The 70404-nt window shown below is 48.4% G+C and overlaps 2 protein-coding genes and 1 long non-coding RNA gene across 4 annotated transcripts in view; all 3 read right to left on the bottom strand.

Annotated features, from left to right (window-relative positions):
* HOXB13 (homeobox B13) overlaps nucleotides 1-116 on the bottom strand; it is a 2099-nt gene extending 1983 nt beyond the window's left edge. Inside the window, exon 1 of the mRNA XM_037494594.1 lies at nucleotides 1-116. This exon is cut by the window's left edge and continues 589 nt beyond it. Within this exon, the coding sequence (XP_037350491.1) occupies nucleotides 1-24 (24 nt within the window). The 5' untranslated portion in view covers nucleotides 25-116.
* A 19466-nt stretch (nucleotides 117-19582) lies between these two features.
* On the bottom strand, nucleotides 19583-22209 carry LOC119232678 (uncharacterized). The gene is made up of 3 exons (XR_005122174.1): nucleotides 22149-22209; nucleotides 20172-20338; nucleotides 19583-19599 (listed from the first exon to the last, which is right to left on the bottom strand). It is a non-coding gene; the product is annotated as an uncharacterized LOC119232678 (long non-coding RNA).
* A 7054-nt stretch (nucleotides 22210-29263) lies between these two features.
* TTLL6 (tubulin tyrosine ligase like 6) lies at nucleotides 29264-64622 on the bottom strand. Of its 2 annotated transcripts, XM_054688934.1 has the most exons (17): nucleotides 64123-64621; nucleotides 58054-58275; nucleotides 57186-57226; nucleotides 56000-56118; nucleotides 55739-55869; nucleotides 55382-55615; nucleotides 54109-54265; nucleotides 53078-53221; nucleotides 52418-52503; nucleotides 47648-47873; nucleotides 45755-45930; nucleotides 43642-43830; nucleotides 42624-42798; nucleotides 41411-41677; nucleotides 35217-35586; nucleotides 34500-34768; nucleotides 29264-30920 (listed from the first exon to the last, which is right to left on the bottom strand). In XM_054688934.1, exons 7-16 carry the CDS (start codon nucleotides 54133-54135, stop codon nucleotides 34500-34502), a joined length of 1929 nt encoding a protein of 642 aa, XP_054544909.1. In that variant the 5' UTR covers nucleotides 54136-54265; nucleotides 55382-55615; nucleotides 55739-55869; nucleotides 56000-56118; nucleotides 57186-57226; nucleotides 58054-58275; nucleotides 64123-64621; the 3' UTR covers nucleotides 29264-30920. The 2 variants fall into 2 exon arrangements, with proteins under 2 accessions (XP_054544909.1, XP_037349904.1); XM_037494007.2 differs by lacking the exon at nucleotides 55382-55615 and having other exon boundaries at nucleotides 64123-64622.
* Between the last annotated feature and the right edge of the window lie 5782 nt (nucleotides 64623-70404).

Below are 70404 nucleotides of genomic sequence, written 5' to 3'. Positions count from 1 at the left end.
GGTGGCATAGCTGCCGGGCTCCATGGGGCCGAGGGTCCGTTCATGGGGTGCCGGGACTGGGGGGGTACAGGGGGCACCCAGCTCTCTCTCCCCACCTAGGTTGGGTGAATCCAAGGCGTTTTAAATCGTTCACAGATCTCAAGGCACCTGCATTCGCTGGGCCTGGCCGTCTTGACGCAAGAGACGCAGGGGCCCAGGCACGAGCGCTGATTGGCTGGCCTGGAGGAGAGACGCTAGTAAAATCTTCATGGCAGAAATTGCGAAAATACTTAACCCCCGCCTCGCGCTCGCTCTCTCGCTCTCTCACCCCGCCCCTCTCTTTCTCTCCCTCTCTCTTTGCTTTTGAAACCGAGAGAAGAAGGGTGTCCTTTTGCTGCTTTCTGCAGGGCTGGGGGGGTGGGCGGGGGGGATGTGGTGGGGGGTGGGCAGGAGGGAGAAGGGACAGGAGCCAGGCCCCACCTCCGTTGCCTCTTCTCCCTCCCTGGCCCTCTGTCTCCTGTGCTTTGGCAGGTTTAACGAGAGAATAAAAAAGCGCTCCCTATAAAGTGTCCATCCCGTGGGGGAAGGGGAGTAGGGGGTGGGGCCAGGAGGCCACTCTGGGCCTGAAAGGGGAACCTGGGAATGCGCCTGAGCCAGAGGAGGCTGGGAAATGGGAGTGTTAAAGGGTGAATCTCTGGGGCCCTTGCTAGCTTCTGGATACTAGTACCCCAGTTCTCTCCAGGTGCCCCATCCACCCCACCCCTCAGTCCCGGATGAGCTTTAATGGGCTGCTGCGGGGCCCAGGAAAGTGCCCTGGAAAGTGCCCTGGACTCGCAGTCCCCAGGAACCTGCAGCAGCTATCCAGATGGCTCCGGAGGAAGCCCAGATTTCGGGGAGAGGCAGAGGGCGGGGAAGGTGGGCACGAGCTCCAAAAAAAGGAGATAAGCGTGACCTGGAGCCTGGGGCTTGCAAGCTCAGACCTGAAGGGGAGATGTGGCCTATGGAAGGGGGTCTGAATTTCCCTTTAAGAGCAGGGAAAGAGATACAGAGGGCAGCTGGAGAGAGATGCAGGGAGGGAGTGAGCGGGAGAGGAGACCCAAGGAAGGCAGTACTGAGAGGGAGAGGGAAGTTGGAGGAAGGGATAGGAGAAGACCTTATAGAAACCTAAAATTCCTTTCCCCTCTATTCAGCAATCTGAGGAATTTTGGGAAAGCCAAGGCTGGCTAACTAGCCATGAACGTGTTTGCACCCCAAGAACACAGGCACCTGACCCATGTAAAAATGCCCAGCCTCCAAGAGGCCCAGGAAAGCTGAGGATCCAGAAAGCTCAGCACCTCTATCTGCTTCGTCCAGGCTTTAAATTTCCTTACAAGGAAAGGGGGGTGGGAGGAATTGCTGGAGGCCCCTCTATTGGGGCCTATTGTGTCATGCGATTCAGAAGCCAGAGGATTTTTTTTCCAACAATCTATCTTTAGCAAATTTTCTCTTTCCTTCACTACCTCCCAAATTAAATCCTTCTGTGTTCACTTTTTCTAGAATCCCCAGTTTTTCTGGGGAAGAAAGGAGCTTTTCAATTCTATACCAGAGTTGCAGCACTTATACAGAGCAGACCACTCTGAGCTCCAGGTGGGCTCAGCAGTGCCCATTCACCAACCTGAACATTAACCTAGCCATCTGTCAGGAAAGGGCAAGTTGGAGCTGCTCCAAGTTGTAGGCTTAGAATGAAGACTGTAGATCACCTTCAACCAACATTACTAATAATCAAAGACACCAAGCATGAAATCCTCATGAGATTTTATTGTGATTGAGAACAACCAAAGAGAAAAGGAAGGCAATGTCTCTTCAACGCTTTCCAGTTTCTTCAAATATTTTTCTTGTCTAATTATGAATGGCAGAAATACCAAATTTGTACCTCAAAACTAAAAGGTTTTCACTTGGTAGATGATAGCAGAGAGATGAATAAACCCCTACATTTAAAATATAAATAATCATAATCGTTCCCTATGACCCTGAGCAATTCCATTCCTGGATATCTCCCCAGTGGAAATCAATGTTTATGTCCATGAAGAGGTATATACTATAACGCCTAAACAAGTTTATTTATTATAGCTCAAAAACAGAAACAACCCAAATGCCCATCAATCATTGAATGGATGAATGAAGCATGCCATAAGTAAAGAACAGGGTACTTTCTGTCTGCTATCCACAACATGGTCAATCATACAGAGATGTGGATGCAAGAAGCCAGGGGCAGAGAGTAACTTTTGTATGCAGCTCAAGAGCAGCTATGACTATGCAGCTCAAGAGCAGAAAAGATTAACCTGTGCTATCAGCAGTCCCAAATTGTCCTGATTGGAAGGTGACATGAGGAAGCCTTCTTGGGGTGCTAGAAACCTCCTCTCTTTCAATCTGGATACCAGTTACATGGGTGTATTCAATTAGTGAAAATTCAAGCTATACACTTGATGTTCCTGTACTTTACATCAGTGTCAGCTCAATTTTTTTTAAGATTTATTTTATTTATTTATGCATAGGAGAGCTAGGGTGTAGGTCAGGGGTTGGGGGAGAGGCGGTGAGAGGATTCACCAGAGACAGAGTAGGGAGCAGAACAGGAGGGTCTACTGAAATACACTGCTAAGGGGAACAGCAGGGAGACAGGAGAGGTTGGTTGTGTCATGCGGGTGACATCCCTGGCCAGGGATGGAGCTCATGCTGCAGTGGCTGCAGATTGCTTCATAGTGCCACCAGGGAGGCCCCAATGTCAGCTCAATTTTTAGAAAGAAAAATAATTACATAAAAAATTTTAATTCATAGCCTGCCACTGTGTTTTTGGACATGTAGTAATCCTTACCCAAACCATGGAAATAAGCAGCTAAGCGACATAAAGGCAGCATTGTAGAATGCAGAGACAACCAACACAGACCTTGCTCTGGACAAGTTTACCAGCTGTGCTGGAGCCCCCTAGGTAAACAGACACCATTTAATACAAATAAATACTATGGGGGTTGTTTTTGTTTTATAGGACAATTTATTTAGCAACTAGTAAAGATCCCAGGGGACAGTTCTGGGTCTCATATTTATTAACATATGCTCTTGTTTCCTGCACATCAATATACATATGTGCCTCTATCACAGACCCAGCTGACCTCAGATAAGGTAAGACTGAGTCCCCTGATGTGTAAAATGTAAAATGGGGCAGTAATTCCTTATGAAGAATGCTATGAAGATTAAATGAGGCTTTGCACATGAAAGTGTCTTAGAAACTGAATAAATATGAGTTCTACTTTGTTTTCACAGTCTGTTTCTGAAGTAAAAGTCACCTGTTTATTTTAAAAGAAAAAGGCAGTTGCCCTAAAGAGTGACAGTCCCGGGGCCTCCCTGGTGGCACAAGAGGTTAAGCAATGCACTATGAAGCAATGTGCAGCCTCTGCAGCCTGAGTTGCGTCCCCCTGGCAAGGGAGCAACCCACATGGGGCGGCAGACCTCCCCTGTCTCGCCCTCTGCTCCCCTCAGCAGTGTATTTCAGTCAGTCTGCCTGTTCTGCTCCCCACTCTGGCTCTGGTGTATCCTCCCCCCCCCCACCTCTGGCCTGTACCCCAGCTCTTGTATGCGTAAATAAATAAATCTTAAAATAAATAAATAAATAGAGTGCCAGTCCCTTCTCTCCGCAGGAGTGAGTCTGAGGATTCCATCCAGACTGGGCAGGCTCAGGGTCTCCCACTCCTCCCTGGGCCTCCACAGACTCTCAGGGCCAGAGCCTCTGAAACCCAGGCCTCCGGAGCCCTCAGCCCGCCTTTGCCGAGCCAGCCCTTCTCCCAGCCCCACAGGCTCCTTTGTGTCTGAGGGGAGCCTCGAGGGAGGCCCTCCCAGAGTCCTGACCCTCCCCCACCCCCTGCCCCCCTTCCTGACCCCGCCAAGCCGGCTGAAAGCCTCAGCCGCTCCTTTACATACCGGCCAGACACCTTCAGGAAGGTCAAGGCCAAGTTGAAAGTTAAGAGTCTGTTTACCTCCGGGAGCCCATTCAGCGCGGCCCCACAGACCGCCTGAGCCCTTTACAACCCGGCTTTGAGCGCAGCCGCCGCGCCCCCGGGGGTTCCGGCCACGGGGACCTGGCACCTCCGTGTCAGCTCCCGCCCCCGCTCTCCGCTCCCGGACGCCGACGGGAAGGGGCGGGGGGGGGGGGGGCCGAAGGTGCCCATCCTCCCCACTTGGAGCATTTGGTAAATTATGTTTTATTTTTCGTAAAGCAAAATGGGGGGCTGGTGGCTGGATCTCCCAACTGGAGCCCCGTCCGCGGCCGCGGCCTGGGGTCGGTGGTGACGGGGCGTGTGCGGCGCCGTCGACGCGCCCGTCGGAAGCGCTGAGGCTGCGCTGCGCCGCGGACGGCGCGGGTCTGGCCAAGCTGCTCGCGGGGTCCCTTTTCTCGGTTTCATGAAAGTGGTCAGATCTGGGGCGCGCTCTTTCTTTTGTCTTTTCTTTCATCCGCCCCCCGCCCCGCGCCCCGTCTGCGTTTTCTCTCGATGGCGCTCTTTTTTATATTTGAATTTTTCTCCCGGCCCTTCTGCAGTTTGGTTCATCTTGCTTTTTGTAAATAGTCTTTCCTGTGTACTTTCTGCTCTCCATCCCGCCCCCACCCCACCTCACCCCGCAATTTACCTTTATTTTTTCTTTGGTTCCTTTCTATCAGTCACACTATTTCCTTTGTGTGTGTTTTATCCTCTCCTTATCTTTCTTTCGTTTTCTTTTTTCCTTCCTCCTTTTCTGCCTTTCCCTCTAGTCCATTTTTTTTTTTTTAATTCCTTGGGTTTCCCCTCCCAATTCCTTTCTCTCTTTTTTCCATATTACTTTTCTCTACTCCCTCCCCTCTCCCCTCCACCCCAACACAAGCCCTTGATTTTTCTTAGGGGCCCTCTTAATTTTCCACTGTTCTTTCCAAGTCGGGGAAGGGCCTGCCGGGCAGGCAGCATTCTCAGCAGGCCCTGAGGCTGCCCTTGGTTGGGGGCAGCCTTCCAGGCAGGCTGGAATGACCTGGAAGACTAGCAGAACTTTGCAAGGGCTACAACAGTGACACCAGGATGACGGGGGTGAGAGAACACTCTGGTCCTCCTGCAAAGAGGTCGGGAGGGGCCTCTCACAACCTCAGAGGAAGATCTTTTGGACAAACTGATGTGGGAGTCCAGGTACTACAAGAGCCACAGAGTTGGAGGCATGGCTATTGGGACAAGGTCACTCTCACCTCCTAGTCCCTCCCCACCTGTGGACCTCTGCAGCCTTCAGGCGATTGCAACCCTCTCAAGACAAATCCAAATGCTCCAAGGCTAAGGCTTATGGGGGCAGCTATGAAATTAGAGACAATCACAGTCTCAACACAGGACAAGTGGATCTGAGGAGCAATCCAAAGAGGGGCTATAAAGGAGCAATCAAAAGAGAGGCGGCTATAAGCTCGTGGCCACTGCACCCCTCCCCAGGTGTCTGGAAACCGAGAAATGCTTACCCAAACCCAAGAACTGTGAGGCTCCAATGAGGGTGGCTGAAGAGACTGAGCACTCCCCTCCCCATAAGGACATGCAAGCTGGCTGCTTCTTGCCCACCGCGTTTGCAGGACTGGAAGGCTTACTGGCCCCAGCGTGCCTAATCCTCTCCTGATTCTGGACTTTACTGGGGAGGCCATCCTTGGTCACCCATGCTCAGCATCCAACCCAGAGCAGCGCAGCCAGGATCAGGCTCATACCGCCAGGAATTGTGGACCATCTCCACACTGCAGAACACACATCTTGAGCAAGGTTTTATTCTAAGCATAATGGGCAGATGAGTTCCCTCTTGGAGCCTGGGTCTTCCCATCTGCACTGTGTGAGGAGGGGAGGGCTGTCAGATGAGCCACAGTGGCAGCCCCCCCCCCAGCCTACGGGAGAAAGGAAAAGAATTTACAGAGGCTGAGGGTATCAGTTGGGGGGTGGGGAAGGACCTCAGGGAGAGCCAGATAGAGGCCACTAAGCTGACCACAGATTATTCCCCAAAATCTAGGTTGGGTGAGGTTATTAGGGTCATAAGGGTGCCCAGTCTCAAGGATGGTGTGTTGGGCCACTGTCATGGATGACTCCGGACAGCCAGGAGTCCTCTAAATGGGAACAAATTGGTGCTCTAGGTCACTTCCTCTTCACCCTGTAATTCCCAGAGGAACTGCCTCCTCCATACACACACACACACACACACACACACACTTGGAAGTAACAGGATGGGATTCTCAAATGAGAACCTACAACCAACATCTTTGGGATCTGCAACAGCTTCTAGGGTCCTGGGATTCTCACTCAGCTTCCTTTGCCCCAGCCCCTGAGGTCCTGGATGGGACTCAGAAATGGGGAATATATCAAAAGCCTATCTGCAAGTTCAAGGAAACAATTTGAATTGCTGAAAACTCTCCTTCCAACTCCACCTCTTTTTTCCCTCTCAGGAAGTGTGGTTATAGGTAATAAACATCAAGATAAATGCTGGTTACTCTCAGGGCTGCTAGACACAAAAAGACTAGGGCTGCTAGTCTTCAGGCAAGAGGAATGCCAGTGCAAGCTCCTAGTCTCTCAAGTCCCAAACTCACCTATCAGACCTTAAATATATTTGTAGTCTAGGCTTAGGGGAGAGTACAGTGTGAGAGATTTGATTTCTGCTCTGAGCCATCATTTCCCTTGCTGAGAGGCCCATGGTGATCCTCCCCATTAGCCAGGACTTAACCATCTTGTGTCCCACCTCCCTCGTCTCTGTCTCTCCTGCAGCCCCATAGCAGAAGCAGAAGCTTCACCTACCTTCTCTTCCCACTGAGCTGTCTGTTTCAGGAAACAAAGTTGGAAAAAGAAAAAGGCAGATCTCTCTCTCTCTCTCTCTCTCTCTCTCTCTCTCTCTCCTCTTCACAAGCACACACGCCATCTTCCTTTCTGAATCTCAGTCCAGACAGAGATGAACATTGGGTAGTTCCTGATTACCCAGAGGAAAATCCAAAGTCCACCTTAGCCAAGGCCCCAAAGTTCAGGGTCATCCATTTACCACAGACCCCAACACCATATGGGGCTGGAGGTGTCTGGCTGATTGTCTGCAACCTGTCTGCACAGACTGTACTAATGCAGAATGATACTGGGCCTTTCACATGGAACCCTTCATCACGGTGAAATGGGGTTGGAGCTGGACTCTGGGTTCGTAAACTGTCTTGGTTCTTGGTCACTTGGGCTTAAACTAGTACTTCTCTAGCCTACTTCAGTGGTTTTCTGAGAGTTTTGAGAGAGCAGATGAAATGTCCTTCACTTTAAATTGGAAAAATCACCCACCAACATTTATTTATATTTTTGCTGAGATATAATTGTCATATAGTATTGTATAATCTTAATGTGTACAGTGAGGTTAATTTGATAGTTATGTATTACAGTATGATTACCACCATATAGTTAGCAAACACCTCTATCACATCACATAATTATCCTTTTTAAAGTTATAACAACATCTAAGGTCTAGTCTCTCAGAAACTTTGAAATATACAGTACAGAATTGTTGACTAAGCTGTGCATTAGATCTCCAGAACTTACTAATCTTCAAGTAGCAAGTGTGTACCCTTTGACCAACTATGTTATCTTAAATATGTATTCATTTGTTCATTAAACAAATATTGGTTGATGTTGCTCATGTGCCAAGCCCTATTTAGATTCTAGGAACACTGGTTTACTAAATAAAATCCCCGTTCTTAAGAGGGATATGTAGGGGGAACAATAATTTTCCCTTTACCCTTCAAGGTTCTTACCCAAGACACCCCTATAATAAAAGGCAGATTAGCAGGAGAAAAACAAGCATAAATTTAATAACATGTATACCTCCTGTATACATGGGAGATACCAAGAAAACTAAGTCCCCCAAATGAAAATTTAAGTCCCCCAAATTTAAAATTTAAATTCTCCGATGAAATCATTAATGAGGACTGTTTCTGATTGGGAGATATGTGGGTCTCCCTTCTCATGAAGAATGGGAAACCCCAACTTCTCTAGTTACTCAAACTAGTCAGTTGATATTTGGGGGTAGGAGTGTCCTTAGAGATCACTCAGTCTAAGCAGTTTTGTCCTCCAGTGCCTGGGTGACAGATGCCTGGGAACTATCTTTCCCCAAGCTCGACTGATTTGACCTCAGAAACTGATGGCCAGTTTCAGGAGTCCAAGCAGCTCTGAGTTCTGTATTAGGAGCAGAAGAAGGGATGAAGACTATCAAAGGTAGATAGCTCTGGCCGGTGGGTGCAATGTTGGAACTTCCAGGGATGCCCTGATGATCCCACTCCATGCTTACCCCTGAGGAGCCCCAAAAGTCAGGTGGGATGGGATGTGAGTGTGTAAGCTTCACAAGTTGAGGGTGGTTTTCAAGTCCCAACCCTATGTCTATCAGGTCCTAAGGGGTGAAAGCCTGATCACAAAGACACTCCCTGCCAAGCTGAGGGACTGCTCCAACAGGCATGGTTAGGACTCCTAATTTCTTATATCTGAGGTCAGCCAGAAAATTTTCCTAAGAATGGAGGCAAGGCCCAAGTGGGAGCCTGGGGATGAACCATAGAAAACAGACCCAGCAGCTCCACCCCACCCCCCACCTCTCAATAATCCCTGGGGTCTGGCACAGGCCCTCCCAAGCCTCCAGCTGTGTGTGTGTGTGTTTGGGGGTGATGCAGACAGAAATTGTGGGGCTGCTCTCTGTCCTTGCTCTGGAAACACAAACACCAACTCACCTTTGGGTCCTGCCTCATTTGTCCCCTGCTGGCACCATCTGCCTCTTTTTTTTCTAGCCTGAGGAGTCACCTGTCCCAGGGTTTAGGCTAGATCTTGGCACAGGAGAGGCACAAAGGCACTGTGGACAAGTTCGCATGCCCAGGTCCTGAAGCCCTTTAGAGGGGTTAAGTGCCTGGATCCACTTTGGAGAATTCGTCAAAACCAAGGGGACCAGGACAACTCCCCATCAAGAGAAGTGACAAGGATTTTCTTCCTTTTGTTCCAAGAGGCTTGTTTCTCTTCCTTCCGCGTGCATAAACACCAGATCCAGCAGATTTTGCAGTAACACTACAGAAGGCACCACACCCTTTGGGACTGACCCTCCTCCGGCTCCTGGATGGCAAAGCGCCGCCCGCAGGCAGATGAGCGGAGCCTCCTTCCTGACCCTCCTCCCACCCACAAAGAGACCTCCTGCAGCCGTGGGGTGCACCCCACCTTCATGGATCCTTCACCCTGAGGAGGTGATTCCGCCTGGAGACGGAAGTTTCCTGGGCACAAAAACCCGCTTAGTGCGTTGGCGGCGGCTCGCTGCTGCCTGCCGGGCCTGCGGGACTCCCTGGAAGCACTTTGCCCAGCGCCTGCCTCCCTCGGACCCCTCCCTCCGCGTCCTGCTGCCCTTCCGGCTCCTCCGGGCGCCTCCTTTGGAATCAGAACCTCTGTGCGGGTGACCGGGAGTGCCCAGTCGCTGCCTTTGATTTCATCCTCACAGTGGCACTGCAGCGAGGGCTAAGGTTACTCCCGTTTGGAACGATGAAGCTGGACTCCAAACGGGGCTTCTTGACCCTGGATCGAGGCTCTGAACATTTTACTTTCTCTGGCTCTGAACATGTTACTTTCTCTTTGACATTCAAATGCCAAGTCCGTCACAGTCTTTGAAATGGAAATAAATTTCATTAAAAATTTAAAATATACTAAAAATGCACCAGACATATTTGGGAAATTATTTTTAATTTTTTTTAGAATTATTTATTTATGCACACAAGAGCTGGGGTACAGGCCAGAGATGTGTGGGGTGAGAGGATTCACCAGAGACAGAGTGGGGCACAGAACAGGCAGGCTCACTGAAAAACACTGCTGAGGGGAGCAGCAGGGCTAGTCAGGAGAGGACTGCTGCGCCATGTGGGTTGCTCCCTGACCCGGGATCAAACTCCTGCTGCACTGGCTGCTGATGGCTTCATACTGCTGAGGCTTAACCGCTTGTGCTGCCAGGGAGGCCCCTGATGGCCTATTTTAAAGCAAATCCCGGACATCATTTCATCCAAAAATACTTCAGTTTGAATCTTTAACAGATAAGAACTCTTTTTTCTTTTCTTTTCTTTATTTTATACCCCAGAATCTCATGTGATTATTACACATAACAAAATCAATAATCTTTATATATATATATATATATATCTCCATGATGTAATTTTCTCAATTATCTCAAAAAAAGTCTTTTAACAATTAATTTGTTCAAATCAAAGCCCATACATTGGGGCCTCCCCGGTGGCTCAGCGGTTGAGCGCTGGGTTGCGAAGCTGCCCGCAGCCTCTGCAGTGCCGGTTCGATCCCCGGCTGCTCCCCGGCCACCGGAGGAGGGTCCCGCATGGAGCACAGACCTCTCCTGCCGCCCGCTGCTCCCCTCAGCAGTGTACTTCGGTCCTTCTGCCTGCTCTGCTCCCCGCTCTGGCTCTGGTGAATTCTCTCACCCTCCCGCACTTCTGACTGTACCCAGTGCATGTATAAACAAAACAAATAAATAAATAAATAATGCCTCTATTAAAAAAAAAAAAAAAAAAGCCCATACATTGGCTTGATGTGTCTCCTTTCTTGTAATTTATAATAGTTACTTCCTTTTCCATTTTTCCTTGCCATTCAGTTATTTAAAAACCTGAGTTGCCCAATTTTGAAAAGAATTGATCACCTTCAAAAAGATGACTGCTCTGGGACCTCCCTGGTGGCCCAGGGGTTAAGTCTCATGGCTATCACTGCCTCAGCCTGAGTTTGATTCTGGCCAGGGAGCTGACCCACAAGGTGCAGACCTCCCCTGTCCTGCCCACTGCTCCCCTCAGCAGTGTATTTCAGTCAGTCTGCCTGTTCTGTTGCCCGCTCTGTCTCTGGAGAATCCTCTCACCCCCCCCCCCACCCCTGGCCTATACTCCAGTTCCTCTGTAAATAAATAAATCTTAAAAAAAGAAAAGATTACTGCTCCATGTTAGATCCAACAACTCCTTACAAGCTCCTGCCCCACTGTCCCCTACTGTGGACAGGACAGCAGCTGAGTTCCCAAAGGCCCTCCCCAAGTAGGGCCAGAGAGTGCCTGCCCCACTTCCTGTATCCTCCTGCTTCCCTTGTTGCCCCTGGAACCCTGCACCTCCCCGTCTCCCACTCCCAGGCGGCTAAGATTGGGCTCCCCAGATAGTTCTTTGGGTCATCCAGGTTTCAGAAAGTATCAAAGATTTCATCACAACTCCAGATCTAGAGGGAAGATTGCTGCCAAGGGGGCAGGGCTGCTGCCTGTTTCCTGCCTTGGGGTGCCCCCACAGGCCTCTGTGCTCCCCAGGAGAACCAAAGGGCATGGTCTAATGGTCTGTTCTCTGAGTAGCCAAACTAACTTTGCCATCTCTGACTCTTCCCTGCCCCAGGGCATCCTTGACATGGGGGAAATTTGAACTTCTACCCTGCTCTGGCACAGGTTGCCAGTGGTATCCTTCAACTGGCCATCTCCTCCCTCTAACTCTCAGTCTCCTCACGGATCAATTGGAAATATTGTCTCTTCCCACACAGGGCTGCTTGAAGAAAAACAAGATGAGAGAAGTGATGACTACCTGAGTTTGTAACAAGTGAGTTGCTTCCCTCACAGGTGATGGTGAACAAGGAGATGAAGAATCTACAACATATTCTCACCTTGTTGTCCCTCCCCTGACATCCCCCCATACCATACCTGCCCTCCCAAACTAGGAAGGGGGGCTTGACCTGACCAGTTACCTACTGGCATGAATACCAGGATGTCCACCTGGAAGCAGGATTTTGTCTCCATCTGTGTCCCTACTCACTGTCCACATTCCTTCCTTCTGTCCAGGGGGTCCTAGTTTTGGTGTATTAAACAGCCCAAAGTTCCCAGATGTCTCAGAAAGGAACTCCAGGAAACATGGGCCAGGACCCTGGGTACAGGAGCCGCAGGGGCCCTTCCCAGCCACAATAAATTGGTTCTACACTTTCAATGGCAGCACCCCCAGCCTCCAGCCCAGCCAGGCTGCTCTCTGGAAACTGGTGAGAGATGGGGGCTCCTTGAGCCAATGCAGAATGCAGCACAGACACCACGGAAGAGTTTTCACATTTTTCATTTCCAAATACACCTAGCTCATAAAAAGCCAGTGAATGCAATAAATTCTCCCCTGCAGGACATGCATGGTTTTAATTAATTATTGGCTTATTCAAGGTGACTCATGTGTGAAACCTCATGTGTGAAATGCAATTTGCCCTCGTAAACTGAATCTCGCATAATCCATCCTGAGTAACCACTGCTGGCCATCCTCTGCAGAGCTTTACACAAAACTTACATTTATCCTTCCCAGGTGTTGGGGTGAAGTATCTGAGTGACTTTGGCTTCTGGAAACCTCACTCAATCATCTAAGGCTTCTAAGAGATTTGGACATGTTTTCTCAACTGCTGATTTATTAAGGTTTTTTTTCCTTAGAAAATCTGGTGTTTCATACACACACACATTTAGGCATTTTAGTCACTCACTCTGCAATATCTGCAAACACCATGTGAAGGCATCTCATTGCGGAATAGAAATAGAAATGTATCCTAAGTGTGAATTCAACTTACCTGATGGCCACAGTGCCCTACTCTTGGGGCCTCTGAAATTCTTTATCTAGTAAGATCCATGTTTGTCTCACATCTCCAGGTCTCTGCTGTGCAGCATGGGATTGCTCTTGTCTGGGATTTATACTCCTTTCTGTCTAACTTTAAAATCCCTTGGCTTCAGGCCCCACATCTCAAAACAGGCTCCTTCCCAGAGGATGTCCCCAGGGGATTTTCTGGATCAAGTAAAGCCAATAGCCAGCAGGGCTGGTCCACAGCAACAGGGAGTCCACATTTTTTAAGCCTTTATGATTTAAGAAGATGGGGTGGGAGCTGAAGTTATTCATTTAAAGAGAATCTGGAAATAGGGCAAAGGGAGGGGGTCCAGCTCCTCTTGGTAGTGGCACCTCTTTGCCAGGGGCTTTCCCCAGACAAGGGTTATTCAGAGGGAGGGGGCAGGGGGTCAGAAGGGCTAGGATCCAAGGCCAACTTTGAGCCCCCCACAGTCCAACCAGACTGTGTTGGAGGTGGGAGACCCTGGCATTGGAGTCTCTGGAGACTCTGCCCCCAGAGAAGCGTATGGGTCTTTGGGAGAAGATTCCAGGAAGAGGGGACGCTAGGAAGAACAGCCTGATGGGATGGTGGTTTTCTCTTCTTTGGCCGCTGAGTTGAGAGTGGGAGACCCTGCCAGTCCGGAAAGACTGAGTCAATTCTGAGTTAATAAGGGCCCCTCTCTAACCTTTTTCTTTCAGGTTTCCTGTTTCTTTTTTCTCCTTTGATTTCCTTTCTTGATTTGGATGCCAGAATTTATTTACAGGTCTTCTCTGTTATTCAAGAGTAGAATGTTCCTATCTGGTAGGATTTTTGCAGGTTATTTTGGGGGGACTGGGAATACTATTACCATTAAATTATATGGAAAAATTTTTGAGTGTTCCCAGACCCAAAAAGTAACCCAAAAAAAATCACACCATATAGGAGCAGTTTGACATTCAGAGAGCAGAGGAAACCTGTGTTTATTTTTTCAGTAAAGGGAGGCTGGATTCCAAACACTCCTCTACTCCCTCCAGACCCCAGAACTCTGCCTGACTGGTCCCTGAAGTCCCCCACCAGCCCTGTCCTTTCAAATGGTGGGCAAAGTCTGTGTCTCAACTAAAGTCTCACCCTGGAATTGTTTTTCCATTTATGACCAGGGTGACGAGACTCCAAACTGAAACAAAGTAAAATCATTTTCCTTTCTCTGGCGTACTTTTCAGTTTCAGGAGGAAATAAACTTGATGTTATTTCAAAGTGTGTAGGAAGTTAATAAATGCAGTAGTGGTGGGTCACCAGCCCCCCATCCCAAGGCAAATTTGTGTACCCATCAGGCATCGAAATCACTGCCCACCAGCACCTTCAAAAAGACAGACAGAATCACAGCCAGCAGCTGTGTTCATCTACTCTGGCGGATGCTCTGATCCAGTGCTTCATGGAGCCGATTAGCCAGTGAAGATTCATTCCTTCTCCAACCGGAGGGACTGAATCCAGAAAAACACCCCCCCCACACACACACACAAAATGGATGCAATCTGTAGCAGATGAACAGAGGGACAGATGGGAGCAGAAAAGGCCAGAAAAGGGAATTAAAGAGATCAGAGAATTTCAGTGCTGGCAGGGTAGGGAAGAAATCTTAACCAGCAAACCAGGAGGACAATGCGGGCTGGGATCATCCAGCACCCGTGTTGACACAGATACAGATCTCCCAGGTCAGCACCCACTAGAGTGATCTTCTGTGATGCCAAAATAACCGGCCAGCTCAGCCAATTCCGGGAGAAATCAGCCAGCCATTGTTTGGCTTCTCTTGGACCAAACAATAGTTGATTTACTGGAATTTTCACTTTCCCTGAGTTGTTAACTCCTGTGGAGACTTGGTTAGGCCCCCTCTGTCCCTTCCTAGCAGTAGACACGCTGCCCCAGGCCATGGGTCCACGCTGGTATGAGGAGGGGTATCTCTCACCTCTGCTGAGTGAATATTGGAGAAAATGGAGAAATGTGAAAAGTAAAACAAACTATGAACTTGAATCTTACTTTCTTTGCTCAGATTATGGGCTAGAAGCAGAACCAGGGACCCACTCATAATTTTAAAGTCCCCAAAGTCAATGAGTTTTCATTTTTATTTATTTTTAAAGATTTATTTATTTATGTATACAAGAACTGGTGTACAGGCCAGAGGTGTGTGTGGGGGGTGAGAGGATTCACCAGAGACAGAGTGGGGAACAGAACAAGCAGACTGACTGAAACACATTGCTGAGGGGAACAGCAGGCAAGACAAGAGAGGTCTGCTGTGCCATGTGGGTAGCTCCCTGACTGGACAGAAATCGAACTCGTGCTGCAGAGGATACGGATAAGCACAGTGCTGTGCTTAACCCCTTGCACCACCAGGGAAGCCCTTCATTTTTATTTTTGTAGAGCAACAGACACTTTTATGTGAAAAAAGCTGGAATATTTGGGCAAATACTCAGATTCCAAGTCCCCCTCCCCACTTTGGTGATGCCAATCAAATGGAAGAGGTGGAGAAGGAAAAGATGAGGGGAACAAGACCCCAAGGCCTGGCTGGAATGGCTCTGATCTTTCCTTCACTAGGCAGTGTCTTTGGAGGAGAAGATGGTTAGCAGAATCCCCAGGAAGGCAAAGAAGAAGAGGGGGAGGGGCTTGCCGGCTTGGGAGCAAATCCAGTACATTAATAATACTTGACTTAGGACGTTGGGCTCATTTCAGCCTCTAAGAGGCTGCTCTTTAAGGAGACACCAGCAGACCTGGGAGTTGACTTGCTGGCTCTCAAGTCAGAGCCCCTCTTCCAGGTCTCTTTGTGGGAAGTACAGAAGGATGATCTGCTCCTCCCGCTGGCCCTCTCCTAGCCCAGATGTTCCCCACCCCCAACATGGGCACCCTGACTTGTCTTCCCCTTCACACAATTCCTCCTCCCTGGTGGTGTAAGGCATTAAACACAGCACTGTGAAGCTGTCCGCAGCCACTGCAGCACAAGTTCGTTCCCCTGGTGGCCAGGGAGCTACCCACATGGTGCAGCAGACCTCTCTGGCCTCACCCGCTGCTCCCCTCAGCAGCGTATTTCAGTCAGTCTGCCTGTTCTGCTTCCCACTCTCTCTGTTGAATCCTCTCACCCTCCCCACCTCTGACCTGTACCCCTGTTCTTGTATGCATAAATAAATAAATCTAAAAAAAAACCCAACAATTTTTCCTCCAGGCTTGCCAGGCATCCTGGCTGACCTAGAATCCATCCCAAGATCTTTTCCAACAAATTTGTTTAATTTTTCTGCGCTTCAGTGACCCACTATTTTTTTTAAGATATTTATTTATTTATGCATACAAAAGCTGGGGTACAGGGCAAAGGTGTGTGTTGGGGGGGTGAGAGGATTCACCAGAGACAGAGTGGGGAACAGAACAGGCAGACTGACTGAAATACACTGCAGAGGGGAGCAGTGGGCAAGTCAGGAGAGGTCTGCTGCGCCATGTGGTGCGCCACTGTGCTGCAGTGGCTGTGGATAGCTTCATAGGTTGCGTCTTAACCCCTTGCACCATCAGGGAGGCCCATGTCCGTGTATTTTAAATGAGAGATACACTGAAGAGAGCTGAAGCACCTTCAGGCAAGAAAGGGGAGGATTTGGGGAGGGGGGTGCACCCCAGACCCAAATTTCTCCAGCAGGGGCTGCAGTTAGTGGCTTGTCGGGCCAGTGACACGGAGAGCAAACTCTGAGTCGCCCCAAACCAAGTGGGTGGGCGCAGTGGACTCCTGGGCACTGCCAGTCACCGCCAGCCCTGGTCCCATACTTCCTCCCTGGTGCCAGCTCCGCGCAGGGGGCAGAGAGCATGAGAACCTCAGGGCGCCGGGCTTCCCCAAGTCAAGCTAACTTTCCTTTGCAAAAAGCGCCTGTCCAACCTGGTGAGATTGCGGAAGCCGGAGGCGGGGGTGGGGGGGGTGGGGGGGGTCCCAGCGATTAGGATAGCGAGCGGCTCCTGGGGTATCTTCTCCCCGGGCCCAGGAAGGCCGCAGAAGGAGGATTTTCCTCCAGGAGCATTAATTTCTCCCAGGGCTTCAGGGCTCCATACCCTGCACCTCGACTCCTCCTCTGCAGGCACCACCCTGGGCCACCCCAGGCCGACTTCCCGGTCAAGCGGCCCCGGAGTCAGCTCTCCCAGCGCGGGCTCCGCGGGGCTCCCAGAAGAGCTCAGCAGAGGTAGCAGCCGCAGAGCCGGAGAGCTCCGCAACCGCGCACGTTCCGACTTGAAACGAGCGAGCGGTTAGAGTTTGGTTTGATTTCTGATCTGAATGGTGCAAACAATTTCCTCTTTGCACTCCTGGGTCGGACAACTCAAATAAATAGACCTAGTCTGGGAGTAAAAAAAGAGTTAGTTCCTATTTCTCTCCTCCAGTCATTTTTTTTTTTTTTACTTGAATTACCAGCTCAGTATCTGCTTTAACATGGGGCTTGTTGAGTTTAATTAAGCAAACCTGCTTCAGGAAAGAAAAAAAAAAAAACTTTGTCTTTATTTTTTAACGAAGTTAAGTCCGTTAAAGTCTGATTTTATTCGTTCTCATTGTCCCGGGAAAGTCTACATTTTTAGGCACTTTCTAAACACAGCTCAGATTAGGTCTTCACAAGCAGAAATGGAATTCGTTTTTTTGAGTGTTTTCAAATTTTTCTGTAATGCGTAATTGCCTATGATATTAAAAATAAGCTTTATTAAAGTAATTCCCCAATTTTATATTTTTGAAAGGTAATTGACGTGTGCTAAAGGAAGCATTCCAGAGTTACAAAAGGACAGTAACACCTCACCTCACACCCTCTCACCTCAGTCCTTCCCAAAAGAAATTGAGGTGCCCAGAATTCAGTCTCCTTCCAAATAGCTTTGTATTTTGTTTTTTATTTAAAAAAAACCACTTATTAATTATGGCTCTATTTCTTTCCTAGTGCCTTCTTTTTAGTGAATCCACTGTATTGTATTAACGTGCCATAATTTACTTAATCAGGTAATGAGTGAGTGATATTTATATGTGTCCAGTTTTGCCCTCCGTTTTTCCTCCTAAGCACACAACATCTAGTCTGTGCCTAACTGCAAGTATATCTGTGTGGTACATTCTTAGAAATAGGCTTATCAAAGGCCTGGTACATTTTTTTAAAAATAAATTTTATTGTTATATTTGCCATACAATTGCAATCCCCTTATTTTGACCCCAGTCCCTCCCCTCCCCGCCCCCCTGGCCTGGTACATTTTGAATGTTCCCAGAGGGTGAACATATTTTCACAGTGTTACAGCAATCGAAAGTTCTTTTTCAGCAACTGACTGTTGGTGTCCTTCCCTTTTCCTATGGTTTTTTGTTGACCTGGTTTCTTGTTCATTTGTTTTTATGATATTTTACTAAAGTGTGAGATTGGGGCTTGATTTTGTCAACACAGTGGACATGGGCTAGGTTTAATGGTTGTCCCTTACAGGTATTCGAGTTCTTGCAAAAAACGTTTTGCCTGGAAGAGGACAGAAGAGAAGCAATGAGATATCCAATCTGGACTCTTGCCTACTTGAATTTTCTTTATTGCAGTGTTGGGAGAGATTTGTGTTTTCTTAACCAGTTCCTCGCCTTTTCTGACTTTCTAGATTCAGAAGGCTGGAGGAGGCCCTCGCTGGACTGTGACGGAAACGGCTTCATCGCGGCAGGTCTGAGCCCTCGGGCCGAGGCCGGCGGCCACCAGCCTCCTCTGACTAAGCTTCAGTGCAGGGCAAACCCGTCCGTAGGTCACTGGCCTCGGCTCTCCGGAGAGCTTAGAAAACACCAGAAAACTGGGTGGGGTCTTGGGGGCAGCCCCAAAGGAGAGGCCGCCCTTCCACCCTGGCCGAGGGGTGGCCGCCCGCGGCCCGGCCCAGTCCCGGGCGACGTGGGAGTCAGCGGCCAGCGGCTCCCGGGACCCAGCGAGCGCCTCGCGATCACCCTCGGAGGATGAGGGTGCACGGGCGCGCTAGGGGCGGCAGAGGTCGGGCTCACTCTCCCAAAGGCGACCACCAGCCTCCGGGGCCCGCGCCAAGGCGCCCCCGCCCCCGCATTGCGTCTCCCAAAACTCCGAGGTGGGGGTTCTCCAGTCCCAGACTAGATCGCCCACGCGGCTCCTTTCAGCCTCGCGGGGTGTCACCCTGACCGCCCCAAACGCGCTCTGGCGCTTTGCGGGGTGAGGGAGTAGAGGGAGGCAATCCCAGCACGGCCTGCCCGACACTTGCAAGGAAATTTGGGAAGACAAAATAGTTTGTGTTCATTTATCCTGGGCAGAAACCTAGGCAGACCTTTAGAGGGGAGGTCAGGGGAGAACGCGGAGCCCGCGGAGCTCCGCCCGCCGTCGGCAGCCAGAGGCACTGGAGCGCCCAGGGGACCTCGCCCGCGGTTGCTGCGCGCTGACTGCGCGGGGACTTGCTGACAACTCCCAAGGTGGGCGACTTCAAGGTGGCCCCCCATTAGGGCAGTGTTTTAAGTTTGGAAATGAGATCTACTTTCCCAAGGTTTTGTTAAATTTTATCCCTTCAGAATTGGTGGTGATGGTGGTTTATGGATGGGTTTGGTAAATCAGACTTTAAAGATGTATTTTTAAAACTGTTCAGAAAATGGGGCCTTGCTGGTGGCGCAGGGGGATGCGTCTCAGCACTATGAAGCTATCCGCAGCCACTGTAGCACCAGTTTGATCCCCGCTAGGAAGCTGACCCACATGGCGCAGCAGACCTCTCCTGTCTCACCTGCTGCTCCCCTCAGCAGTGTATTTCAGTCGGTTCACCTGTTCTGTTCCCCCCTCTGTCTCAGGTGAATCCTCTCACCCCCTGCAACTCTGGCTTATACCCCAATTCTTGAATGCACAAATAAATAAATCTTTGAAAAGTTAAAGACTATTCAGAAATGACTTAGCTACTTCTTTCTTGACAAAACTGTCCCAGGGGAGGCATAAGAGGCTTTCTTTCTCACCTGATTTCTGGCCAAAGGGCGCACAACTTTTTTGGCTCCATTATTGCATTGCTTCAAGTGAAAGGGAAAAAAAAAAAACCAAAAAGTCGTACTTTACCCAAATAATTGCTTGAATTAGTGCAATTGGCACACTTGAGGCTTAAGAGCTCAGCTCCTATGCAGAAAAAGTGACCTCTCCATGAAGAAGGGCACCCCATCCACCTGAGGGGCCTTCCTGCTCCCCAGGCCACGTTCCTATGCCCCCACTCTGCCTTTTTGGTCAGAACCTGTCTTCCAGGGGTCTTTTTCAGAAGCTTTCTTGGGAGAAAGTGTGGGGAGGAAAAGCTAGGGAAGGATTTGAGGGCAGAACCAGTCACTGGTGGCAGTGGGGTGCGGGCACAAACAGCTGCAGCGAGGATGACCAGCTTTCTACCGGGGTTCCCTCCCCCCGAACCTGGCGCCATGCCGTGACCCACAGGGGCTTTGTCCACTCCATGGGACAGGGGAGGGAGGACCACCGTCTCCTCGTGTTTCCCAGCAGCTGCCTGCTTTGGTGCAGACCTCCGTCCTATCAAACTGACCCCTCCCTCTTTTTTGTGTGTAAGCAAAGTTTAAAAAACAAATAGAAATATGAAAATGAGGACCTTCGCTGGCGGTGCAGTCCCAGGGGACAATGCAGCTCCCATCGTCAAGGTTGAGCTGAGATTTTAAGCTTCAGTTTCTGAAAATCATTGTTGACATTCTTTGATATCAACTTCCCCTTTCTCTTTCTTGATTTTTACTGTTTCCTGGAACGCTTCTGAGGCAGCGTCTAAGGGGTGGGTGGGGCAGAGGGAACGCTTTGAGAGCAATGGGGGTGCCACTCACCATCCAGCGAGAGGACGTGAATCCACCCCATGGGGAAGTATAATCACATAGGGAGGAGACCCCCCAACCCAGGGTCAGGGAAAGGACAGGCAGAGAAGTGTAGAAAGGCAAAGAAGTTAACGATGTTTGGCTGTCTGGGGGCTTATCAGTGTCTGGGGTCAGAGGGAGGCTAAAGCAGTGGGCTCAGGCAAACCAGTCCGCTGGGCTCTGCAGGTGAGGAGGGGCTCCTGGGGACCAGTCCACCCCAAGACCCAACCTGGGACCACGTGGTGGCTGGCTTCCCAGATGAGCCCTCTGCGGCCTCCAGGCTGAGCCAAGGAGCCACTGGTGAACTGTCAATGCCTTTCAGGCTCCTGAAGGAGAGAGGGGAGGCTTCTGCCCCTTTCTTCCCTGCATCCTGGGATTCACTTCCAAACATTCTAAACTCCTGGTCCCTGGCCAGTGGCCTGGTGTAAACCCTTGGGTTTCTTGGGTCTCCTGGTTGCTCCTTCCCAAGAGTGAAGAAAACCCGCCAAGCTGAAGAGGGGGACCTCAGGTGGTGGGGATGTGAACAGAAATCTCTAGCATTTGGCAGGGGGTTCTTTCTAGGTACCAAAGTTTGAGCAGATTATGGGAAGCTCCCTCCCCTCAACCCTCAGTGACCGGGAGAGGCAGGCACCCCCAGGGCCTTTTCAGAGTTCTCCCACAGTTTAAGGAAGTCATTTGGGAAGGCTGCTGGGTCATGGGAGGGATGCTGGGAGGCTGGGGTTCCAAACCTCTGAGCCCCTGGCCCTCAGCAGCCCTGCAGTGAACCAGGCTTCTGACCTCAGAGCTATCCTGACTGTCTCTGAGGGTAAACATCCTCTGTACTTTGGAGACTGGTGGGACAAGAAGGGTGAGGGGGTGGCAGGGAAAGGGAGGGACATAAGGAGGGGGAGCTAGTGGATGGGAGGTTCTGAAGTCCCCCCTCCCTCTGGCTAGCCTGGAATCTAGAGGTGACCTGCTGCCTTCTCAGGGTGGGGAGGAGCATCCCATGGGGCACTGTTCCCATTAGATAAATGGGTTCCCTTGGGCGGCACCTCAGAAAGGCACTTTGGAAAGTGCCAACCTTGGGCTATGGAGGGAGCAGGAGAGGGCTGGGAGGTACCAGCCAGATCCCCCTTCATCCAGGATGGCCTGAAGGACACCCATGCTTCTGCAGAGTCACAGGGCATCCTGAAAAGCTGTGGCCCCACTGGATGAGGGGCCTGCTATTCCCATTTACAATGGAGAAACTCATAAAGCACTTGCTCCAGTGCCTGGCACATAATACGCGCCAAATGAAACTCGGTGCTGTGTGTGGCTACCCGAGGCAGAGAGCAGAGGAAGCCTTCTCAGGGGCCCTAGGGAACCGGCTGCAGGTCTGTGGCTTTGGGGGTCGGGGCCCCAGCAGCTGGGGCGGAGTGAGAAGAGGGGCTCTAGCACTGCCTCGAGCAGCTCCTCCAATCTCTGTTCCAACCCACCATCCCTGGGCGGGCGCAGGCTCCCCAGACCCCGCAGGGACCAAGGGCCGCGTCTGCGCAGCCAGGCAGCAGTGCTGGGCGGCTCGGCGCAGGGTGGGCGCGCTCGCGGGACAGTGCAAGAGGCGCAGGCAGGGACTAACGGTCCACCCGGGATTTTCCTCCGCGCTCCTGGGGTGCTCCTTCCCTTGCTTGGAACAGCAACACGGACCTGAGTGCTGGGAAGCAAGGTTTTCTTCTCCGCGGGTCCCAATCTCCAGTTCTGGGCAAATTTACCTGGTTGAGCCTTTTCTGTTCACTCCCTCTCCAGGGAAACCTCTAAGCCACTTCTGGAACTCTCAGGCTACCCGGCCCTCTAAAACTCTCTTCATGGGCCTCCCTGGTGACGCAAGGGATTAAGTCACAGCACTATGTAGCTAACCGCAGCCACTGTAGCATGAGTTCGATTCCGATTCCGGCCAGGGAGATGACCCACGTGGCACAGCAGACCTCTCCTGTCTCTCCAGCTTCTCCCCTCAGCAGCGTGTTTCCCTAGACCCGCCTGTTCTGCTCACCACCCTGTCTCTGGTGAATCCTCTCTGAACCCCCTACACATTTGGGCTGTACCCCAGTTCTTATGTGTATAAATAAATCTTTTTTAAAAAATTAAAATGGGGCCTCCTTGGCGGTGCATGGGGTTAGGACACAGCCTATGGAGCTGTCCGCAGCCACTGCAGCACGAGTTTGATCCCGCAGCCGGCCAGAGGGCAACCCACATGGCGCAGCAGACCTTTCCTGACTGGCCCACTGCTCCCCTCAGAAGAGTCGTGGGACAATCTGCCTGTTCTGTTCCCCACTCGGTCTCTGGTGAATTCCCTCATCCCCCACACCTCTGGCCTGTACCCCAGCTCTTGCATGCATAAATAAATAAATCTTAAAAAAATAAAATAAAAATAACTCTCTTCAGAGTTAGAGAATGAACGATGGCCTCCAACCATGGCCCCCACCTCCCAGCCGCTTCTGACAAATGGCACTTCCTTGTAGGGTCCCCAGAGGCAGAGAGTGAAAATGCCAGGGGAGGGCCTCCCCGGTGGCTGTGCAGCGGTTGAGCGCTGGGTTGCGAAGCTGCCCGCAGCCTCTGCAGCGCCAGTTCGATCCCCGGCTGCTCCCTGGCCACCAGAGGAGGGTCCCACATGGTGCACAGACCTCTCCTGCCACCTGCTGCTCCCCTCAGCAGTGTACTTCGGTCCTGCTGCCTGCTCTGTTCCCTGCTCTGGCTCTGGTGAGTTCTCTCACCCTCCTGCGCTTCTGACTGTACCCAGTGCTTGTATAAATACATAAATAAATAAATCTTAAAAAAATATATTTAAAAAAAATGCCAGGGGAAAAACGACTGGTCACTGGGTCCAAGTTCAATGAATTCAATGATTCCTCTTTGCTTCTTCTGTCCTTCCTTTCCTTTAAACAGGCATATTGGGGAATAGTCAGGAAATCTGCTAAGGCATGGGAATGCAGAAAGGAAGAGCCAATCCAACAACTGGCTTTTCTTCTGTCAGTAGGAGTCTGTTTGTGCCATCAGATTTGAAAAGTTACTGTGCATCTCATGGTGACATAAATGTCCCAACCAGAAGGCAAAGAACATGAATTTTCACTGGTGCATTGGGCCCTAAAGACTAGAGGCTGCAGGTCCCAAAGAGACCTATTTAAGTTATGCCCAAAACGCAATCGAGTTAGAGCATGAAAACCAAAGATCTTAATTCAGATATTTCATGTTTAAATAAAGGGGAGGGGAGGGGACACTGTCAAAATATCCAAATAATTGAAAATGTTTGTAAACATGTTCGTCTCACCAAACATCCATTTGAGTTGGTGGGTGTAGCAGAGTCAGGACGGCAAGTCGTTTCTTGGCCTAAAACCAAACCCCTCTTTGAGCCTCCACTTCTCAGTCAGAAATAGGAAAGAGGCCTCCCTTGTTGGCGCAGTGGTTGAGCGCAGGGCTGCAAAGCTACCCGCAGCCTCCGCACCACTGGTTCGATCCCCGGCCGCTGGTCGAGGGTCTCACATGGCACGCAGACCTCTCCTGCCCCCTGCTGCTCCCCTCAGCAGCGTACTTCATCAGTCTGTCTGTTCTGTTCCCTGCTCTGGCACTGGTGGATTCTCTCACTCTCCCCCGCTTCTGACTGTACCCAGTGCTGTATAAATAAATAAATAAATCTCTAGGGCCTCCCCGGTGGCGCAGCGGTTGAGCGCTGGGTTGCGAAGCTGCCCACGGCCTCTGCGGCGCCGGTTCGATCCCCGGCTGCTCCCCTGCCACTGGAGGAGGGTCCCACATGGCACGCGGACCTCTCCTGCCGCCCGCTGCTCCCCTCAGCAGTGTACTTCAGTCCTTCTGCCTGCTCTGCTCCCCGCCCTGGCTCTGGTGAATTCTCTCACCCTCCTGCGCTTCTGACTGTACCCAGTGCTTGTATAAACAAAACAAACAAACAAACAAAAAAATAAATAAAACATGCCTCTATTAAATAAATAAATAAATAAATAAATAAATAAATAAATAAATAAATCTCTAAAAAAAAATAAAGAAAAGAAATAGGAAAGAAAGAAAACAAATCCTATCTAGACTGTGAGAGCTCTGGCTGTGAGGGTCTATGGGGGTCCACGTGGAGAGTCTGGAGTAGAAGGTGGAAGGGTGGAGAAAGTAGTGCAGCAGATGGAGTCAGAAGTCCCCAGACCAAGTCCTGACTCTGTGTCTTTGATGGCCTCTAGTTTCACTTTTCTCATCTGTAAAATCGGGATAATACAGATCTCACAGGACTGCTCTGGAGAATAAACAAAGTAAAAAATGTGAAAATGCTTTGTCATTACCCAACTTTGTCCATGTCAAGTCGAAATGGGACCTTGGCAAGGAGGGCAAGGGTCCACCTTGGACCCCAGTCCAGGGGCGAGTCAGAGCATCCCCATGGCTGCTAGATGCCCTGATCCATGGGCTTGGCTGGCTCAGTCTCACCCTCTGCCAGATCCAACGGGAAGTGAGAGTCCATTGCAGCAGGCAGGACACAGCCCCTGTTTGCTTTGGCCATGTTGTGATGGCCCTGCTGGCTTTGCCAACAGGATTTTGCTGTTTGTTCTCCCGCCTGGCACCACTGTGGAGGCATCTGGTATTCTGCTCCCAATTAGATGCCTATCATGCCATGGCAAGCGGGATCTGTCGCAGCAGCCTGCTCCGACTTCCCGCTACTCCAGCGCCTTTCTCAGATGGATGGGACCCCTTCCTGTTACATTGCTATGTCCCAGGCTTGGGAAAGCAGAGTGGTAGAGGGACACAGTTTTCTTCTCTAAAATGACTGCCCAAGAATACATACTCCAGGGCAGAAAGGAATCAGGAAATAAGCCAGGAAAAGAAATACGATGGAGAGCCCGCGGAAGCAGGCACCAGTCGTAGATCTGTGAAGAACTTGTTTTGCTTCCCTCCATTTCCTTCCTCAGGCCATCTGGGGACATTAGAGGTTGTGGAATAAAGGAGAAGTGGGATCCTGGCTGAAGGTTACCTAGACCAGTCGGAGCCCATGGTTCGAGCCCATGGCAGAAGCATGACTGACAAGGGCCTGATAGAAAAAAGATGGGCTCAGAACAAAATCCCCTCCCACCCCAAGGCAGCTCCTGGACCCTCCTGCCACCTCCCCAGTGGACAGTGTACACTCAAGACACACAAGGTGCCCCCCACGTGAGGCGCTGCCCACTCACTTTCCCAGCCTGCCAGTTAATAACTTAGTCATGACTAGAATGCAAAATAATTGAAAGCAGTGCTTAGTAAATTGCAGTTCCAAGGTCTTCATTGCTTTCCTAACAATTTGCAAAACCCATTTTATTGCTTTTTTAGATTTCTCAAGTTGAAATACCACTGTGTGCAGTAATTATGCTAAGTGACATGCCAGCTGTAAAGACAAGGGTTGTGAATAATTACATTTAGCTCATGTAATCAGCCAGTGCAAGTGGGGGAGCACGGCTGGAACAGCTGCCAATCTGTCTGAACACACCCCTTGCCAGGGTGGAAGGGAAACTGGCATCTGAATTTGCCCTTTATTTATTCATTATTATTATTATTTTAAGATTTATTTGTTTATGCATACAAGAACTGGGGTACAAGCCAGAGGTGGGGGGGATGGTGAGAGGATTCACCAGAGAAAGTGGGGAACAGAACAGGCTGATTGACTGAAATACACTGCTGAGGGGAGCAGCGGGCGAGACAGGAGAAGTCTGCTGCACCATGTGGGTAGCTCCCTGGCCAGGGATCGAATTTGTGCTGCAGTGGCTGCAGATTACTTCATAGGTTGCATCTTAACCCTTTGTGCCACCAGGGAGGCCCTGAAATTGCCCTTTAAAGGCCGGTTTAAGAAAGGGTAGGGGCTGTGCCATGTGTGGTGGGTCAGGAAAGTGGCTCCCAACATGGCCGAGCATCAGAATTCACTGAAGATTTCTCAATACAGGTCAACCCCTTCCCCAGTGACTAATTTGGTCTTGGGATTGAGGGGAGGTTCATGTCTTTTAAGCTACCCAGGTGGTTCTGAGCTTAAGGTTCAGGAGATCCTGCCGAGTCCAAGATGGCCACTTTAAACACCGAGGTCTTCAAGGAAGTGACGTTTACATCAGCAAACTTTCCCTTTAATGCCGCTGTTGTAAGTGTATCTGGGGACAGGAATTTATCTACCTGCTTTCTGAAACAGATATCCATCCCCTAAAAGTTCCTTCTCCCAATATTCCTATTTCCTTTCAGGGGATTCTGTCTTTTGAAGCCATGCTGGTGTTTCCCTCTCCCTTCTCCCGCTATTCATTCGCTGCGTACCCCAGCTTTACAGTGTCTCCCTCTCTGTCTTCCTTGCTTCCCCACAGCCAGCCATTCCCATGGAGGCTGCAACGACTTGAAGCCTGAGCCCTCTGAGGAGCCTCCTAGCTGCTCTGCCATCCTTGTGGGCTCCCCTTGCCAATGAGCAATTCTTCGCCTACTGCCAGATTCATCTTTCTAAGGCTAAGTGCAAGAAGCTTTCAGGGGTTTCCCACTGCCCGCTCAACTAAGTAAGCACTTCCCTGGATCACACAGATCCCCACAAGTGTCATTCATTTATCAAATATATACTGAATTCCTCTCCCTGTGACACTAGGCTAGAAGCAGGAGATCAGGGAAAGACACCGTCTTGCCCACTGGTGAGAGACGCTGCACCAAGCCCACCACCCTGAGAAGTTTAACACCGAGCCCTCGACTAAGGGACCAAGCTTCACTGTGGCCACCCTCTTTCTGTCATCATCTCCCAATTTTTCTTCCTGATCCAGCCAAGTTGACATAGGCCTTATGATCATGTTCAGCGTTGTTTTTATATTCTTCCAGCCTCTACAGCTCAGCCTCATACTTCATCTTCATGTTTTAGAATCCTACTTGTCTTTTCCTGCCACCTCAAATCTCACCTCCTCCAATGAAGCAGACTCAATACTCCCTGCTGGATGTGAGGACGATTCCTCTCATCCACCGACTCTTTCAGTGGCACTTATGTTGGTGTAGGGTAAGGTAAAAAGTATCAGGCTTTTCTGCCCTCCCACCACTAGGATAGATGATGGATCCCTGGGGTCCCGAATGCATGCCTGATGGCGGCACCTGGAGTGGGGTGTGGGCATAGGTAGATGGGATTCACCGGGGCTGAGACTGGGCTTTTAGGGGTGGTGTTGTGGGGACTCCAGCAGAAGCCAAGAAAGAAGTAGAGGAGCAGAGAAGCCAAGAGAGAAGCAGAGTCATGAGAAGAGCAGAGAGAATGCGAGAGAATGCCAGAGAGCCCATGTAGGGTAAGGTAAAAGGTATCAGGCTTTTCTGCCCTCCCGCCATCAGGATAGATGAGGGAACCCTGTGATCCTGAATGCATGCCTGATGGCGGGCACCTGAAGTGGGTACAACTGGGCTAAGACTGTGCTTTTAAGGGTGGTGTCACAGGACGCCAGTAGAAGCCAAAAGAGAAGAAGCCCGAAGCAGAAGCAGAGAAGGCCAGAGAACCCAGATAGAGTGAAGATTTGCTGGGGGCTGGGAGGACTGCCAGCCTCCCAGCCCCCCCCCTGCCATGTACCTGGTGAACCCCAATAAAAAACCTGCAAAAAACCACTGAGGACTCTGACTCCTCCTTTACCCGGTCTGCATGGGATCAGAAAACCTGCACTGTGTCCAGTCCTGACTTTACAGCCCAGATAGAGTGAAGACTTGCTGGGGGCAGGGAGGCCTTCCAGCCTCCCGGCCCCCCAGCACCCTTGCCTGCCGTGTACCTGGCAATCCCAATAAAAGCCGAAAAAGCCACTGAGGGCTCCAGGACTCCTCCTTTACCCGGTCTGCTGGATCAGAAAACCTGCACCGGATCCTTCCTGCCCTTACAGTTGGTTATCTGTGGGCCCGTCAGACTCCACTGCACATTCCACCGAGGACAAGGGTTCCACAAGCATGTTTTGTCCCCCTCAAGCATTCAGCAGACAGTTGCTTTGGAGAGTCCTCTGGGTGAACAGGCAGGAGGTGGGTGGGGCTGGGAAGGCAGCTGCCATTTTGCCTTCTCAATAGGTAACACCAGAGTTCTGGTCTCTAGGCGGCATGGCTACCTACTGTGGCGGGCCCCAAGCACAATGAAAATGCAGGGCTCCTTGCTCAACAATTAGTCAGAATTTCAACTCAATGACAACAGAGTATTAAATCAAGTGCAGGATATTTTAAGTGCAGGCCCTGTTCTGCACAGATGGCAGGCCCACAAAGCTGATCCTGTCTTTAGTGTCAAAGGCACTGGCACCAAATCTCTCCTTAGAAAGACAAATAGGGGGCCTCCCTGGTGGCACAAGGGGTTAAGTCTTATCACTGTGAAGCTATCAGCAGCCTCTGCAGCATGAGTTCCATCTCCAGCCAGGGAGCTGACTCACATGGCCCAGCAGACCTCTCCTGACTCCCCCGCCGCTCCCCTCAGCAGTGTATTTCAGTCAGTCCACCTATTCTGTTCCCCATTCTGTCTCTGGTGAATTCTCTCACCCACCCCCACAACCCTGGCCTATACCCCAGCTCTTGTATGCTTAAATAAACAAATCTTTAAAAAAAAAAAAAAAGAGGGCCTCCCCTGGTGGCGCAGCTGTTGAGCGCTGGGGCTGCGAAGCTGCCTGCAGCCTCTGCAGCACCGATTCAATTCCCCGCCATCATCCAGGGTCCCACATGGCGCGCAGACCTCTCCTGCTGCCCGCTGCTCCCCTCAGCAGTGGATTTCAGTAAATCTGCCTGCTCCGCTCTACCCTCTGGCTCTGGTGAATTCTCTCACCCTTACGCACTTCTGACTATACCCAGTGCTTGTATAAATAAATAAATAAATCTTAAAAAAAAGAAAGAAAGAAAGAATTCAAAAGACCTCCTTTTTATTAGCTCAGGAAACTTGATTGGCTGGGGCTAGTAGAGTAAGGAGAAATGTAAAGTTTCCAGGTGGCCCCATTTCAGCACGTCCTAACATCTTTGTTTGGACCAGGTTAAAATTTATGGCAATGATGGGGATGTTGGCCCACGTTTGACAATTTTGAATCTTCTGAATGGCATCTGGAAAGGGCTGGTGAAGGGGGAGGGGAGGCCTGAGGTGATGATTATGCTTTTACTAGTCTGCCCCGTGGGAATCAAGTCCTCTTCCTGCCATCCAGCTGAGACTTGACTTACTAAATAGCCTATACCAGGAAGCCTTGGGAATCAGACCCAGGTGAGGATGAAGGTGTGTACCTGTATGCATTTCATGGCAGGACACAAATGGCTTGGGTCTAAATTTCCATTCAGTAGAATTTAGGTAATTAAGGTCCTTTGCCTGAGGGGTAGGTACTATAGGCTGCAAGTGTCCCCAGATCCCCTGAAAGTCTGGATGCCAGAAATTCATTCCAATGGCAGTCCATAAGGCAGAGCTGAGTCAACACTGGGAAGCAGGTGCTTCACTTCAGGCCTTGCCCATCTTCTACCCCTGCCCCAGACTCCTGCAAAACTCTTTCCAGGGAACTAACTCAGGAAGAGCAAGAGAGGCAAAGTCCTTGGACCACGTCCTGGAGAGGGTGGAGAATTAATTGGCAAACTAGATGAGATGTTATGCCTGGGGTCTAGACAGGTCCTGTTACGGGACAGAGAGACAACCACAGTGCCCCCAGACGGGCCATCTCAGGCTCCAGGACCCCATCAAGGAGGCTGGGGCTTACTGTACACTTATTCATTCACGGAAGTTCTTCAAAGACTTCAAATACAATCTCAAAGGATTTAGAGATCTCCTAATGTGGGGGCTCAGGTGCAGTGTCTTTCCCACCTCCCTTTCCCATTCTCATTCTGGATCAGGCTCCTCATCCTAGCATTAAGAATGGCAACTTATTTTATTAATGTACACTTGAAGGTAAAATGCATCATTTTAGCAGGTCAGTGGGAGCTATGCCTGCAAGCAGGGTGCTCTTGTCTCACCTCTTGTCTTCGCCCGCAGGACTGAGTTGGCCTGGTAAGGGAGGTGTGGGGAGATGTCTGGGCACTGAGTTAGCCGGGCTGGGAAAATGTCTGGTCTCTACCAGGTGAAGTTCAATGGCCCCAATTTCCTTACTCAGGCTCAAAGTTCCCCATTACCCTAGCCTTCTCTCTGTCTTTTATCTTGGGAGTCAAAGACCAACTGACATAAATCTGTTGGTGGAGTGAGGGCCTTGGAATCCCAGAAATTGCGAGTCCTCCTCTGAAACACTCCTCCACTCCTGGTGCACTATCTCAGGGAGTGTTCTGGATGGTGGTGCCATATAAGGGACCCATAGAAATGCCACGGCTGGGGCAAATGGTGTGTTCTGGGGCAGCACCAATAACTCCCAGAAGTCATGGTCTCACAGCACTGTGCTGTGGCTGCTGGCCTCTGCGGTGCTCATGGGAGTTGGTTATAAGACCAGGATGTCTAGATGAGAAAATAAAACTTTCAGTTGAGTCTATGGACACTGTAGACTCTGTAGGAAGAGCCAAATCATTTCCTGGGAGTGAGAGATGGAAAGGGGAAAAAATAGCAGAGATCCAGTCTGGTTCTGGGGAAAAAAAAAAAACACTTTTGTTAGGTTTTCTTTTAAAATGGTCTCTGGAACATTCAAGTCAGTTAGCACATCATCACCATTCCTATCTAGTGGTTCAGACACTGCTCAGCTGATTCACATCCACAACCATCAGAAACTCATTATCGACACACCACACATCTTCCTGCTCGAGCCCTGAACCAACTGATATGGAAAACTCAGAGCAGCCAGGATGACTGGCTGGAGGTGATACATGTTAGTGATTAAGGGTTCAGGCTTAGGAGTTTTCATTCCCGGTCTCTGGGGCAAAATTATTTATTACCTAAGCCTTGTTTTCCTCATTAAAAAAAAAAAAAGAATAACAATGATACTCGCCACATAGAGGGTTGAAATAATGTATGCAAAGCTTTTAGTGGACCAAAAGCAAGGGTGTCTTGGCCCAGCCCAAGCTGGGCTGATCACCATCACTGCAACATCATCATCGTCATTACCCCAATCATAGCTACTGTGGATTCAATAAGGTTCCAGGTACATTGCTTTAACAAGCCCTTCAATCATCTTTAAAATCCCACAAATGGATGTTTCTCCCCTAAAATGCAACTGTTGATGGATCTGTAACCTTGAGCTCAGTGGCCCACCCACTGTGCAAGTGGACTTGGAGGAAGAATGACAGGCACAGGACCATAGTGATTGAAGCAGAAAACTGGAGGCATCTGTCAGGCCCTTCTCCTCCCATGGGTCAGGACAAGTGCTAAGTTTGGGGCAGAAAGGTGCAGAGGAAGAAACAACCGACTATTTGTCCAATGCTCATCACATGTGGGAGTCTGAGCAAGCCACTTATTGCCCCAAATCTAACTCTCATTTGCAAACTGGGGACAAGGTGATAAAGTCTGCCTCACCAGCCTTGAAGCATTGAACTGAGCATTATATGAGATAGATATGGCACATAAACTTGATGTGTGTAAGGTGTTAGTATTATATTTGTCAAGCAAATGATCCATCATTTGGACCTCTGCTCCACTCTTTCTTTCTCTCATTCAACCATTATTTATTATACAGACGCCCCATTATCACACCCTACCCTGCTCCATTTATAAATCAGTGTGTTGATAGAGGGACATTCTGCTATATATAATTAGACTTTTGCAAGTTTGCCGTCTATGTGTCAGTCCTTTGTGGTCTGATTGGTTTGGAGAGACATTTTTATTTATTTTTTATTTTTTTTTAAAATGATACTTCTTCCAACTTCTATTTTTTTTATTTCTTTTAAATAAATTTTTTAAAAGATTTATTTATTTACACAAGCACTGGGTACAGTCAGAAGCGCAGGAGGGTGAGAGAATTCACCAGAGCCAGAGCGGGGAACAGAACAGGCAGAAGGACTGAAGTACACTGCTGAGGGGAGCAGTGGGCACAGCAGGAGAGGTCTGCACGCCATGTGGGACCCTTGCCGGTGGCCGGGGATCGAACCTGTGCTGCAAAGGCTGCAGGCAGCTTCGCAGCCCAGTGCTCAACCGTTGTGCCACCAGGGGAGGCCCTGGAGAGACATTTTTAGAAGCCATTATATGACTTAAAAGCAGAGGGCAACTCTGAGGTCTGATGATACCACACGGTATCTAGGAGGCTGCTTGGTCTTGGCCGTCTCTGCTCCATGCAGAAATACCTTACTGAAGAACCATTTTTTAAAAAGATTTATTTATTTATACATACCAGAGCTGGGGTACAGGCCAGAGGTGCAGGGGGTGAGAGGATTCACCAGAGACAGAGTGGGGAACAGAACAGGCAGACTGACCAAAGAACACTGCTGAGGGGAGCAGCAGGCGAGTCAGGAGAGGTCTGCTGCGCCGTGTGGTAGCTCCCTAGCTGGCTGGAATCAAACTCCTACTGCAGTCGCTGTGGATAGCTTCATAGGTTGCATCTTAACCCCTTGCTCCACCAGGGAGGCCCCCACTGAAGAACCATTAATTACGCCCTTGGTTCTAACTTGCGGCTTTAGGCGGGCTTAGGAATCAGAAGCATTTGACTCATATCTTTGCCGTGTCACTTAAAAGCTGTGGGATCTTCTGCATGTTTTGCATTAAGTTCTTTGAGTGTTAGGGTTTTTTTTTTATTATCTAAAGTGCACAGTTATGATTAGAATTAAATTAGATAAAGATTAAATAATAAGTAATATTAAAATTCATATTAAATAATATTAAAAGTATTACATTGAAACATCTGCAAGATATAGTAAGCTACCACAAAAGGTTAACTATTACCATCATTAATATTCATAAACAATGTATCAGTGCCTGTAGCCATCACCCACTAGGGTACTACATGTCTATAGAAGAAGATTCCACATGCAAACTGTGCTTAGGAATTACAGGCAAGGAAATTAGTCTCTCCTAAAGAATTATCTAACTTGATGAGTAACTTATCTTTCTCATCTTGGAGGAAGTATTGAAAATTTCTCTGCCTATAATCCCAGCGCTTCTCAGGGAGTCTGAACCCAAGCTGGACTTTACTAAAAAATAACCCCTGGTGGCGCAGGGGTTAAAGACAGCATTATCAAGCTATCACCTGCCACTGCAGCATGGGTTTGATCCCCAGCCAGGGAGCAACCTACATGGCGCAGAGACCTCTCCTGTTTCGCAGGCTGCTCCCCCTCAGCAGTGTATTTCAGTCAGTCTGCCTGTTCTGTTCCCTACTCTGTCTGTGGGGAATCCTCTCACCTCCAGCCCCCCACACACACACCTCTGGCCTGTACCCCAATTCTTATATGCATAACTAAATAAATCTTTTTAAAAAATCACCTAGAGGAGATTCTGAGCATACCAATTCCCAGCCCACCCACAAGGACCTACTAAATTGAAGCTTCTGGAAGCAGACCCTGGAATGTGCATTTTTACAAGCACCCAAAATGATGCCCCTGGGTTGATGCCCTCCTGCAGTGTGCGAGCTCCTGGTCATGAGCAGTCAGGGCAGATTGATGTAGGTGGCAGGTAAGGGAGACTGACGAGTTCTCCTTCTTCTCTAGGCAAACAGTGCACATCCAAATACTACATGCAAGACCAGGTCTGCCAGGCCTCCTGAGTCTCTTCATACCACCTTCCCTCACAAGCTCTACGCTTCCGACAGTTTTGCCATTGGCCTGGTCCTTCCACACCAGGGAATCGAGGCTTCTCAAAGGTCTTTGTACCCAGACCTTCCCAGGCCTCTCCCATATTCTGTCCCCTCAGTAATGTGCCATCACAGGGCCAGCTTTGGGTGCCAGGGACCTGGACCTAGGCCATGCTAGCGCAGCATGAAAACACAAAGTGTGGAAATCAATCCCTCGTGACTGATCTTGCTTCTGGGACTGGCATCTATGACTGTGTCAGTTCTAGAAATAAGCAGAAAACGAGGTCAAGTGCACTTGACAGTGGGAACAGAGCCATCACAGCAGAAACATACACTGTCAGGGGGCTGCATTTTGACTGAATTTAGTCTGAATTGTCTACTTACTGTATGTTTTTATCAATCCATTTATCCACCTACCTAACCAAATATCTCTATCTATATCTAGCGTCTGCCAGTGTGCCAGGCTCATTTCGGGAATACAGGCGGACCTACCTAGTTCCTATCACATCTCTTTTGGTCAGAGAACAGGCAGTGACCGTATACTTTGTGATCCTGTGTGCACGGGTCCCTCACAGAACCTGGATGGCTTCTTCCAGGCCTTGGACCTAGTCGAGCTGGAGTGGCCACCACCAGCAGGTCCCGCAGGGAAACATCCTGGCTCCGAGAACTCTGCAAGAGGAGGAGAGAGGACACAGGCGGCCGCCTCTTCTTGCCAGAGATTTGATTTCGGAAGTAGCTCTCATGAGGCAGGGAGGGGTTATCTGGAAAGGCAAAGTCAGTAGCATTAACAATCTGTGGTGCTAGGTTCACCACAAATCCCCACTGCAGGCCACTTCCAATAGGGCCCTTGGCCTGAAACTGACTGAAGCATCGGAATCAGAATCAGCCATTGCCCTTCCCGCCAAATAGTTCCCCCTTCTTGTTCTTTCATATTTTACCCTCCAACTGGTATAGACACAGATGACTGGGATTCATCTGAACATACAGGAAATTGCTCAAGAAAGTACTTTTGAGGTAACATTCTATTTTTATCTTCCTTGTCTTTCCAATAAGACTAGAGGCTGCCTAAGAACAAGGACTATATGTCACCATTAGACTAGAGTGTCCCTGAGGGCAGGGGCTTCATTTCCTCCCCCACAGGCTGGACAGTCCCCAAAGACTAGCACTGCTTGTGCTGGCTCCTCCATCCCCTGAGCTCTTGGCACTCACGTGGCTGGTTACACAGCATCTGCTTGGGGTTGCAGTGAACTGGGAACAAGGACAGCTTCTCCTTCATTTGAATCTTGGTGAAAAACTCTGACATCAAATGATGCTGCTTCCTGTCATTCTTTAGCAAAGTCCAGTTTGGGTTCAGGCTCCCTGAGAAGCGCTGAAATTTTATAGGTGAAGAAAGTCTTGGTATTTTGCCCTGGATGTGGTGCTGGGAGAACTGCTTCTGCCTGTCCCTGAGGGAGACCGTCCTGTACATCTGTGGGCTGCTGCATTCAGAGCTGGTGGTTGTGGTCAGGCTCCGCAGAGACTCAGGGGAGTCTGGGACATGGGTGGTGGATTCTGGGAAGGTTTCTACTGAGGTTAAGGGCTGGAAGAGAAAAGTGAAAAGAGTGAAAGTGAGATGTGGAAAGCAATACCTTCGTTTCTGTGACATTCTTAATTAAAACAAACAGGTTAAGAGCTGAGTTTATCAGCAACAAGAAAGATTTAGGTGAAAATGGTTTGCCAATCATAAATTGGTTAAGTATTCATGCAGGAGGTGGTAAGGAGTGTCCATAGAGCTTTCTCTAGAGGTCTTTAAACATGAGATTTTTAAACACTAGAGATTAGAAATCAGAGAAATAGGAATTATTTTATAACTATTAGACTGGCAAAAATTAGAAAACTGGGTGTGAGTGCTGGTGGGATGCAGGGCATAGGGACCCCCATGCACTGTTGATGATGAGAATATAGGTTGGTATTGTCATTCTGGTGAACCATCTAGAAATACTTGAGATTTCTGCTCTTGGGTATACATACTAAATAAGTGATTAGATAGCTCCTTTGTTTAAAAACATCAGTATTCCCAGCAATATTATTCACTAAAAGGTGGATACAACCTAAATGTATATCAACAGATGAATGGATAGAAAAAAACTGTGACATACACATACAACAGAATATTAGTCACCCTTAAAAAAGGAAATTCCAATACATGCTACAACATGAATGAACTTTGAAAACATTGTGTTAAGTGAAGTAAGCCAGATACAAATATTGCATAAGTCTACTTATATGAGGTACCTGGAATAGTCATAGGGGCAGAAAGAGAAACAGAGAGGAATGAAATAAGGCAGAAAAAATATTTGAAGAAACAATGGCCATAAATGTCTCAAATTTGGTGACAGATATCAATTTAGAAAACCAGTAAGCTCAAGAATCCTAAATAGGATAAATACAAATAAAACTATACTCAGACACATTATAGCCAAAATGTGTCTACAGGGACAAAAAGGGGACAAACTTATAAACACAGTTGACTTTTCCTTAAAAAAGAAAATGAAGAACAGAACACAATGGGACAATATTTTTTTTTTAAATATAAATCTGAAAGAAAAAAATCAATGCAGAATTCTAGTTTCAACAAAAATACTTTTCAAAATGAAAGCTAAATAAAAGCATTTTCATACAAACAAAACCAGAAAATTCATCACCAGCAGAAAGATGCACACTTTAATAAATACTAAGAAAATTTTACAGGCTAAAGGGAAATAACATCAGAAGGTAATTATATGTGTGTGTATAAACACACGTTAAAAACATTCTTCCCAATTATTTTAAGTACTATAGCTGTTTAAAGTGAAATTTATAACATTATATTGTGGGACTTACAGTGTTCATTAGTACAATAAAGGAAATCAATTTCCCATATTAAAATTAAGTCTGCATTACCTCTAAGATTCTGACAGGCTGAAGACACCTATTGCAACCCCCAGAAAAACTAACTACTTTTACAAAAATTTACAACTAAAAAGTTAGAGAGGAATTAAAATTAATATTCAATTTTTCAATTAACCCAAAAAAAAAGAGAGAAAGTGAAGAACACAAGGGGAAAAAACACAGAAAAAGTAAATAGAAAATGACAAAATTTCAGCCCCAAATTCAAGCATGCTAATAATAAGTGAAAATGGGATAAACATTCACATTAAAAGTCAGAGAAAGGGGGACTCCCTAGTGGCTAGGGGGTTAAAGTCTCAGAGCTGCCAGGCAATTTGGCAGCCACTGTAGCCTGAGTTCGATCCCACATGGCACAGCAGACCTCTCCTGTCTGGCCCGCTGCTCCCCTCAGCAGTGCATTTCAGTAGATCCACCTGCTCTGCTCCCCACTCTGTCCCTGGTGAACCCTCTTTCACACACACACACACACACACACACACACACACGCACGCACACACACGCACACACACACAGCACCTCTGACCTCTATCCCAGTTCTTGTATGAATAAATAAATAAAAATAAATCTTTAAATATATATATATAATATGCTTGAGAAATATATATATAAAAGGTCAAAGAAAGGACAAGAGACACTGCAAGAAAGCAAGGACACTAAACAAAAAAGATCTACTGATGTCTGCCAATAAGAGAGGTCTTTAAGTGTAATGGGAAAATGTCTTTATTTGAAGAGGGCATAATTGTTTATGATGAAAATTTTTAAAAAAACAAAAATCTCACTAGAATTCATGAGAAATTTAAGTGTCAGCACTCAATATAATATAGAAAGAAACTACTATTTCTAAATATAACATCAAACAACTGTAAACTGAAATTTAAATAAATAATACTATTTGCAATATTGTCAAAGAAAAAATACTCAGGAATAAATTTAACAAAAGATGTGCAAAATCTCTACATTGAAAATTACAAAACTTAATTGAGAGAAATTAAAGACCTAAATTAATGGACATACAAACCATGTTCATGGATTGGAAGTTTCATTATTATTAAACCCATTCATTCACCTCAAAATTTGCCACAGATTCACTGCAATAACTATCATAATCCCACCATGCCTTTTTTGTAAGTTGAAAATTAGTTCTAAAATTTATTTATTTATTTATTTTTTAAAAACATGAATTTATTTATTTTTTTAAATTTTTTTTTAATTTCATTTTTTTTAAAGATTTATTTATACAAGCACTGGGTACAGGCAGAAGCGAGGGAGGGTGAGAGAATTCACCAGAGCCAGAGTGGGGAGCAGAGCAGGCAGAAGGACCGAAATACACTGCTGAGGGGAGCAGCGGGTGGCAGGAGAGGTCTGCGCACCATGTGGGACCCTCCTCCGGTGGCCTGGGAGCAGCCGGGGATTGAACCGGCGCTGCAGAGGCTGCGGGCAGCTTCACAAGCCAGCGCTCAACTGCTATGCCACCGGGGAGGCCCAGTTCTAAAATTTATATGGAAATATGAAGAACCTAGAAAAGACAAAATAGTCTTGAAAAAGAAGAACAAAACTGGAGGGCTTATACTATCTGATTTCAGAACTTTCTACGTTAACTACAGTAATCAAGACAGTGTGGTACTGGCGTTAAGGATAGGCAAAAAAAAAAAATCACAGGAAAAGAATAAAATGCAGAAAAGATCCGCTTTTGTATGGTGAATCAATTTTCAACCAATGCACCAAAGCAATCTAATGAGAAAGGAAAGTGTTTTCAATAAACAGTGTTGGAATTAGATATGAGAAAAACAAACATTACCTAGCATTCTCAAAAATTAATTTGAAATGAATCATGAACCTATAATTAAACTTTTTAGGGAAAAAAACCCTGGGGAAGATCTTTGTGACCTGGGTGTACATGAAAATTTACTAGTTAGGACACAGGAAAATTTACTAGTTAGGATAAGCATGAAAAAAAATGTATAAACTTCATCAAAATTAAAATTTTTCACCAAAGACACAATTAATAAAAAGAATAGGCAAGTTTCTAGAATATTTAAGAATTCTTGTAACTCAATAGTATAAAGACAATCCTAGTTAAAAAAAGGAGAGAGGTAAAAACTTGCATAGACTCTCCACAGACAAAGATATATGAGAAACCAATAAGCACTTTACAAAATTCTAAACATTATTAACCATTAGGGAATTAAATGTAAATTAAAAGTACAATGTGATATCACAAAATATCCATTAGAGTGACTAAAATTTAAAAGACAGATAATACCAAATGTTGACAAAAATGAAGCACCTGGAACTCTTATACATTGTTGGCTGAAATGTACAGAGATATTTTCATTTTGAATATAGATTCTGGAGTTTCTTATAAAGTTATATGTAGACCAACCCTTTGACATAGTAATCCTTCCCTCAGATAGTTATCCAAGAGAAATGAAAACAGATGTCCACAAAAAGACTTGTACAAGAATATTCATAGCAGCTTTCATGACAACAGCAAAAATAAAAAACTGGGAACAACCCAAACAACCAGGAGGATGGTAAAATGTAGTATATTTATATGATGGGATACAATTCAGCAATAAGGAAGAACAAACTGTGGACATATACAACAACATGGATGAATCTCACAGATACAATACAGAGCTAAAGAAGCCAGACACAAAAGGATACTACCACATTATTCCATTTATTTTTAAATTCTAGAATAAACAAAGCTAATCTAAGATAAAAAGGTCAAGAGTCTGCATAGTGGATGCCTCAGGGAGGGATGAGGTAAGCAACTGGAGGGAACTCTGTGGAAGTAACAGAAAGTTCTATATTCTGATAGGTATATGGTCACAGGTATGTATTTATTTCTCAGAAGTGCACAGTTAAGATTTGAGCATTTTGAAGCATGTAAATTTATTTTTTAAAAAGATTTATTTATTTATTTATACAAGCACTGGGTACAGTCAGAAGCGCAGGAAGGTGAGAGAATTCACCAGAGTCAGAGTGGAGAGCAGAGCAGGCAGACTGATGATGTACACTGCTGAGGGGAGCAGTGGGGCAGCAGGAGAGGTCTGCGCGCCACATGGGACCCTCACCCGGCAGCCGGGGATCGAACCAGCGCTGCAGAGGCTGCAGGCAGCTTTGCAACCGAGTGCCCAACCACGAAGCATGTAAATTTAGTCTCAAAAAGGGCAAAGAAAGGAAAAATAGGGTTCAAGAGGAAAACAAGCAGGACATAGAATGCGATATATAAACCAATCACACTTACTTAAATTTTACTTACATTTAAATGTATGGTTTTTTTTAAATCCCTGCTTTGCAAGGCAACATAATCTCAAATGATGGATAGGAGAAAGGGAGGAAAGTACAGAGAAAAAAGGGAAAAGTAAATAAATAAAATAAGCAAAGGTCTTGAATGAACCAAGTATTTTTGATTAACTCAACCCTCTGCAGTGGAAATCAAAAAAAAGAGAAATAATAATAAAATGTCACTGCCTTATTTTGTAGCCTCTTTATTTTGTTTTTAAAAGATTTTATTTTTATTTATTTATGCATACGAGAGCTGGGGTGTAGGCCAGAGGGGCAGGGTGGTGAGAAGATTCACCAGAGACATAATGGGGAGAACAGGTAGATTGACTGAAATACACTGCTGAGGGGAGCAGCGGGTGAGACAGGAGAGGTCTGCTGCACCATGTGGGTCAGTTCCCTGGGGGTGGGGGGGGGATCGAAGTAGTGCTGAAGTGGCTGCGGATAGCTTCATAATGCTGAGACTTAACCCCTTGTGCCACCAGGGAGGCCCCCTTTGTGACCTCTTTAAAGGACCAGCATCATTTTAATTATCTTAGATTAATGAGAAACAAAGACAATCTTACAAACTGGTGGTAATATTAAAATACTAGCTAATGCTTCCCGAGTCCTGTGTGCCATGTACCTCCTAGACACCAGACCCCACACATTTTGGGATATCCTTTCATTTAATCCTCACAGTAACCCACTGGAAGGGACTACTATTAAAACTCCATTTTATAAGATGGGGAAACTCAAGGAGACTAGAAGGACTAAATGGAAGCCTGTATATAATAAAAGGAGACTCCAGAATCCCAACAGAGGTAGCCAGATCCCTAAAGGATACTCCTCTCTCTTTTTAAAATTGTGATAACACCCAACATAAAATTTACCATCTTAACTATTTTGAAGTGTACAGTCCTAACACCTTAACTACATGCATGTGTTGTGAAACATATCTCTGAAACGTTTTCATCTTGCAAGACAAAGTTCTGCACCATTCAACAATCCCCCTTTGCTACCTGCCTAGCAAGTGTGTGTGCCATTCCACAACGTGGGCTTCACAGATGAGGAAGAGGAGGCCCAGGGAGGTTAAGTGGCTTCCTCAAAGGGCAGTGGTATATCAGGTGTGGAGAAGGGACCAGAAACAAGAAACCCACCATTCCCTCCCATTTCCGCCCTCTCGGGAGGTGGAGCTCACTCACCATAGTGCGGGTGAAGAGGTTCACTGCAGAAGTAGAACTGGCCCCCCTGATTCTGGAGTTGGGATTACTGGGCTCCAGCTCAGAGCCACTGAGAAGGCTTGAGTTCCTCAGGTCAGGTACAGATTTGTACTGCCTCACGGATGAGAGTTTGTGGGGATCAGAGGCAGTCTTCCTCCTCAGGGCCTCCTGGTTGAAGCTGCTGTCGTCTTTCTTTATGTCTTTGACTTTCAAGCACAATTCAGGTGTGTAGGTCACTAATGTCATTGGCTGGAGAAAACCAAACACACATTCTGTGGGAACCCAGCTCTGTCCACTTCCAGATTCATCTGCACCCAAAGATAGGTGCAAAGGAGAAGAGAAGGAAAGTGATAGGTATCAGTCTCTAACTTGGGGCTCTTAACCTGGGATTCAGTACTCCTAGAAGGCTTGTGGATGGCTTCATGGGGTCTTTGAGTCACTTTAAATTGCAGTTTTACAATTGTATCTTTATGTACTTTATGGCAAGAGATTCCATAGCTTTTTCAGATTCTCAAGGGGTCTAATGCCCTACACACACATATATATAAACAATTTGCTCTAATACTGTCCTTTTAGGTGAGCTTTTGAGAATAAAGAGATGATCTGAGAAGTCAACTGAATCTTTCCACTGAGCTGGAAGACAGAGGTAGGCAGAGAAGAGGGACTCCAAAGATTCAGATGAGAGGCCTCTGGGCAGCCGGCCCACAGCCAGAGCAGGCCCACGCTGTGAGCAGAGAGCGGTATGGAAGGACCCACTGCGATCAGACTTCCCACGTAATGTCTGTCTCCCCTGCCCCCACCCCCAGCTCTTCCCTGTACCTCCTGTGTTAGCTGTGCCCCTGGCCTGCTGAGGGGGTCATGTTCCAACCCAAGCTGGAGTTGGGGACCATGAGTACATGTGCTGAAGCCTGCTCCCTAAATGGGGATTCTGCTCAGCCTCCCAGCTGCTTCTGCTCCTACTGCAGGTGGCAAGGCCAGACCAGAGAGTCTTCTCTGCCTGGATGGGGGGATCCTCAGAAGGACGCAGGGCTTCTCATGACTTCCGGGCTCCCCTCCTGTGGCCAGCCCTCCATGCAGCCCCATTCCTTCAGTGTGTCTGGGCTCTGAGTAGTGGTCTCCTCAGCACCCCCCCACGGATTGGCCCCAGCTGGGGAAGGGTGCCGGGCATGCGAGCTCCCCTCCCATCCGAGTTTACTTGTTTGGAGCTGTGGGTGATGGTCTTGTATTTCTGCCGTTGCTTCTGTCTCCAGCTCCTCGTACTCTTCCCTCTCGACTGTTCGCCCACGGACTCCCCCTGCATCTCTACCTTCTTCTCTTTCATTTGGAAGGATTTTTTCTCCTGTTTGAGTCTCAGCTCCTGGATCAGTTGCCTGCCAGTGAAGAACAGTAAGTGTCACACAGGGATGGGCTGTGTGTGTGGACATTCTCCTAAAGGGGTGCACAGGACTGGGCAGAGGACCAATGCTCCATTTCCCCCCAAAAGAGCGGTCTGCACAGATGATTGCACGTCACAGAACAGGATGTGGAAGAGAGGGTGGTCCCCCCACTCCTATCATTCCCAATCTGGGGACCAGCATCCAAGGAGAGACATGCAGTAAAGGGGCAACACCCTAGTCCACATCCCCTCACTCACCCCCCACTTCCCAGTGGGCCAGATTCCATACAAGGCAGGTCTGGGTAGGAGGGGAAACTTAGCAGCTCCCATCTCAGAGCACTTCATATGCTGGGCCTCTCTAGTTGACAATGTAATAGAAATAATATAGCCCCAGGTGTCAGGAGATAGGGGTTCTAGTCCCTCTTCCGTCATCATCATCTGTAGAAGCCTTTCTCTCTCTGACCACCCCTTCCTTAAAATGAGGTGGTGGGTGGGGACTGGACTCGATGGAATGAGTCTCTTCCAGCTCTCAGATTTTATACCTGCTTGAAGCCACAAGGCAGCTCGGAGGGGCTGGGCATTCTACCGTGGGGGTGGCTGTCTCAAGGTGAGCATCTAGAAACAGCCACTCAGCTACCCAACAACACCTCACCCGGGGGAATTTATGATTTCAGGTCCTTGGGAGGCCCTGGCAACTTCAAGTTTGGGGCCTGAAGCTCATAGCCCTCCCTGCCACCCCAGGCCTGCTGCCCATCAAGTTAAGCTTAATCCCCTCAACACCAGCCCACCTTGCCCCTCCCACCCCCAAGGTGCTCCCCCACCCCCAGAGCCTTCTTACCTGGCATACAGTTCCCGAGCCCTGGAAGCAACAGTATTCTGGAAGAGGGAGTTGTTGTCTTGGAAGAACTTCTGATACTTGTCGGAGATCAGACTGGGATAAATCAGGCGGAACCCCCCACAGTGTTCCTTCTCATACTTCTCGGTCTTCTCTACCCGCACGGCCTGGAAGCCCTTGACTTCCTCAATCCTGTGGAACAGAACACAGGGCTGCTGCTGGGCTTTCTTGGGACAAGCTTGGAGGGGCTGTGGACAAGCCCAGTGTCATCTGGGGCTAGACAGAGGCCTGGCACACCAGGGTGGCCCGCCAGCATTGACTAAATAAACGTGTGAACATTTTCTTGAAAGGAGAGTCTGGACCTCCGGGGAAGGCCAGTGTCAAGCTGCACTAAGAGCTGCTTAGAACAGTCTTCTGACGGCTCACCAAATTCTCCCCTGACACAAGTAAAACCCCTCAGCTCAGTTCTGAGAAGGCACACTGTCGCCACTTTCCCATTCACAGCCATTATTACCCTTCTCTGGAGAACCGGCAAGCCTGTGTTTTGCTAAACTTGAGAGTTTCTAGGCTGAGCTTGATGAGCTTTTATGAGCTGTGATGATCTCATTCTTCCTCACAGCCCCCTGGGGAGGTGGAGGTCAGGGAGGAAGGAATGGAAAGCCCCCTTACAGCAGGGAAACCAGGAGCTGCTGAGATACCCCAGGCCAAGTCAAGACAGGAGGCCCGGTCAGAGGAAGCCCCTGCTGCCCCTGGGCTGCACAGAGCAGCAGCAGGCCCCGGGCTCCCAGACACGCACCAACTGGGCTCTGGGGCCAGACATGCCACCTAATAGCAGGGTGACCTGGGGCAAGTCAGTTCCCTTTGCAGTGTCTTGCTCAGGCTTGGCTCTAACAATAGGGTCCTATAACCCTCATGCTACCTGCCTATTGTCCTCCTCACAGGGAGAACAGTGCGCATCCCAACATGGATGCCATCACCCCAGTTCTAGAAGCTCGTTCCCAAAGGATCAGGCTGGCTCAGCCCATGGTGGAGAGCTGGGGCAGGGTGGGGGACCTAGTGGGTTCGAAAGACAACAAAGGCTTCTCTGTGACCATCCTCAGGCTTCAGACAGCAGAATACCCGGCAGAACAAGCCCTGTTGAAGGGTAAATGCCGCCCCTCCGGGAAGCAGTCTCTCCTGCCAGCACACTGATCTGACGGGGTAAGACAGACAAATCTTTGGTTTCTTGTAAAAATAAAGTGATGGTTTTACTTTTTATATTGGCAACTCCTTAATCTCCATGTGATATTTAAAAACTCATATCCTTGGGGCCTCCCCAGTGGCGCAGCGGTTGAGCGCTGGGTTGCGAAGCTGCCCGCAGCCTCTGCGGCGCCGGTTCGATCCCCGGCTGCTTCCCGGCCACCGGCGAAGGATCCCACATGGCGCGCAGACCTCTCCTGCCGCCCGCTGCTCCCCTCAGCAGTGTACTTCGGTCCTTCTGCCTGCTCTGCTCCCCGCTCTGGCTCTGGTGAATTCTCTCACCCTCCCGCGCTTCTGACTGTACCCAGTGCATGTATAGACAAAACAAACAAACAAACAAAATAAATAAATAAAACATGCCTCTATAAAAAAAAAAATAAATAAATAAAAAATAAACTATTAAAAAAAATAAATAAAAACTCATATCCATTATACACAGTTGCCTATAACAATCTCCTATTTGGGGGAAAATAGGAATATTCACAGTCAAACTGTCTCAAACTGTCACAATGTACAAAAATAAATGAATTTTCCACATAGGATTATCATTCATTAGAACTAACTCCCCCTTCCCCACCAACTCCATGCAAGATATTTAAATAGCCATGAACACAAATTATGGCATCAGGTACAATGATAAGCCTTTTAAATGCATGATCTCACTTGATTCCCCCAATACCCTGATAAAGCATTACCTCCATTCCATGGGCAGAACACTGAGGCTTAGAGATTTGACATAAAAGTCATATACCTGATGGATGGTGGAGTCCTAATTTGGATCCAGACAAGTCAGTCTTATTGGGAGCAGGGCAGTCATAGAGAAGAGGCTTCCAGGAATGGGTAAGATGCTTGGGGGCAGGGGGCAGCACCCCTGTACCTGTTCTCTCGAGAACGGCATTGCTGCAGACACCGTCCCCGTTGTCTCTCCTCCTCTAGGACTTTCTTTTTGTCACAGCTTCCCAGGTTGATCAGGACCAAGGTGTCGTACAGCAGACTGTCCTTCACCTCTTTATCCAGCCATGTGTCAGTGGAAAAGCTAGGAGAGTGGTTGACCTGTGAGGACAGGACAGGAGCTGGAGGCTGGAAGATGCCAGGGAGGTGCCAAAGCCCACCCTGGGGCCCTGGTTTCCAAAATGAGCTGATGGGAAACAGGGGAATGTGTAAACGGGATACACAATGAGAAACAGAGGAAATGGACCCTCCAGTTCAGCTTAACTAGCTTTTATTTCAGGCCTTTTTTCTTAAGGAGCATGGGAGTGGAGGTGGGGGCCTAGGGGCCTTATTTAGTTCCCCTCTACCTGATGTGTGAGTTCTCTCTTGTGCACTAGCATCTCATAGAGCCAGTGCCGGGGAGGGAGTGGGGAGTGTGGGGTGGGGAGGGCCAGAGGGCCAGGAGGTAAGGATCAGAAAGGAGGGGTACATTTAGGATCCTGACTTGGGTTGGGGGGAGGAGGAGATAGAGGACTCATTTCTGCTCACAGAAAAGTCCATACTGTTCAGAGGTACTATGGTGACATTAGAGGATTTCTAGCAATTTCTGAAGGCTTGCTGTAGGTGGCTTATTCTGATCTTTGGGTAAGAACTCTAAACAGGCGCTTCCCTGGTGATGCAAGGGGTTAACCCACTGCAGCACAAGTTCAACTCCCAGCCAGGGAGGTGACCCATATGGGCAGCAGATCTATCCAGTCTCACCCGCTGCTCCCCTCAGCAGTATATTTCAGTAGATCCACCTGTTTTATTTCCCACTCTGTCTCTGGTGAATCCTTTCACCCCACACACCTCTGGCTTACACCCCCAGCTCTTGTATGCATAAATAAATAAAATAAATCTTTTTTTTTTCAAAAGAACTCTAAATAGCCATATTCTTTTTTTAAAAAAAGATTATTTATGCATATAAGAACTAGGGTACAGGCCTCCCTGGCCTGCGGGGATTGAATTCATGCTGCAGTGGCTGCGGATATAGCTCCATAGCCCCTTGCTCCACCAGGGAGGCCCTAAACAGCCATATTCTTCCGATCACCACCCCCACCACACACACACAAATACACACACACACACACACACACACACACACACACACACGGAAATAGAGGAAACCATAGAAATTTAATGTGTAATTCTGGGTTCTCTGCTGAACGCTGACTGTCCTTGGCAGCTGGCACTAGCACCTCTGACTTGCATGTCCCTTCTCAGCCCCATTGCCTGTGATGAATGGTCACTTGAGAGTGCTGCCCAGCACAAATCCAGTCAGGATGAGAAGCAGTCTCAGAAAAATTCCACTTCCTCCTCACCCACATCCCTCATGTCTGGGGCAGGCAGGAAATTCACTGGGTGAATTTCCCCAGAGCCATGGATCCCAGGCCTCTCTCCTGGCGCATGGAACTGAACCATCAGGTCAGACAGTTTCCTTCTGATACTGAACATCGTCAACTCACCTTTGACAAAGAACACACCCTTTCCGGGGGCTACTCTTAAAAAAGGTAGAGTTGTCTTTAGAATCGCTCTGTACTTGTGATCAATCAGCATTTCCAAGCCTGGATGGGCCTCCAGAAGGCACAGGGATCTCTCTAATTCCCGGCCGTCTACCCCCCTCTGGTGGCCATTTCTCAGCTAAGGGAGAGGCCCCGGGCCGTGAGCAACGAGGGCGGGACTGGCCTGGCAAAGGTAATTGAAACCATCTTAAGTGAGCCAGGAGGGCAGAGGGATGAGCCTAAAGCTGACAGGCCCCAATAACAGGGGCAGCCTTCACCCCTTGCCGGGACAGCCCTACCTCCAGCAGCCACGGCTTGAGTTTGTGGTCCAGTAAAATGTCAAAGCCCAGGATTTCAAAGCAGGCACTGTTGAGCGTGTGGTTGGGGAAGCAGGTGTGGTAGTTGTGCTTGATGATGGGGTGGGCCGAGATGATAGTCTTGATGATCACGTCCTCAATGTCTCTCCATATCTGCTCGACGTTGTAACCATGGTTCTGCATGAACATGTTAAATGTGGAGAGCTTCCTGGAAGAGATATAGGCCGTGAGACAGGGTGGTTCCTCAGGTCATCTAAGATGGTGGGGCTTGGAAGCAGAAACTTCCAGAGAAGATAGGCTCCAGAGCCAATGAGATGGACACCCAAGAGGCAGGGGACACTCAGGCTGTATGAACACAGGAGGGGCCTGCAGGAACCACAAGGCCACATTCATCAAGCTTTCACAGCCTTGGAGAGGATGAAGATATAACAACCTGGCTTGCCTGGAAAACTTAATGAACAAATAAAAACCCAACACCCTACGTCATGGTTTTGCTTTGGTGCCCATGGTTTTCCAGCCACCTGGTGTTCATTAGAAGGTTGTGGGGAGCCTTTAGGAACACTGTTATGAGGGTACCATCTAAGCCATCTGAGGGGATTCTGGGAACAATAAAGACACAGAAACAAGTTCTAGGGCTGTCCTTGGGGAAAAGGCAGCCCTAGGACATTTGCACAAATAAGGTAATCAACCATCAGGCTAACTGGTGCAGCCCTGATTTTAGAACTGAAAGTTCCCACATCCCAGGAAATCCCTCATTTGCAGACAAACCAAGATGGCTGGCCACCCTATCACAGAAGAGAGGTCTGTGAGGAAACATGTGAGGTCAGCTCGTAGCTGGGCAGTGATGGGAAAGGGCAAGTCTGATAGGTCCAAGAGGCAATGGCGGGGCCAGTTACCCATCCTCCAACACCCTCCACCCCCACCACACACACACACACACACACACACACACACACACAAAGCATGTGCAGAGTCAAAGTGGAAAGTGGAAATATGGGTGGAGGAAATGAGGGGAGTGAAGAGAAAGAGAATGAGAAGACAAGCGACTCACCCGCGCAGTTCAAAGAGCGCACAGGGCCCCAGTAAATAGAGTCAAAGGAGGAAGGGGTCGGTGAGCACATGGCACAATGCATACTTGTTAAGGGTCTGCTGTGTGTGCAAAGTCGGAGCAACAAGGGGATCTCAAGAAATCGCCACGTCTATCTGGGAAGCCCGAGGGCCGTTTGGGAAGTCAACACACATGAACAGCCAAGACTGCGTTTATGCAAGATGGACACACAAAAGCCACCCCACACAGAGACCCACCTCATCGTCATGAAATGGAGTGTTGCACATGAATGAATTTTCCAGATCACTTAAAGCCAACCTTTTCAAGTGCAAAGGAATGTATTTAATTTGCCTAATTGGAAAATAAATTTTCCCCAAATAGATTATACATATCCCAGGATTCACAACAGACTTTATGTAACAACGTAACCTTTTCTTGCGGACTCAGGCACATCACAATGTAATTTCATAAGCCCAGTGATTAGTCAGATCAATTTAGCATGCCAGCCATGTGCTAGCACCCTGAAAGACTGAGCTGCCTGCCCTCTGCCCCAGAGGCCTGACAGGCCTCCAGCTTTCTGTCTTCTCCTTCACCGCTCTTACCAGGCCTGCAGCCCCATCTGTCGGGGTGGGATCTTACTGAGGGTGCTGATAGGCACAAACTGAGGAGAGCAAAGTGGGGGCAAGGCGGAGCAGTCAGTATGCAAAGCAGATTGTCTCAAAAGAGGAAGAAGAAATGGAAAACAGAAACAAAAAAGGAAGGAGAGCAGGAAAGAAGGACTCTGCCCAGCAACACGGGAAGCATCAGAGGGCCAGGGCACCATCTGACCCTCGAGGAGGGGAAGTACAATCGGGGACACGCGACAAACAGGCGCCCAGAGCAAAGAGCGTGTATGGACCACAGTTGACATTGACCATGGGGCCGGTGGAGTGCAGTGGTGGACAAGTTACTGTGGGGGGTTAGACTCAGCTGCCACAGGTTTGTCCTTAGAGATGGAACCCGATCCCCTTGTCTGTTAGGTGAGGCCCACCGAGAAGACAGTCATGTGGTCCCTCAGTGTCACGAGGCTGGACCACAGCCAGGCACCTGATCAGAAAGGGCAACATGGGAGCTTCGTGAGACAGAAGGGCCTTAAGGATGCTCTTCCAGGCTCAGGTGGAATTGAGCAAAGGTGAAGGTGGGAATGAGCAAGGCCTGGACACCAGATGAGCGCAAGGGCACCCTGGAGGGAACAGCACAGGCAGTATCACCAAATGGTCAGGGTGCAGACTTGGGAATTAAATGGCTCGAGTTTGAATTCCAGCAGTTCTGCCACTTCCCAGCTGTGTGACCTTGGTTACTTCACCTCTTCACACCTCAGTTTTCTGATTGGCAAAACAGGGATGATGGTAGTAACGCTTACTTGGTGGTGCTGATGGTTGTGTGAGGATTAAATGGCTTGAGGAACATAAGTTACTAAGATCAGTGTCTGGCATAGAGCGAGCCCTCAACAAGCAAAATGTTGACTATAAGGTAGCAGTAATAACTGGGAAATTGGGCCAGGTCAAGTAGAAGGTTTTGAATTTGACACTCTGGGCGGTTGAGAGTCACACTGGCCACTCAAAAGTGGAAGGAACAAAGGCGTGGAGTGTCAGAGTGACAGCAGTCTCTGCTTACATGAGGGTGATTGCTTTTGAAGCCCAGTCATACACATCTCAACAGAGTCTCACGGCACGCATGTGCGGAGGCCCGCCAGTGTTCATACTTTGCATGTCATTTGAAAGATGAGAAAATGGAGGTGCAGAAGGTTAAGTAGTGAGAGGAGCAGGGAGCAGAGCAAGGAGGCCAGTGCAGCCATCTGGGTCTGAGGCTGGAGAAAGGCCTAGTGGGAAGGAAGGAGGAGCCAGGGGAATCCAATGACTCACTGGAAAAGGAAACATGCGAGATGACCGGAGACTCCAATCCTGCAGAGTGGAAGGGAGCGGTGGGGAGCTATGCAGAGATGCCAGTTTGGAATGCTGGGGTGGTGCCAGGAGAGAGAACACGCCCATGTTGGGAAATGCTAAGTTGGTGCAACAGGGAGACGTCCAGGTGGAACTGAGGAGAGATGGGCCTGGAGCTGAGGGGAGAAAGGCTGAGCCAAGTTTTGGGGTGGGGGGGGAATCCAGACAGCTGCTCCAGCAGAGGTGGGTGGAGGAGAGCAGAGGGTGAGGCCAGGCCTGGGGTGAGAGAAAGAGAGGTAAGAAAGAAGAGGAAGGAGGGAGGGAAGAAGGAAGACAGCAGAATACTGCATAGCCTCATTTTAGTCCTGGCACCCCACAACACACCCCCATCATGGCCTGGGCTGTTAGTTCTTACAGGAGGAGGGGAGTGAGGGCCCCGTGACTGCATTCCCTTACTCAGAAAAATCAGTGTGACTATGAACACCACGCCGTTCACACAGTGGTCAGGACGCCCTCGTGCCGCAGCCCAGGAAAGGGAGGCCCAGAGCAAAGAAGTGACTTGTCCAAGCTCACTCAGCCAGCAGGAGTCACAGTCAGGACTGGAAGGCGGGTCTCACCGAGCACCTCCACTCCACATGCCACAGGCAGCAGTTCAGGTAGGGAAGGGGGTGGGACGGGTGAGCTTCAGGCAGAACAGGTGATTTCTCCTCCAGGCCCCACACATCTCCTCAGCCAGGCTTAGCGGGGGGGATCATCCACTTGTGTTTTGGAGCTCTAGCACCAAGGAGGAAGGAGGGAGTCGTGAAACTTGGCGTGCCTCTCCAAGGCTCTGCAGTCAGACAGTCGCCCGTGTCTCAGTCCCTGGAAGCCTGGCGCAGCTGCAAGAGTGTGAGCCTCGCAGTCTGAAAGGCCATCTTGGCCTCCTGCGCTGGCACTTACAGCTGTGGGCAACTCACTCAACCTCTCAGAGCGGGTTCTCTCATCTGTCCAGTGGAGACAGCACCTAACTCACAGCTCTCCCCCTGCAGGGGAGATGACAAAGCCTCTGCCATATGAGCAGTCCACGGGGAAACGCACACAAAGCCCTGGCACAGGCCCAACACACAGGGGCCTCTGTACACACCTCCTCTCCCCCTTCACTGGGCATGTTCACATTCTTTTTCTTAAAACACAGATGAGACAGGATTAGACAATAACATGAATGAGCCACTTGGGAAGCTACTCTCACGCCTTCGTCTCATTTCCCCCACTTCTTCTGGGGAAACTTAAAGCCAGCTAGCCACATGTCATGTCACACCAGGGCCTGGTGTCACATTGTCAGAAAGTCTATGGGAGCACACCCCGCCTGCCCCGGGGAACCACGGGCCAAGGAGCAACTGCCGGCACCTCCACGCCCCATGGCAGACTCACCATCAGTATCTCTTGGTTTCAAACATCAGAAGGTGCTAAACTCTAGCCAGGTGGGAAAAAAAATCAGAAGGGCCAAGTGTACTAGGTGGGTAGGCAGGGGTGTGTGTGTGTGTGTGTGTGTGTGTGTATACCCTGCTGGGGAAACAGCCCCTGTTTATCTCTCCTCTTCCCCAGCTCCCGGGGTTTACGATGTGGCCTTCTTTTAATGATTAACAGTCAGAGGGCAGAGACTAAGGAGTCCGTTCTGGGTTTAGAGGAAAAGAAATAGTTTCTGAGACCACATGACCCAAGACGGCAACACTGACGGGCAAGGTCCCAGAGGGCAGTTGAGACTGGAAGGGAAAGGAAGGGGAGGGGAAGCCGCTTCCTCACCTCTTGCTGCCAGTGTGAGCGTCTTGAATGAAATTAGAACTGTGCTTATTAATGGAATAATTGGTCAGGTGCATGCAGATATCGTCCTGGGGAGAGAACATAAGTATGTGGGGTCAGGAAGAAGGGCAGGCCTTCAGAGCCTCTCTGCCCCTCCCATGTCTCCCCCCAGCCCCCCAGGGCTTAAAGAGATGGAAGAGAAAGGGTATGGCTGAAGGCTCACGCAAACTGGCAAAAGAGAGGAAGTAAGCAGGTTTAACACTGCCCAGAGTAGAAGAAACTCCAGTTCCTAGCGAGATTGAGTGGTGCCTGCAGAGAGCGGGGGCCGCAGGGGTAGGAATGGGTTCTCCCAGGCTCTTTTTCCCTCTGCACCTTGGGCCTGAGACACTGGCTTTGCCTGCAGGCCATGCATCCCAGCCTCACCTCCTTCTGGCTCTGGGACTTTGCACAGGTCCCTTACACTCTGGTTTTCATTTCCTCATCTGTCACCTGGAAACAACAATCCCTATTTCTGAGGGCCCCTGGGAGGGTTAAATGAAAGAACAGATGCAAACTGGCACACAGTAAGTGCTCAGCAAATGACAGTCGTGCCCATGCTGTCTCAAAAGGAAGGTTTTAAACACACTAAGGGAGAGGGGGCGCTGGCGTGTCCCCTGAGCTCACCAGGTTGTCTGTGCAGGGATGGGAGTAAGAGGTTGTCGCAAAGCGGGCGAGTCCTTCGTTGTACACAAAAATCCTGAGAGGGTCACAGGATGTCATCAGCACATAAATTCGGAGGTCAAACTTGAACCCGTCGATGATAAAGGGCTGGCAGGAGAGACACAAACATTTGAGGTGAAATTCAACTTGTAGATCAGAATGCAAGTATGGCCAGGGTTGGGGAGGGACACAAGGGACCTGGGCTCTATAGCCCACCATGTGACCATGTCACTAAACCCCATGTCCCTCGATTTTCTGATCTGTCAAATGGCACTAAGTACCACCTCCAAGAGATCTCCTGGCAACTAAAGAAGGTGACATTAAAAAGTTCTGCCATGTAGGACATGCTGTCAACATCCAGGGCTGTGCTTTTGTTTCATTCCTGCAAGAATTCTCCCTGCCCGACCTCTCCTGACTCGCCCGCTGCTCCCCTCAGCAGTGTATTCCAGTCAGCCTGCCTGTTCTGTTTCCCACTCTGTCTCTGGTGAATCCTCTCACCCCCCCCCATACGTCTGGCCTGTACCCCAGTTCTTGTATGCATAAATAAATAAATCTTTAAAAAAAAAAAAAGAATTTTCCCTGCCCTACTGACCTGTGCTGCCAGCCAGCCCCCCTTCCTCCAAGAACCCTCCCTTCAGAGGGCTTTACCCTGTAGCTTCTGACCTCCAGTCACAGAGTAAAGCTGGTTGCCATTATCTCTCCTGGAATATTCCCCTCACCCAAATGAGGTGAAACTTCCCACAGGACAAAGGTGCTCTCCCAACTAATGTCTGTTAGAGGCAAGAGGCCAGCCTGGCGGAGCCAGACTGACTGACGAGGGTGCAAGGGTAAGGGACATCCTGGCCCAGGTACATGTCACGTCTCTGATCAGAGGGCTCTGTGTGGCAAAATCACTCACACCCACACCCTCTGATCCCTTAGCTCACATTCCATCCAGTGGGGCTCGAGCCTGAGGTTGTGTGGGTGACAGATAAATAACCACAATGAGGAAGTACCTTTGAAATATAGAGCTGACAGATCATATCCTCCCCTGGTTTGATTTCTTTCACCGTCCGGGTGATAAATATACCTCTTCCTTGGCAGCCCGAATCCGGCTTACAAATGTATGTCTTATTTTTTCTTGACCTGCTGTAATTCTGCAAATCTCCCCAGCTATGAGAGCAGGGAGGGAATGAGAAAGAGATGCACCTTTAGCTGGGGAGCAGTGAAAAGGAAGTCTAGCTCTTTATTTAAAAAAAAAAACAAACTATCCAATATGACAAAAACCCTGGAATTGACAGATGCTGAGCCGACCAGCCACAGGAGACACGGGCGCACACAGTAGAGACGCAGGTTTTGAAGTGATTCAGGCCTGGAATTAAGCCCAGGCAACACCATTGCCAGCTGAGTAGTCCTTTGCAAGGACTTGACTATCTAAGCCTCAATTCCATCATCTACACAATGAGGTTAATGCCACCTATCTCTCATGGCGATGGGCGACATGACCCTGTGCAGGCTGCTACATGCTGTGTACCCTGAAAGGGAGCTCTAATCCAGGTCACTGGGTTCTCTGAGGTTGCAGATGGATTTGGAGTTCCAGATCTGACACAAGCCCTGACAAGTGACAAGCCTTGAATGGATCAATCTCTCCCCTCCACTCTGGATTCTCCATTTATAACTCCCACTCCATCCAGAATATGAGGGGGCAAAAGCTATCTTGAATATACATGGAAAAAAGTATCTTCCTAAGGAAGAAATAAACCAACTTAATGGATTATAAATCTCAGCCTCGCTCTACTTCTTGGTTTGCATTTTTACCCCAAGGAGCCTTGTGGGGGTGGGGAGAAAGTCATTTAATAGCAAGGCTCCTCAGTGGCCATGAAATTGGGAGGCACCTGTTGACGTGATGGCAAACACATTTCCTTCTCAGTTGTTGCTAAAGCTCAAAGTTGTTCCAGACAAGCCAGGAAAGGCTGGAACCCTGCAGCTCCTGGCTGGAGGAAGCCCTGGATGGAGAGGGGAGAGTAGGATTCCTCTGGGTTTGGCATATGACTATAATTCTGACGGGGACACCTCTCTGCCCTCCTTCACCTCATCTCAAACACCACATCGTGTCCAGATCATCTCACATTTCTCCTGTTTCTCTGTGGTGTAGTCCAGACTATTTTATGTACCAGAAATGGATGTCCAGTCTCACTAAGGGTAACATGGGACCAGAGGTGGGGAAGGGCTGACTATCTCGAGACGCTGCCGGGGAGACAGCCCAAGCGTGCCCTCCCTGCTCCTCACCTGGGTGCTAACCTTTACCTCACTCCCTTCAGAAGTGCTCCCCATCCTTAACAATTCAGACACTGTAGAGTTAAAAGGTTGGAACAAGTTCAAAATCAACAGTATCAGAACAAATTCTCTTCCCAGCTTCTGGCACAGGCTCTCAAGCACCCAGCCCCTCAATGGCATCTATTGTAGAGGCAGAACCTTGTGTTTTCTAAACCTTGGACACATACAGTCTTTATCTTTTTCTTCCTGAAGAGGAGAGAGAGATGGGACCTCAGCTGGGAAGGCAAAGTAGCAACCAGGCAAGTGGGGGCAAGAGGGAGGAGTAGCTGGCAGTGCCACATGGGGGAGGGAGCATAGGCAGCCACTCACTCGGCCGGGAGACACCAGGTCTTAGGGAAGAAGTGGAAATCTTTAGGGAACATCTTTAACATGCGGCTCATATTCCTGGCCAGCAAGTCCTTTCGGCAGATCTCATTCATCCCAGGGAAGTGATTAATTTTCTGCAAAGGAAGTCAGAATTCATGAACGATGGGAATACCCATGAGTCCCTCTCAGGGACTAGTCAAAGAAGAAGGGGTCCCACTGAGTGGATGCCACACTTATATGAAGAACCAGTTCTGACCCAGATACCTGGTAGCTTTTCATTTCCATCACCCGCTCCAGTGACACCGAGTAGTCAGTCCAGTAGAGAGTCCAGTCATCGTTTTCCCCACCCTCTCGAAGGCCATACTGCTGGGCGGCCCTCCGCACTGCCATGGAGTTGGAGCAAGAAAGGCCTGTTAGCCTGGAAAGCGGGGGAGGAGCATGGGGTGGGAAGGTTATGTTTCTTGGGGCTCCCAGACCAAGCACTGCTGGGAGACACCTCGACTCCTTGGGGCGAGAAGCCATCTTCCCCACTGGACACACCATTGCCAAGAAAGGAAGGTGGAGAGTTGCAAGCTGTGGAAGAATACAGCTTATGTCCCACTGTCCCCACCGAAGGTGATCTGGTATGAAGGTTTCACGGGCACTGCTTCCCCTTGCCAGGAAGTAGGCCTCTGGCTTTCCTCCAAACACTAAGCCTTGACTGTTCAGGGAATAGAAACTAATCCTTAACATCACCAAAGTCAAGCTTAATTAGTAAGGTAAATGGACAGGAAAAAAAATTAAACAATGTATTTCCAAACCACATATATGCTGTCACATCCTTCTTCCCTTGTCTCTGTTTGCATTAGTAACTGGCAACTGATTCCAATACAAACTCAAAATGCCTTCAAGGCCTGGAAAGGAACATGTGCTTGCAGTGATCGGGAGACACGGGGCCAGCTTACAGCGTTCTGATTCAAAACGAAAATGATGACCACACTGTGCTTTACTGCGCAGAGTAGGTCTGTAGGTTATCTTTAGGCATGACTCCAGCCTGCGACTTGTGCTCAAAGGAGTCACTGACCGTAGCAACAGCTGCTTCTGGACAACCAGACCCCCAGATCACCACAGATAAGCACCAGTGAGAGTCGAGGTCCTCACCATTGTGTCAAAGCCCCTATTTTCTTGGAATGAGATTCCCAACCTCCTCAAACAGTTCACTGAGCTGGAAGAAGCAAATATTTGGAGACAACTCTTTTTTATTCTCAAAAATATATGAGTGCACTCTCCTGCCTGCCTGAGACCATGCACAAGCTCTCTTTTTCTTTCTCCTTTTCCTAATAAACCTGTCCTTTTAAAATGTGAAAAAAAAAAAAAGAAGGGAAAAGAAGAATATGCAAGAGTGACCCTTTCCAGGCCTTTGGGGGAATCCAGTGGGTCCCCATCATAGATCCCTTAAACAGATACTCACCACTGTCGTATCGGCAGCTGGATAGATTGATCACCAATCATCTGGAAAAGAGAAAACGGAAAGCAGCAAGACAGAGACAGACACGCCTGCCAGAACAAGTGACTGTACCCCAAGACACGCCATCCCAGCTGGAGCTGCGTGCAGCCCAACCTGCCACCTAAGGCCTGGACTGACCGTCCCCTTCCTGATGACACCACTCAAAAGGGCGGGTGCCGGTACTCTCACTCTGACACTAGGTAGAAACTCTGGATTGCAGATGCAGCTCAGTATGCTTCAGCTTCCTATCAGCATCATCACCTCCTCCATCCTTTCACTCCGGTGACATATCAGGGACAGAAGCTGAAAATCTTTTTGGCCAAAATACTCATTGGTCTTCCCTCTCCTCCCTCAAGAGACACTGTGAGTTAGACAGAAGACAAGCTCTCAAGGCCTCAGAGAGTCTGAGCAGTGATTCATTTCCCCCCAGAATGGAGCAAGATGTGGCAAAATCCGAAACAAGAACTGAAGTACAGAAGCTTCAGGTGAGAGCCTGTGAAGCCAGGGCAGTCCTGTCAGATTTAAAGCACCCTCCATCACCAGGGTGATAAGAACTTTCTTAAAAGAAGGAGATAATCTCTTCCCCCACACAATTTTGTTTTTTAATTAAAAACATACAGAATGAAGATTAGGACAAAGTGTGGCTTTAGCATATACACACCATTATTTGATTCTATAAAAAAATCATTACAAGTGCGTTCTTTTTAAATGAGTCAAAAGAGGTTTCCAGTTGCAGCACACGATCAGTCTCAGCCCGTGGTTTCTCTGTCACAATCCTATCCACAGCTAAGGCCTCCTTCCCCACCCCATGTCCCATCTTTTCAATCCTAACCTCTTTTTCTTCCTCTTCTTCTTGCCTTGCTGTTGGGCATTCTGAAGGCCCTTTTGGGCCCCTGTGTTCTCTCTCACAAAAGCCAGGGTGCTGATTTCTTTCAGATCTTCTATGGAACTGTCCTCCCTCTCCTCCGAGTCTGTCTCTTCCTCGCCTTCCAAAGGCAGGCCCTGGGGCATCTCCTGGGCCCCCGCAGAGGCTCTGGGGAAATACACCTGCCCCCTGGAGAGGGCAGAAGGAGCAGCAGTTACTTGGATCCACCTGCAGGGGGACCCCCTACCTTACTCATGTGAGTGGTGGACCAGGGTTTGGCCACCAGGCAACAGATTTCTGGTTATAAAATGCCACCCACCTGCAGGGTTAGTGCCAGCTCCAGGAGGGAGCTGATCCCACCTTTTGCCACTGACTATGACCTTGGGGACTCACTCAACCAACGGTGGCCCTGCTTTTTCCCACCTGGGGTTCTCAGGAGCAGGCTGAGATGCTATGCATGGCACCACCTGGTAAACAATCTTATTATTAAAGTGAGTGAGTGTCTAGAGACAGCCTCAGAAACAAGTCCAAAGCCTCCCTAGCTGAGGGAATTAGTCCCAGAGGGTGCAGATGAGGTGCTTGGAGGAGGTCCCTTAACTGTTTGGGCCCTGCACTGAACCTCCTGCACCAATCTGAGAGTGAATGCAACGGTTGCTCGTGTGGTCCAGAGATGACTGAACAAAACGGAAATCCAGGGCCAAATGTAGACCTTCACAGAGCCCAGCCGCAGAAAAGGCTGCCGCATCTCCCCTAAGACCCAATTAAAAACAAGATCAAACTGTACAACACCTATAAAGAAGTTCTGCAAAGTTCTCACTCCCCACCCCTATAATGACTTCTTTGATGGTTGCTTGAAATTTCAAATGTTTTAGTGGTTTTTAAGGCTCCTGGCTTCCTACCCCTCAGGAATGTGCTCCATTTGCTCCTGCGTAATCCAGGCTGCCCAGGCCCAGTTAGCTGATTCATACCTCTTCCCATCCAAGACTTCTGTGACTGTAAGGCCAAATTCTGGTGTTCTCACTTCCTCTCCTCGCCTCCCCAAACCCTGCCAACTCCTCACCATTTCAGCCCCTCTGCTTTGATGCCTGCGCTCCTCTTGCCACTTACTACCCATCGTTCCCTCACAAACTCATGGGTATTTTTTCCCAAAGATATTAATAATATCTTCATTCGAATTTATTACTGTTGTTGCTATAGATAACATTAAAGGAGGTTTAGAAAAGGGTAGGGTGGGAAATCACCTGTAGTTTTTCTACCCCAACATAACAACCTTGACCCTTTGTGTATCTTCTTTCATTCTTAATTTTCAACCTCACTATTCTCATCATTCTAATCAAAACAAACAATTTTGCATCTGCTTTTTGCCCATTTAGTATCATATCATAAACTCCCTTTGGGATGTGGCAACTTCCACATGCTTCTAGTCTTTTAAACAACATCCCATTGAAGGGATGTGTTACTAAATTTAACCAACCATTGCCCTATTGCTGGCAACACAAATTGCTTTTGGCTTTTCCATGGTATAAATAGCTCTAAAATGCACCCTTTCAATTTATTGCTTTACGATTATTTTCTTAAGCTTCTATCCAGAACCACGATCATCAGTTTAATGAATATGAAAATTATGTAGTTTCTGATATTTATGTATGTGTTTATTTATTTATATCACCATGTTGTTTCCCAGAGGGGTTCCAACAATTGGGACTACTACCAGCGACATGCAATTATAACACGCTCACCACAGTCATGAGATCTCTTGGGAATCGCCCCCTCCGAACCAAAGCTTGCTAATTCTAGACAAGCTTTATATCCCACGGCCATGTTTTTAATGTTACTACACCCTAGCACCTCTCTGTCCCTATCCCAAGCCTAAATTGGTGGAGGGGCGGCACCTCTAACTCAGAGGCTACCTACAAATAACAAGCCCTTATGTGGGTATAGTTCTTGAGGCATTTCAGAGAATAGTCACATACACCATCTCGTAGAATGCTCACAACACCCCCGAGAAGAAAGGCAGAATTATTAAGTCCACCAAGGATTGTGGCTTATCTCTCTGTTGCTGAGGAAGCTGCCACTTATATCCAAGTCCTTTTCATGGGGACACCTGAGCAAGGGACAGCAAGAATTGTGCTCAGTACAGCTAACCAGTGAAACCTGGGCCCCGGTGAATGGGCACATTCTTGCAAAGTTCAAGAGGATTAAGGTACAGGAAATCTTGACCTTGGGCTTCTCCTTTCTTCCAAGTAAACCATAGTCAGCTCTACTCCCCTATCCCTCCGCTAGGGCACCTATTTACCAAGCCCTGGAGGAGTGTCTCCGTTTACCTAAAGGTTAATGCTAACTTGAGGAGAGAAAACTGACCCCGAATTGGATCTCTGAGTTGCCATTGTTTTGTCCTTTTTCGAGTCCTTGCCCAAGTGGTGAGAACAACTCATGTCTGCTTTTGTCTGCCTCAAAGACAAGAACCCCCATAATGGTCAAATTCTGCTTACTCTTGTGTGGAAAGGCACGAGGCACAGAGTCAGGAGCTGGGCCCATGTAATTTAAAAAAAAAAAACCTGTTCACTGCAGCATTCTTGCCTGTGTGCCAATGTATTCTAGGTTACCTGTGAAACGAGAGGTCACCTGGTTGGCACCGGAGACAGATGGAAGATATCAAACAATAGTCATTGGCATATGTCATTATTTTTTGATTTTTTAGTCTTTTTCTCCAGGGCACCCCAACCCTCACCCCAACCCTCTATTTCCTTTTTAATGCAAGGCTAAATCCTGCTGGCCTCTCTCCAAAGCCTCCTGACAGAGACTACCTCCCTAAAAGGTTGTCTATGGGGCTTGCACCCTAAATGTAGCTCGTAGAAACAGGCTACAGTTGTGTGTTGCTGTTACAGTTGTTAAATAGAAGTACCTGATGATACATATTTCTATTTCTTTTGGAAAAGTTGGTTCTCATTGCGTCACTCCAGCAGTCAACCAGAACCAAGTAATGGTTACCTCTTTAGACATTTTCCGGTCTGCCTCAGTCCGTAACATTCCCTATTGTCTCCCAGATGCAGGAGCTAAGCAGCAGTTATGCTCGTGCTGCTATTTTCCTTATAACATTAAATCAGAGGGACCATTTCCTCATACCCACAACACCACTCTTGTTTAGGCTACACGTCTGGCTCCATAAACCAAATTTTCCAGTCCTCCTCTGGAAAATATTTCTGGCCTCCAAGCAGTAACAAGTTAGAACAAAAACTGCTTTCCCCAGGGCTGTACCAGAAAAAAAGTTAACGCCCCCATTTTCAGAAGAAGAATAAGATTTGATCTAGCTGAAACCAAAACCTCTGAGACTTTTCAGATGTGGGCCTTATGTTGTTCTACTAGACTTCTCTTATTTAATCTCAGCAACTACTCCCTGCTAACCCAGGGACTCCCCCCTACTCTGCTGCCTAACAATTTGGCTGTCCAGAGCAGTATTGTAGCTCTGAGGAATCAAAGGAGGAGAGGCAAGAGACCTAAAGAGAACACACGCGAGTAAAATATATCCACACACCGCAGTTAGGGACTTCTGCGCTCAGAGGTGTGGCTTTAAACCCTTAACAAACAGCTGCAGTGTGATGGCTGAGATTATACTAAAGCACTTCATATACATAATGCCTCATCCTAGCACAGATTATAGCACATAGTATCTTCCTCCCATTACAGATGACAAGTCCAAGGCAGGGAGAGGTTAGAAGCCATGTCTGTCTGACACACAGCCTGACTCTTTCACACTCCACCTTTTTCTCTCTGCTTATCACCCATAAACGGTGTGACAGTAACATGAAGCAACTGATCTTTTAGTTCCCAGGAGTCTGGGTGATTTTAGTCCCTTAAGAATCAGTTGGTCTCATATTCCCCCAACTGCCTCTAAATTCCCACCTCTAGCAAGAGGACGGAATCTCCCTAGATTCATCCATAACCTGGGATTTCTATTATTTCTACTTTGTTCTTATTTTCACTCTTTCTTTTCACCAATGTCCACACGGCACAAGGGCTCTTATTTTGGGGTGTAATTAGAACATTTTCTAAGCTCTTATGGAGCATATTATAGTTGGAAGGGACTTATGAGTGTGTCGAGTCCAACCTGTTTGCTTTTCTTAGAGACAGTTTTGAAATTTCCCCCTCCCAGCTAGGGAAGAGGATTTGCATATGACCAGTGCACAATTCAACAGAGCCAGGACTGATGCCCCAGCCTCCGGCCCCCTCTGCTTATCTTTCTATTATGTCAGGTTAGTGGGTAGGTAATGTGAACTAAGTGCTCTGAGGAGTTTAAAATAGTAGACTAAGTTATGCTACCAATGTAGCAAGTGTAGTAAATATCTTTGTTTTTTCTTAGTGACATAAGACACATTCAGTTGACCTTTCCAAAGAGATAGTTAAAACAGTGGGGGGTGGAGCAATTGTATGGGGAATATAAAAATAAAATTTATAATAAAAAAAACAGTGGGGGGTGGGGGTGGGGGACTGATGTTTCCTTCTATTTTAGAATGGGATTTGATCTTGGGATGGTTGAGAGGCTCCCAACCAAATCCTGACAATGTCTTTTCCTGGCCACCAGGGGGAGAGGGTGAGCACTGGGATGGTTCCCTGCAAACACTTTGCAGGCTGTTTGGAAAATCTCAAAGGAGGAACCAGGTCTCATTTCAACTTCTGAAGGACTATACGTGTTAACTACGTTTCTTTCCCCTAAAAGCGTCACAGAATGGTGGGAAGCGTTCACTGGTTTGTGTGTTTTTTGTGCAAGGTTGAATTAACATGGATATCCTGCAAATGGGAGGAAAGAATTTGATGATTGATTAAGTGATAAAAGCCTTAAAAGTGCATGTTTCAAGTTTTAGCCAAGCTTTTTCATCCTGAACATCACAGCCCAGACTTTTCTTCCAGTCTATAGCAATAAATATGGCACTGAAGAGCTTTCCTACTTTGTCTGCCTTGGCCTTCCCTCTCTCCCTACCAGTAATAGGTTTTCCTGTACCTCCACCTTCCCTTTTCATCCATGAGTCCTCATTCCCCTACTAGAAGCATCCCTCTGAAAATCTCCAGTGGCTAGCTCTTGGAAAAGCCAAAATGGATGGAGGGGGAAGGAGATGTGGAGGTAAGACCTCTAAATATTGCTTTCAGCTTTGTCTCTTTGACTTGGTATGTCTCCTCCCTCATTCCCTCTCTTCCCTGTGATTACAAGGCCACAAGGAACATAAAAGCTTCATATGGAGAAATTTCTTATATTTTGAGTTTTCATTCACAGAATGAAATGCCTACTATGGCCTTTTGGCTTTTCATTCTAGCCACCCCTTGAATCTCAACACAGCTTAAAGGGGTCTTTGGCAAAATGCAAACTAATTAGGGAGGAGGGAGCACTCAACTGTTCAAGGGTTCTGCCAGTAAGAAGTGCTGACAATGACCTGCCACATTCACTGAGAACAATAAGAATCTTGCTGACTTAAATGTCATCTTTTATTCTGCTGGAAATTGAGGAATTCTACAAGATTGGAAGATGCAATTTTCAGGTCAGGCTCTGAACAGCCATTTTCTCCATAATAATACTCACTGCATTATTAGCAAACACAGGTGGATCCCAGTCCAAATGCCAACCCTAACACTGAAAGTGTGACTTGGGTGAGTTTAACTGAGTCTCTCTGTACCTCATAATACATAATACAATAAAAGATGACATTCAAGTCCGCATAATATAAGATTCCCTTTTTTTTTTTTTTTTTTGTGGGACCCTCGCCGTGGCCAGGGATTGAACTGGCGCTGCAGAGGCAGCCTCGCAACCCAGCGCTCAACCACTGCGTCACCAAGGGAGACCCAATATGAGATTCCTTATAAGTAAAATGAGGGTAATAAAAACAATTCATTTTATGGGGTTGTTACGGTTTCTAAAGATGCAGTTAAGGTTTCTAATGCTCTTACAGGAGTGTTTGGTTCAATATAAGGGCTATATTATAAGATGAAAACACACGCTAGGATGAGGTGCATATTAAGTAACTTATTGAAGGGCCTGGAACATACCTGTGCTAAAAGACGTTAGCTCCTTCCCACGTCACCCCCAAAGGTAAGTTACATTTTTCTTAGGGTTCGAATCCTACAGAAGAACTTTCCTCAAGCCTAAGAGAGTTTTCCCTCAGGTAGGTGAGAAATAACACAGAAAGAAAAATGATCCAGAGAAGGACCCAGTGGCGGGGAAGGAGGAGGCAGAGCAAGCTCAGCTAGATACCCAGAGATCTCTGGTATCCAAGGAACAGTTTCCTGAGGACACCGGTTTGGGAGGTCGAGGGAGGGCAGGAGCTGCAGGGTGCACTGGGAGGGAGACCCGGGTGTGGGAGAAAGGTGGGGACAGGTGGGGGTATGGAGCTGGGAAAAGAAGGGTCAGTGTGGGAACCGGGTCCTGGCTTCGGGGTACGGAGGGTTAGGAAGGGGGTGAGGTATTTCAGCGGCCAGCGCGAGTGCGGGCGGGGAAGCGGGCGAGCGGTTAGCTGGAGACGCGGGGAGACCCGGGCCGCGGAGCCATGGGCGCAGGGCCGTGTGCTGGGCGTAGAACGCCGCCAGGGCGGGCAGAGCGAACAGCTCTGAGGTACCGGGCACCGTGGGGGGACGCGGGCGCGGGTGCAGAACCAGATTTTCAGTGGGGAGCCTCTAGGACACCGCAGTCCGGGGCCCGCACAGCCTCCGGGGCGCTCTTACCGCGATCCCTCTCCCCCGTGTCGCCCCTGCTCCGCAGCCCGTGTCGCTCTCACACTTTCGGGCGCCCTCTTGGAAGGGTTAAGCAGACACGCCTGCACGGGCTGCCCGACCACCCCAAACCCCAAACTAAGCTCCTCCCAATTTGGTCCGTCCGGCCCGCGGATTTGCATATAGGGCTTTCTAGGCCTGCGATTGGTCCTCGAGGTGAGATGCCACGCCCCCTGCTCCCGAATCAAAATAACCGCCCCCGCGCTCCTGGAGGGCGGCGCCCGAGGTTGTCCCGGGAGACGCGGAGGACGCCGGGTCCTGCTCCGGCCGCGCGGGGCCCCGCTACCGCTAGTCCTCCGCGCGTCCCCGCCCAGCCGCGCCGCGTGCCCGCCTCCGCCGCCCACCCCGCGCCGGGGCCCGCGCCCCCTTCCTGCCCTCGGGCCCGCGCCCCCTGCGTGCAGCGCGCGGGTGCGGCCAACGGCTGGGCCCGCGTAGGTCTGAAACGTCTGGATTGCCTGCAGCTCTCCAGCGGCGCTGGCTGCTCTGGGAGGGGGGCGCTTAGGTCGGCTTGGAAGGTAAATATCCAAACCAGGAAGAAGAGGCGCCTTGCAGAGTGCTCGACATTGAGACCCAAGTCTGCCTGTCTGAGGTTTTTAGCTTCTTTACAGGAAAAGGGGTATCGCAAACCTATAATGAATCGCCCAGCCTTACTGAATTATGACATCTCCTCCAGACTGTGGGGGTCATCGCCCCTCCCCTGAACTGGCTGATAGAGGGCCACCCAGGGGGCAGGGGTCTTGGCTGTCTTCAGAAAGGTGGGGCATTGGAATTAATGATAGGATTCAAATAGTTCGTTCATTCCACGAGCCCAGACCCAAACTCCTGCCAGCAGGACTCCTGGCAGGCTGTAGAACTGTTTCCGTCTGGATTAATTGAAGGTGGACTTTAAAGTCCTGAACAATCATGTTTTTAGGAAACTCCTTTATGGATAAAGCCAAGGATTTTTGTTGCCTATGTTCTTCTTCCTCGCTCTTGAGCAATTTCCAGATGCTTGACTTGATGTTACTGAAATGCAGCTGTTCCTGTTAGAAAAGGATGGTACAGTCCCAAGGAGTGAGACTTAGATTACTGGCTGAAGGATACAAAAACACTAATTCAAAGGGAAATATGCATTCCCATGTTTATTGCAGCACTATTTACAAAAGTCAAACTGTGGAAACTATCTACTTGTCCAAAAGCAGATGAGTGGATCAGGAAGATGAGGTATAGATAAACAATGGAATACTACTCAGCTCTTAAAAAGACAATCTCTTGCCATTTGTGACAAATGGATGGAACTGGAGGGGATTATGCTAAGTGAAATAAATCAGAAGGGGAAAAATAAATACTGGATGGTATCATGTATATATGGAATAAAGAGAAACAAAACAAAAGGTCAGATAAAACTAATAACAAACCTTAGAAACCGGATGGTAGAACTGTGGTTACCAGAGGTGGAGGAGGGTTGAGAAAAGTGGCAAGTGAACACAATGGACTGTGGTGGTGGACTATGGGTGCGTGGGTGGTGGGTGTGGTGTAGTAACAACACCTGAAGGGGGAGATCCTAAACCCCCAAAACAATAACAGCGTTGTAATCCACTGTTACCAGAATAATTATTATTATTTTTTTTAATTAGAAAATCCCACAAAGAGACATTCAATAGCTTTACCTTTCATCTGAATCCCTACCCCAGTAGCAGCTTCTGATCTCAGGATATTTCAGCCAATAATAAAGCATATCCCTTTACCTTAAAAAAAAAAACAAAAAAAACTTCACTTGATCTTCAGTCTCCACTGAGGATAGAACTCTTTGGACAGTTGAAGCAAGACACAAAAAGGGGGAGAGAAAGAGGACCTTCTCAGAAAACCTATAGGCAAAGAAATAATGGCAAACGGAGGCTCTGCAGCTGCACGGTGGAGCATGTTGGATTATCCAGGAAAGTTCCCTGCAGGACAGAGGCTTTTAGCAGATTCTCTGGAAATATTGTGTCCCAGGACCTCATACTGTGCTAAGATATTGGGGAAATGGCTGGGAAGGGACTTTAAAGTCCTCTAGCAGATGCAGAACGAAATCTCCCTGAACTTCCCTTATCTGAATAAAACAGAGCTTTAAACAGTCAGCTCCACAGCTCCCTGCCCCTCATCTCCAGGCAGGGAGGTTCTATCCGTGGACAGATGGACACTCCCACCAAAATTGTGTAAACAAGTCTCATAAGAACTTGCTGTCCTTTGAAACCCTAAATGCTTACCTCTCCCTTAGTAAGCTAAGGTATAAATCTTTATCCCCAGCTAATCGGAGAGTACTCACTACAGAGTGTTCTCATATGCTTATGAATAAACTTGGTTACCTTTCAGAACTAAAACGGTAGATGGAAAGATTTCTCCTAACTGGGCCTCCCCGGTGGCGCAGCGGTTGAGCGCTGGGTTGCGAAGCTGCCCGCAGCTTCTGCAGTGCCAGTTCGATCCCCCGGCTGCTCCCCGGCCACCTGAGGAGGGTCCCACATGGCGCGCAGACCTCTCCTGCCGCCCGCTGCTCCCCTCAGCAGTGTACTTCTGTCCTTCTGCCTGCTCTGCTCCCCGCTCTGGCTCTGGTGGATTCGCTCACCCTCCCGCGCTTCTGACTGTACCCAGTGCTTGTATAAATAAATAAAATAAATAAATAAAAATAAAATAAATCTTTAAAAAAAAAAAAAGATTTCTCCTAACTCAGGAAGCAGTCACTTCACATGCTGATTGGCCCAGACAGGAGGTTCAAAGCAAAGGCGTGGTTTAAACCCAAGCAAACACTGACATTCAGCCATGCTGCAGGGCCCAAAGTGGAACTAGCAGCTGTCTGCAGCTCGTCCAGAAACCTCTCCGTCATTCCTGTCTCTGCTCTTTTCCCTTCAGGTGGCCTTGGGCTATCCTGCCCCTTCTCCTTCCAAGGCCCGGGGTAGGAGGAGAGGGGTGAGGAGGGGGGCAGGGGACCACCATCAACTGGCCACCCAGCAGATGCTTCCCTCAGACCAACTGTCCCTCCTCTGTTCCCCTCCCCCATCCTGGCTCTTTCTTTCCCCAGTGTCCTACCAATTTGCTCTGCCAAGCTCATGCTTTGGTCTCAGGTCCCTCTGGAGTGATATTGTGATGGAAATGAGGGAGAGGATGCAGGAGGGAGCAGCAAAGATTTATGGCTTCCAGAGGGTTTCCATTAAAATCCCTGACAACTGCTTATTTATGAGAGGGTTCACTGCAACGGGAGCTAATAGGCCAGAGTCTGGCACCACTGTCCTTTCAGGAGTGTTGACAGGAACAAACACAGGGTGAACAGTAGAGCTGCCCCCACTGTAGAGCAAAATGGGCTTTGACCCTGTCAGGCATCCCCTCTAGGCCTGGAGAGTGACAGCCAGGAAATCAGAGCTCTTGGTGATTTGTGCCAAGCAAACCAGAAACAGAAAAATCCACATGGCAAACACTAAGGGACCTTCTTAGCCTGGGTGTGAACGGTATGAAGTGTGTTGGAGGGTCTCTCCAGTCATGGAAAAATTTAGATTATATTCATTCTCTGAGCTCCAGCACAGAGGCAAGAGTGTGTGAAAAAATAAATAAATAGGCCAGTCCTTGACTGTTGTTTTCACTGTCCTTTTGTTTCTAAGGCAGCCACCTGACTAAATAAGACATAACAAAACTCTCAGAAGGTTGTTTGCTCTATAGTTAACGTACAAACTCTGTTCCCCAGTTTAGGATTCTTTCTTTAAGTAGCTAATGAAAAAAAGAGAGAATCCTGCTTCTGTTCCTCTGAACCAAAGTCCCTTCTGAAAACCCTGTCTTCCTGTGTCAGTCAAAAGAGAGTCTTAGTCTATGTATCAGGAATGGGGTAGGAAGTGGCAAGGGGCACAGGTGCTTAGATGGGGAAATCTTGCATACCCAGGATTTGCTTATCTGCATCCTGTGAAAGAATGCTGTAGAAATGTGCACAATCACAGAATCAAGGTTCTTAACAAGTCAGAAGAGCTCTTAGATACCCCCTTGTTTTCAGAGGAGGACACTGAGGCCCAGAGAAGTGAGATCACTTGGTCAAACACCTGTCGTGGGTTCATGGAACCCATCACTCCTTGCTCCACACTTTCTTACTACTATAATTGGCCAGATGGCAATCCACATTGCTGCCCAGCACCTCTTTTAAGTTTTCCCACTCTGCCATGTATCTGATGGGGCGAAGCAAGGTTCCTCTGAGCTTGGTCAAAAGCAGTGAAGTTTCCAGACTTCTTCCTCTTCCCTCTACCTTCTGGGGAAAACAGCTTTCCCTGAAAAGGGCAGTTCATGGTTGTTGTTAGGGCATCCTTTTCTCCGTGTGGGTGACTCTTAGAAACAAGGTCCACAGGAAAGTGCCTGTCTGCAGGTGAAATAGCAGGTGTATTTCTCAAGCACTTCCCATGTGTAAAGCAGTTTGCTGGGACCCAAACGAGACACAGAGAAAGACTGATACAAGCATTACACGCACCAAAAGGAATTTCTGCAGTTTACGTTGCCATTTTATTCTTCTTCAGCGTGCTTGGAACATACACTTCCCACTAACACTTATTCTTTGGTGAGTCAAACAATATGTATGTGTGTGAAATGAGCATACGTTATGGAGTCCTCTTACAAATTGGTAATACTTTGTGTGGTAAAAATAATAATATGTAGTCAAATCTAGTCTTCCAAAACTGTTAAATACATCCAGAATCTCTTTTTTAATTGCTTTATGAATAACTTACTCAATGGTTAGAGAATGAATATGGTAGAATCACTTACTGAAAAGTAAGTAGAGGGCCTCCCCGGTGGCGCAGCGGTTGAGCACTGGGTTGCGAAGCTGCCCGCAGCCTCTGCGGCGCCGGTTCGATCCCTGGCTGCTCCCCGGCCACCGGAGGAGGGCCCCACATGGCGCACAGACCTCTGCTGCCGCCCGCTGCTCCCCTCAGCAGTGTACTTCGGTCCTTCTGTCTGCTCTGCTCCCCGCTCTGGCTCTGGTGAATTCTCTCACCCTCCCGCGCTTCTGACTGTACCCAGTGCATGTATAAACAAAACAAACAAACAAACAAATAAATAAATAAAAACATGCCTCTATTAAAAAAAAAAGAAAAGAAAAGTAAGTAGAAGTTTTATAGTAATGTAGAAAGGTTTTTTTTTAATCTAATAGTAGCAAGTGAAAACAGTTTTTTTGTAAAAGCTATAATTATGTGAAACATGTATTTGTATACATAAAAAATGTAAACAAAATGTAAAGAAATTTTTCCCAAAAAAGGTAAAGGCATAACAGATATACAAATGCATGTTAAAGATTTTATTTAACTTGCTCAGTGAGGGAATCTATCATATACTCAGGTGACTCAATTGGTTCAAAAAAGCAACAGCGTGATTTGTCTGAGAAAAAGATTGTTAAAAAGAATTTTTAAATGGAAGCAAAATTCCACCAGGAAGAGGGAAAACCGTAAACCTCTATCAGACCAAATAGAAATTGCCTGTCTTATCAATTAACTACAATTCATAGTTGTAAAATAACCGGTTTTCCATGAATCAATTCAAATCAGAAAACAGGATTCTTGCTGAAAGTAGATTAGGGAC

Source organism: Talpa occidentalis, unplaced genomic scaffold (assembly GCF_014898055.3).
Source record: "Talpa occidentalis isolate TD23 unplaced genomic scaffold, MPIMG_talOcc4v2.1 talOcc4.7, whole genome shotgun sequence".
NCBI classification, from domain to species: Eukaryota; Metazoa; Chordata; class Mammalia; order Eulipotyphla; family Talpidae; genus Talpa; species Talpa occidentalis.
Note: the sequence above shows the minus strand (reverse complement) of the source record. Positions and strands in the feature narration are given on the sequence as shown.

Excerpts from the sequence above, each read along its gene's own strand:
- TTLL6 (XM_037494007.2), bottom strand. The coding sequence starts at position 56,020 with ATGGAAATGAAAAGCTACCAG. Across the intron at positions 43,831-45,754 it reads TGCCGTTCTCGAGAGAACAG|GATTGAGGAAGTCAAGGGCT; the intron begins GTACAGGGGTGC and ends TCTGTTCCACAG. Across the intron at positions 34,769-35,216 it reads GATGCTGTGTAACCAGCCAC|ATAACCCCTCCCTGCCTCAT; the intron begins GTGAGTGCCAAG and ends TTGCCTTTCCAG.